This window comes from Phoxinus phoxinus, assembly GCF_949152265.1.
Source record: "Phoxinus phoxinus genome assembly, chromosome: 14".
NCBI lineage: Eukaryota > Metazoa > Chordata > Actinopteri > Cypriniformes > Leuciscidae > Phoxinus > Phoxinus phoxinus.
In genome coordinates this window covers 29,706,832-29,778,920 of record NC_136889.1, presented here as the reverse complement: position 1 = coordinate 29,778,920, position 72,089 = coordinate 29,706,832, and the positions used below count along the sequence as shown (strand labels likewise).

The 72,089-nt window shown below is 40.0% G+C and overlaps 4 protein-coding genes across 4 annotated transcripts; 2 read left to right on the top strand and 2 right to left on the bottom strand.

Annotated features, from left to right (window-relative positions):
* Positions 1–11,903: 11,903 nt before the first annotated feature.
* cst7 (cystatin f) lies at positions 11,904–16,535 on the top strand. The gene is made up of 4 exons (XM_079635288.1): positions 11,904–12,355; positions 12,528–12,703; positions 12,795–12,914; positions 16,111–16,535. Exons 1-4 carry the CDS (start codon positions 12,169–12,171, stop codon positions 16,201–16,203), a joined length of 576 nt encoding a protein of 191 aa, XP_079491414.1. The 5' UTR covers positions 11,904–12,168; the 3' UTR covers positions 16,204–16,535.
* A 3,432-nt stretch (positions 16,536–19,967) lies between these two features.
* On the bottom strand, positions 19,968–41,700 carry apmap (adipocyte plasma membrane associated protein). Its single transcript, XM_079635287.1, has 9 exons — positions 41,415–41,700; positions 41,168–41,284; positions 37,368–37,483; positions 36,534–36,626; positions 32,366–32,482; positions 31,943–32,117; positions 31,655–31,789; positions 21,533–21,725; positions 19,968–20,466 (listed from the first exon to the last, which is right to left on the bottom strand). Exons 1-9 carry the CDS (start codon positions 41,504–41,506, stop codon positions 20,257–20,259), a joined length of 1,248 nt encoding a protein of 415 aa, XP_079491413.1. The 5' UTR covers positions 41,507–41,700; the 3' UTR covers positions 19,968–20,256.
* Positions 41,701–42,442: 742 nt separating this feature from the next.
* On the top strand, positions 42,443–48,718 carry LOC307010513 (uncharacterized protein). The gene is made up of 9 exons (XM_079635286.1): positions 42,443–42,623; positions 44,254–44,321; positions 44,401–44,448; positions 44,540–44,604; positions 46,361–46,398; positions 46,483–46,556; positions 46,673–46,735; positions 47,384–47,434; positions 47,655–48,718. The coding sequence occupies exons 1-9, from the start codon at positions 42,476–42,478 to the stop codon at positions 47,706–47,708; spliced, it is 609 nt and encodes a 202-aa protein (XP_079491412.1). The 5' UTR covers positions 42,443–42,475; the 3' UTR covers positions 47,709–48,718.
* ppm1g (protein phosphatase, Mg2+/Mn2+ dependent, 1G) lies at positions 48,675–58,213 on the bottom strand. The gene is made up of 10 exons (XM_079635282.1): positions 57,632–58,213; positions 57,286–57,355; positions 55,973–56,058; positions 55,608–55,731; positions 53,610–54,028; positions 53,230–53,358; positions 52,434–52,668; positions 52,222–52,351; positions 51,551–51,647; positions 48,675–50,092 (listed from the first exon to the last, which is right to left on the bottom strand). Exons 1-10 carry the CDS (start codon positions 57,740–57,742, stop codon positions 49,904–49,906), a joined length of 1,590 nt encoding a protein of 529 aa, XP_079491408.1. The 5' UTR covers positions 57,743–58,213; the 3' UTR covers positions 48,675–49,903.
* Between the last annotated feature and the right edge of the window lie 13,876 nt (positions 58,214–72,089).

Sequence of the window (72,089 nt, the reverse complement as noted above, 5' to 3'; positions counted from 1 at the left end):
AGCAGGAGATAATCGATGTGACAAAAACGCGCAGGGATGCATTCTGTCGTCTGAAGGAGAGCGTTGTGAAAGCACTGCACCTACCCCCACCTCTGACGCATCGACCTCTACCACAAACTGACGTGAAGCATCAGGGGCAATTAAGATGGGAGCTGAAACAAAGCGGCTCTTGAGTTTGGCAAACGCAACCCCAGCTGCGTCTGACCACCTGAACGCAGTTTTGGGAGAGGTCAAGGCAGTCAGAGGTGCGGCTAGTTGGCTGAAATTGCGAATAAAACGCCGATAGAAGTTGGCGAATCCCAAAAACCGCTGCAGGGCCTTGCGGGAATCTGGGATTGGCCACTCTACCACAGCCTTAACCTTGTCAGGATCCATCAACATACCTTCAGCCGACACAATGTGTCCCAGAAAAGGGACCGACTGTGCATGAAAAACGCATTTCTCCGCCTTGACAAAAAGCCCATTCTCTAACAACCTTTGAAGCACTAGTCGTACATGTTGCACGTGTTCCTGGAGAGACGAAGAAAAAATCAATATGTCATCCAGGTAAACATATATGAATTGATCGATCATGTCTCGCAACACATCATTGACTAGTGCCTGGAAGACTGCGGGACTATTGGAAAGCCCAAAAGGCATAACCAAATATTCAAAATGCCCCCTAGGGGTGTTAAAAGCAGTCTTCCATTCATCCCCCTCCCTGATGCGGACCAAATGATAAGCATTACGCAAGTCCAGTTTTGTGAAGAGTGAGGCTCCCTGCAACCTCTCGAAGGCTGAAGACATCAACGGCAAAGGATAAGTATTCTTTACCGTGATGTTATTCAACCCTCGGTAATCAATGCAAGGTCGCAGAGATCCGTCTTTCTTCCCCACAAAAAAGAACCCCGCCCCCGCTGGAGAAGAGGAAGGGCGGATGAACCCGGTTGCCAGAGAATCAGAAATATATTTCTCCATGGCCTCCCTCTCCGGAACTGAGAGTGAATAGATCTTGCCCTTAGGCGGAGACTTACCTGGCAAAATATCTATTGCACAGTCATAGGGACGATGCGGAGGGAGAGAAGCAGCCCTAGACTTACTGAACACTTCACTCAGGTCCCGGTACTCCTCGGGCACGTTTGATAAATCCATGGCTTCCTCCTGAAACACAGGGACAGAAACAACATTAGAACAGGCTGACACTAGACACGACTTATGACACTCAGTGCTCCAAGCTGAGATGGTTCTGCCCTTCCAATCGATACAGGGGTTGTGCAAGCTGAGCCAGGGGTGACCTAAAACTATGGGGGTGATTTGTGAGTCCGTAATGTAAAATGAAATGGTTTCGGCATGATTTCCTGATGTGATGAGTGTAAGTCCTTCGGTAGCTTGAGAGATGGTAGGTAGATCTTGTCCGTTGAGCGCATTGACAGTAATTCTCTGGGGAAGTGTTCGGAGGGGAATCTGTAACTGAAGTGCAAACCGGTGATCCATGAAATTACCTTCGGCTCCAGAGTCTATGAGTGCGCTGCAGTGGTGATCCTGGGTTGACCATCTCAGTCTTACCGGGAGGATGGTGGAAGTGGATGAGGTCTTGCCTGCGGAGATCCCACCCGATAGTAGCCTCATACTTACTATCGGGCTGGGCCTTTTACCGGACAACTATGAGCAAAGTGTCCAGCGCCACCACAGTACAGACAAAGGCCCTGGGATCTCCGCCTCTCTCTCTCCTCCCGGGAAAGCCGAGCTCGCCCTACCTGCATGGGCTCGGGATCGTGGGGACCGAACGCGTCCAGACCACTGAACCGCTGACTCTCCATCCCGCCGCGAACCGAGTTGGGTGACGTCCTCTGACCAATCCGAGACAGTCGGGCGTCCACCCTCAAGGCCAGATCCATGAGTTCATTGAGAGAGGATGGGAGGTCCAGGGCGTAGATCTCTCTCTGGACACGTTCGGCCAGCCCATGCAGGAAATGGTCCCACTGCGCCTCCTCGTTCCAGCGACACTCGGCCGCCAGGGTCTTAAACTCGATCGAATAATCCGACACGGGACGATCTCCTTGGCGTAGATCCGTCAAGACCCTGGCAGCCTCCCTCCCCGCGACGGCTCGATCGAAGACGCGTCTCATCTCCGCCGCGAGTGCCTGGAACGAGGAGCAGCACTGGTCGTGGTTCTCCCACACTGCAGTTCCCCAAAGCGCCGCTCTCCCAGTCAGCAGCGTAAGCACGAATGCCACCTTCGCCTCCTCTCTCTCAAAAGTTCTGGGCTGTAATGAGAAATGCATACTGCAACGTGTTAGAAATGAACGACAAAGATTAGGCTCACCGGAGTACAGCTCAGGAGTGGGCAATCGAGGCTCAGACTGAGAGAGAGGCACCGCTGGTATAAGGGGAACTGCAGGTGCCTCTGGGGGTGCTGGCGCAGTGGGAGGTTGCAGCTGATAGAATCGCTGGGTGAGCTCGGACACCTGTGTGACAAGAGCCTGAATAGCGCGTCCCGTCTCCCCCTGATTGCGATCCTGTGCATCCATCCGGCCGACGCACACACGAATAAATTCTTCCAATGAAGCAGATGAATCACCCGCTGCTCCCGTTTCTTGGTCCATCCGTTCTGTCATGACAAATCACTGGAAGCAATAGCAGGTGAACAAGTGTTTATTTAGGACTTGAAACTCAACAGCCAGAATAATACTCAAAGTCAGTGAGGAAGATCCTTCTCAGGGTATACAAGCGAATATGCTGCTCAGTCCATGAGGCTGGCGGAATCCACGGGGGAATGACGATCAGGCTCAGTCACACAGGGACTTCGATGGTCTGGTGCTCGGTGCTCGGTGCTCGGTGCTTGTGTGCGGTGAAACGGCAGGACACATCCACAAAGACCAAGACAACCCGGAAGACAACACGAACACCACGAGGACTGCAAGTAACGGATGGACACTGGAATGGAGAGATGAGTGAGTATATGTAGGGAGTGGTAATGAGAAACAGCTGAGGACGGGAACGAGATAAATGCAGACAGCTGGAGCACTGAACAAGCGCGTGAGCGGGACAACGCCCACTCACGCAGACTCACAGACATGTAAACAAACAGTGACACGCGACACAGAGGAAACAATGATTTATCAATCGTGACAATGCGTTTGTGTACGAAAAATATTTAACACGTTACAAAGTACAATTCTAGCTTCCCACCAAACGGCCATACGGAGTCTACTTACGCCTAAAGTGCAACTTACACAACTCATGACGTCAGAAGTAGCGTAGTGTGTAAATATCATCAGCAGTGTGTCTCATTACTCGCATAAGTTGCTTTAGGCTTCAGTCGAATCCGTATGTGCGTTTGGCCAGAAGCCAGTTATTTTACTTTGTAACGTGTTAAGTATTAATATTTTTTTACACACACTCATCGTTTTGCTTCAGAAGGCCTTTATTAACCCCCCGGAGCAGTGTGGAGCACTTTTATGATGGATAGATGCACTTTTATGGACTTCAAAACAGAAACAACCATTCACTGCCATTATATAAAGCTTGGAAGAGCAAGGACATTTTTTAGTATAACTCAGATTGTATTCTTCTGAAAGAAGAAAGTCATATACACCTGATGACTTGAGGGTGAGTAAATCATGGGCTAATTTTCATTTTTGGGTGAACTATCCCTTTAAGTGTCATTTTCCTAAATTAATATTATATTGTCTGCAAGTACAGTTTCTTTTTAAATAAGATTTGAAGTGCACTAAGTGCAAGTTCAGTAGAATTAAATGCACTTCTTTTTCCACAAGGGACACCACAGGGACTCTTCCCAGAGGACTGTTAATCGTTGGTTTGGGACAGAGGATTGTGTGTGTTAGTGCCATAATCTTCTTCAAAAGGCTTCACATGACAGGACGGACATGATATACAGAAACCAAAGGAACATATTTCTTTAGAATCTCACATAAAACCCTTTCAAAAGATAAATTTGAATATTTCTCAGAATGCAAAAATATAAAGCGGTTTGGAGAACGGATAGATACTCAGAATGTGCACAAATAAACCTGTTAACCTTCTAGTGTCCGTGAACTCATAGATTAACCGGAATATAATATTGAGGGTCTTAATGCTTAGAGAGATGTTTTATATGGTCGGCCACTGCCGTCATGACTTTGGGACGCGACACATTTTTATCTCATATGGTCTCAGTGCTTTCCTCCCTCATCTCCCGACACAGGCGTACGTCTCCGTGTAACACGGATCACATCAGCTGGCAGGCCGTGACAGGGTGGCGCTCTTACTAACCCTGCTAAAGGTAGTCCACCTGTCTCCAGTCACACGTCTGAAGACACACACACTCCACCAAACACTCTCACATCTTGTTCTGGATTTCCAGATGGGCCGTAGAGCTCGGACAATCGTTTTCCTGTTGCACACCAGGTTGAATCCATTAGCTGACAGATTAATCTAGAGGTCACGCCGGCCAGCAAGAGGAACATCGCCCAACATCATGCTGATTAATGATGCGCTACATCTCCACGAATAACTTAGTCATACATCATACTGCAGGAATCAATACAGTTTCCAATTTCCACAGAACAACATGTTTCTAGCGGTGCACTGAGGTTTATTGGCATACAATGACAAATTACCTCCCCTAAAAAAGAGAGTAAAAAAAGTCTAGTTTGAACAATATCCTGACAAAGCCTTCAACCTTTAAACGTAATGTTACATTGAAGGTTATACTGCATATCTTGTGTTTTTTGAATACTCAGATTTCATGTTTGAATGTAGACCTTGCTAAATGGTTGCTATGTGTTATGTCTGCTTGATAAGATGTTGTTCGGCTGTTGTTTTTACATTGCTAGAGTGTTCTTGCTGTTTGCTATGTGATTGTTAGAAACCTTGCTGGTTTCTAGGGTGTTGCTAGGTCTCAACCAATACAATGAGTTGCATTAATATTAATGAGAAGTAAGAAGACAGACTGATATAAAAAGACACAGCTCACTCGAGTCAGAACAGAGAACAAGATCTCAGACGCTGCTGGTATGGTATCAAAGTGTCTGCTAGATTTAGTAAGACTTTGAAGCAGTCATCCTTCAAGTACTCTTCTTCAGCAGAGCTTTCATGCCACACATCTGACATTACAACAGAAAGTAAGCTACATGTATAATGGGTCGTCAATGGCAGATGATTTAAATTACCTTTAAAGGTACACTGTGTAGGAATTTCTCCCATCTAGCGGTGAAATTGTATTTCGCATTCAAACGAATAGTGCCCTCTAGCGACTCGTTTTTGCGAATGCGTGTTGCAACTACGGTAGCCGTTATGTACCAAGAAGCTTTGACAGCATGTCTTCCACTAGCACTTTATCGAGTTTTCCTTCAGGTGATGAGGTTCGTTATTTCAAACAAACTGCAACTTGACACATCGAATGGTACAGTATGAATCACAGAATGTAAAAAGCATGAACTATGCTAATTAGTAGAGATTCATTCTTTATTCGTTTATTTTTCGATGTACGTGCTTTGTTAGATATCATCATCAGGTGATTTAACGGTAGGGAGAGATTTTTTTGGCGTCGAGGATTTCTTGTCCTGTGGCTCGGCATAAGTATGATCCTGCATTATGAAGTACCGTGCAGTGCAGTCTTTCAAATTTGGCGGGACAGTGACAAGCGTCTCTCACTGATCTCGTCCGCCTCGGGTGGTTTCAGTCATGTGACGCTGGCTCTGAAACGCGTTGAGGTAGCTAGTGCTTTTTGTCCCTCTCTGCTATTATAGTTTTTCAAAATGGCGGAACAACATGGAAGCCTCCGTGGAGTTACCCGTCCAATGTAGATAAAGATAAGAAATTCTTCGCTTACGAGGATAAGTCAGATCATTGGCAGAGGTAATTTTACACCATTGAGGACATATTTATGAATAAAGACATTGATTTTAGCTAATAAAATACTACACAGTGTACCTTTAAATATCGTTAAAGTTTTCGTATAGTTTTGATCAACATGAAAATAAATATTTTTTTCTTGAGCTATTAAAGCGGAATACTGGTATCCCTCAGCACACTGGTTCCCAAACTCTCTTCCACGTGCAGTCACACCTTTTCCATTAAGGGACAATATCTACCCCTTTAAACTGTTTGTTGCATTTTTTTACCATTGTAAAGGCAAACTTTTTCTAACCCTGTTAAATGTATGTGGCATGCTTTATTTCAAATTCCGTTATATCCATTAATTGAAATAATATAATACACAAAGCAATAAATTAAACAAAATCAATGATTAAAATCTAATGAAATCCATATTATCAAGCCACTGCAGCGGTACAAGCTGCTTCTGGATGCATTTAAACACACTGAATTCAAATACAATGGCATAAATAATTTTATGAGATAATGTTTTAAATAAAAAATATTCAATAGAGAAGTATGAAATTATGTAAAAAAACAAAACAAAGCGATACTTTTAAATATTGAACTAAAACTGCCAGTAGGTGGCACTAAGTCACTGTTTTAAAGATCCAGTCATTCATTCCTTCATTCATTCATTCAGTAACGAAGCAAGTGGCTGTATTATGAATAGGTCATTGAATCATTGACTCTCCTAAGTCATTCAAAGCCACTGATTCGTTCACTAACAAAATACCACTGTGTGTTGCTTGGTGATGCACAACTATTATTATGTTGGAACTATTATTTTGTTGCAAAATAGAGCCAACCATAATTTGACAATAGTAGGCTACGTCACTTAATATTACCTTTTTGTTTGTTTAACTGTTATTTAAAATCATTGTCACATTCGCAATCGTGCGGATATTTGGGAAATTTGCATTCTTGCTTGTATAATATATTATAAAACAAAAACAAAAAAAACAGGAACTCACAGGTTTTTGTAGCGAAGAGAGTTTGAGTCTTAAATCGATATTTTTTTTTCATGCTAGTAACTGCTAAAACCCCACTTTTCAAAGGTTAATATTGTTAAAAATGTAGCGTGATTTGCTAAGGCAGCAAACTTTGCATGCAACTATCATATACGCTGCTTTTGTGGATGCAGTCAGTTTTGACCGCAAAAATATGAGATAAATTGATTGGATGTCATATATTTCCCCGTTTTTACACAATTTTTTCTGTTAGAAATACATGCTCGGTTTTAATCAGAGAATGTCTAATAAGGGGAGAACTGCCACTCTCGGTAAACGTCCGGCTTCTGAACTGGTTGCAGTTCCACTCTGGCTCCACATGAGGGCGCTCACAGGACGAGAGCAGAATGAATGGAGGTCTATGGAGCTAATACCCCTCAAAATACACTTTTCTCAGGATATAATTTTTTGTCTAGTAATTTGAATGTTGTATTCGAAAGGAGATGCAAAGAAATTACAACTTTTTTTAGAGTCACTTATTTGGTTTAAAAAGTCTTTTCAAATGTCAATGACGTCATACACATCGTACGACCAGTGATACTGCTTTACGGCAATCCTTCAGTCACTGTGGTGCTTTCGCGCTCTGCACTTTTCTTTTCTCTCGAGGCATCGACAACACACCAGACACAGGTAAACACACAACACAGCGGACACAGGTAAACACACATCACAGCTGACACAGGTTAACACACACAACACAGCGGACACAGGTAAACACACAACACAGCTGACACAGGTAAACACACAACACAGCTGACACAGGTAAACCCACAACACAGCGGACACAGGTAAACACACAACACAGCGGACACAGGTAAACACACAACACAGCGGACACAGGTAAACACAAAACACAGCGGACACAGGTAAACACAAAACACAGCGGACACAGGTAAACACACAACACAGCTGACACAGGTAAACACATCACAGCTGACACAGGTAAACACAACACAGCGGACACAGGTAAACACACATCACAGCGGACACAGGTAAACACACAACACAGCGGACACAGGTAAACACACAACACAGCGGACACAGGTAAACACACAACACAGCGGACACAGGTAAACACACAACACAGCGGACACAGGTAAACACACAACACAGCGGACACAGGTAAACACACAACACAGCTGACACAGGTAAACACACAACACAGCTGACACAGGTAAACACACAACACACACAGGTAAACACACAACACAGCGGACACAGGTAAACACACAACACAGCGGACACAGGTAAACACACAACACAGCAGACACAGGTAAACACAACACAGCGGACACAGGTAAACACACAATACAGCTGACACAGGTAAACACAACACAGCGGACACAGGTAAACACACAACACAGCAGACACAGGTAAACACACAACACACCGGACACAGGTAAACACACAACACACACAGGTAAACACACAACACAGCGGACACAGGTAAACACACAACACAGCAGACACAGGTAAACACACAACACAGCGGACACAGGTAAACACACAACACAGCAGACACAGGTAAACACACAACACACCGGACACAGGTAAACACACAACACAGCTGACACAGGTAAACACACAACACACACACAGGTAAACACACAACACAGCTGACACAGGTAAACACACAACACAGCTGACACAGGTAAACACACAACACACACAGGTAAACACACAACACAGCGGACACAGGTAAACACACAACACAGCGGACACAGGTAAACACACAACACAGCAGACACAGGTAAACACACAACACAGCGGACACAGGTAAACACACAACACAGCAGACACAGGTAAACACACAACACACACAGGTAAACACACAACACAGCGGACACAGGTAAACACACAACACAGCGGACACAGGTAAACACACAACACAGCGGACACAGGTAAACACACAACACAGCGGACACAGGTAAACACACAACACAGCGGACACAGGTAAACACACAACACAGCGGACACAGGTAAACACACAATACAGCTGACACAGGTAAACACACAACACAGCTGACACAGGTAAACACACAACACAGCTGACACAGGTAAACACACAACACAGCGGACACAGGTAAACACACAACACAGCGGACACAGCGGACACAGGTAAACACACAACACAGCTGACACAGATAAACACACAGGTAAACACACAACACAGCGGACACAGGTAAACACACAACACAGCGGACACAGGTAAACACAACACAGCGGACACAGGTAAACACACAACACAGCTGACACAGATAAACACACAACACAGCTGACACAGATAAACACACAACACAGCTGACACAGGTAAACACACAACACACACGTAAACACACAACACAGCGGACACAGGTAAACACACAACACAGCGGACACAGGTAAACACACAACACAGCAGACACAGGTAAACACACAACACAGCGGACAGGTAAACACACAACACAGCAGACACAGGTAAACACACAACACACCGGACACAGGTAAACACACAACACACACAGGTAAACACACAACACAGCGGACACAGGTAAACACACAACACAGCGGACACAGGTAAACACACAACACAGCGGACACAGGTAAACACACAACACAGCAGACACAGGTAAACACACAACACAGCAGACACAGGTAAACACACAACACAGCGGACACAGGTAAACACACAACACAGCAGACACAGGTAAACACACAACACACCGGACACAGGTAAACACACAACACAGCGGACACAGGTAAACGCACAACACAGCGGACACAGGTAAACGCACAACACAGCGGACACAGGTAAACACACAACACAGCGGACACAGGTAAACACACAACACAGCGGACACAGGTAAACACACAACACAGCGGACACAGGTAAACACACAACACAGCGGACACAGGTAAACACACAACACAGCGGACACAGGTAAACACAAAACATAGCTGACACAGGTAAACACACAACACAGCGGACACAGGTAAACACACAACACAGCGGACACAGGTAAACACACAACACAGCAGACACAGGTAAACACACAACACAGCAGACACAGGTAAACACACAACACAGCGGACACAGGTAAACGCACAACACAGCGGACACAGGTAAACACACAACACAGCAGACACAGGTAAACAAACAACACAGTGGACACAGGTAAACACACAACACAGCGGACACAGGTAAACACACAACACAGCGGACACAGGTAAACACACGTGCTAGAAGAGTTTTTGCTAGAAGACATTCTGGTCCCGCTTCGGATGCTACGATGCCATCAAGCAGTATCTCTGGTCGTAATCAGTCCTTCACTGACCAATCAGCGTTCATTAGCAGAATGCTAGCGTGTTATGGGCAACAACAACTCAACCTGTAAGAAAACCGAAAGGACATAAGTACTCGTTCATTCATTTTTCGACCTATAACCCATGTTGAACTTGCAAAACCTACAATCAAATCTGAGATTTCTCAACGGCAATCGGGTGATAGAGACAAATTTAGCTGTCTAGCTCCATAGACTCCCATTCATTTTGCACTCATGGGCGATCGCCCCCCAGTGGAACTCTGGTGGAACTACAACCAAAATTCGGTACAATAGCACTTAATAGGGAGTGCCCAGGCTCGCCGTAGACGGGCTCTGGTTTTAATCTTATTTTAAGGTGGGGTAGAATTAAATGAACGGCAAAACTCAGCATTTTGTTCATGTACCCCCTCGGTCACCTCACATACCCCAGTTTGGGAACCACTGCCTTAGCATTTGTACAACATTAGCAAACTAACAATCTGAAACCATTTTACAGATATTCAACACTATTCATACGTTTTTTTTTTGTTGTTGTTGCTTTTAGAAGGAACAGGAAATGTTCTTCCTTTCATATTCAAAAGATAACAAGGATGCTGAATGTATACGTTTTTTTTCATTATTTTTTTATCTCTTTAGTTGGATTCATGTTTAAACAAGCAAATGTTGACCAGCCCTGCTGTAAACATAGAAAATGGCTGCATTGCCAATGCATTGCCTACATATTGGTAGATTAACATGGGCCAAGGAACAACAGGGATTCCAGATTTTGTCATCTGAAGAGGATCAACATTCTGTTCAGGCAAAAATAGCCTACAATTGTTGAAGTGCAAAAGCAATTCTTCAGGCTAGATTGAGATATGTGAAGGATGTGACATGGCTGGAACTAGCCTTTTCATGTTCTCAGCACAAGCACTTGATACGAGCACAATCTTTGAAGTTGCGAGCTGAGGAGCTCCAGAAACTAGAGAGCGAGCTGAAAAGACGCCACATTTCTCCTCTTGTGAACTTCTGAAAAGATAGCTAAATTGTTTTTTAGTGATTGCAGAACGAATTCTGAAAGAGTAGTGGCTTCTTGTCCGTTTGGACCCAATACAGGGTCAAAAACAAGAGACACGTATATTACACTGACTGTCGACACAGCGCCATCTGCTGGTTATGAACACAAACTTAAAGAGCTCCTTCAAGGCCCTAATTAGGTACAGAAGAAAAGCCTCACAATTTCAGACTGTCAGTCAAAATCCGATTCATACATATTTAGCAAGTGTGAGCAGCAACACTTTCTCAGTGGTAGAAATGGGTTTCTATAATCAAATATTCTTCTGAATTGCATTTACTGACAATGGCAGTCTCGTGTTTGATTAGGCTATGTGTTTATTTTTTATCTGCACCGTATCAAAATCTGATCCTATTTAGTGTAATACACATTGATGGTTTTACAGTGCACATTCACAGTCTTTGTAATCTTTTATCAAAATGTAATAACTTGCCTCAAAGGAGTTGCAATGCAGTTTGATTTTGACAAGAAGAATAACTACAGAGCTGAAGTTAATATTGTTACACAACTCAACACACGTTCTTAAGCTACTTTAAGACAGTTTTGCTCTGCTCATCTAACAATTCATCATTCACATGCAATACTTACATGTCAGCGTGTATTTTTATCAGTGGATTTCATCACCGGATGTGGGAGGAAACCACAGGAGTTCATTTGCATCTTTCAAAGCACTTCAACACACACGGCCTATATTGGTTCAGTTTGAGGAAGGATTGCATCCTTTGTTCTTGTTGATTTCAGTGGTCTCTACAAAATTTGATATTTATAGAAGCAAATCCTCGACCACAACACTTAGGCGTACACAGAACTATCAAGACTAAACTAAATATATTATAAATAAAAACAATGTGTTTAACTCCAAAGGAGCATCATATTGTACTCAAGCAGCAATCAACAGTCAACTGGCATCACCTGTGTTCATTCTTAAGGCATATGTGAGTCCATGAAGGAAACAATGCTGTTGACCAATGGGAAGTGTGCCTGCTCTCTGGAGGACTGCACCACACGGCTGGTGGTTGAAGTGTTGCTGAACAGGAAGTTGCTTAGTAGAATTGAGAGAGCTCCAACAGACATGAGGGTCTCTTGTCAGGCTCTTGTCTTGTTTTTCTTAGCAGGCTCATGCTTACTCGGTAAGATACTTCCATAAGCATTTGCATAGTTGTGTAGCTATAGTTGTTTGTTTAGTTCTGTGTGTTTTCTTAGTAGTGTATATTACATGGTCACTTAAATGGCTCTTTTATGTTAATCTGATACTTTACTGTCTGTATCAAAATGCAAAATCCATGTTTTTTTTGACTACAGGGAAAGCTGAAGTTCACACAGTCGTCAGCAGACCAATCCCAGGAACTCTGCAGAATGTCAGTAAGAATGACACTGGAGTACAGAAGGCTGTCCTGACTGGAACATACTCATTTAACAATAAGTCCAATGATGCTTTCCTGTTCAAAGCATCGTCTGTTGATGATGCAAAGAGACAGGTACAGTACAAGAAGCCGTTTTGTCTCACTGCGTGTGTGTGTGTGTGTGTGTGTGTAATGCATGCGTCATCCAGTCTCTGCTCTGCTATAGGTAGTCAAAGGCATCCGCTACATTCTGGAAGTGGAGATCTCACGGACTGTGTGCAGGAAGAGGGGCAACAACGATAACCTCACCAACTGTACCTTTCAGACAGATAGTCTGTTACGCCAGGTATGTGTGGTTTTCTGGACGAAGTTAAAATGGCTTTCTTGCTCTGAAGTAACTCAACAAGGCCAAAATTAGGCACTCTAGATTTTTATGTTTTTGATGGTCTCTTATGCTGACCAAGGCTGCATTTATTGGATCAAAATTACAATATATAACAGTAATATTGTGAAATATTATTAGTTATTTAAAAATAACTATCTGCTTTAGTACATTTAAAATTATAATTTATTCCCTTGATGCAAAGCTGAATTTTCTGTAATGAGCATTATTACACCAGTCTTCAGTGTCACATGATCCTTCAGAAATATAGAAAGAGCAGCATTTATTTGAAATATAAATGTTTTGTAACATTATTAATGTTTTTACTGTCACTTTTGATCAATTTAATGTGCCCTTGATGAATTAAAAAAATGTCTTTAAAAAAAACTTACTGATATATATATATATATACACACACACACACACACACACATGTATTTTATATACACACAATATATATATAAATTATCCATATATATATATAAATTATTCAACCCCTATTACAAATCTGGTTTATTGGCAACATTTACAGACTTTCAGATGTTTGCAATGAACAACACAAACAAAGGTAATGGAAATAGCTTAACACAACAAAAGTGGTTTCCCCAAATTCAAATGAAAATGCAACTTTTAATGACTTCTGCAGTCTCAAAATGATTTAAACACCTAGTAGACCTGCTGCAAACGAGATCTATAACCAGACACCAGCTTCTGGCAGCGTTTCTGAGGAATCTTAGCTCATTCCTCGTGAGCAATGGCCTCTAGTTCAGTAATATTCTTGGGTTTGCTCGCTGCAATCGGCTTCTTCGAATCCCACCAGAGATTTTCTGTGGGGTTCAAGTGCAAGTGTCCAGGTGACTGTGATCGCCACTGCAGAATCTTTCAGGACTTCTTCTGCAACCAAGCCTTGGTGGAATTTGAGGTATGCTTGGGATCATTAATTTGTCCTGTTGGAAGGTCCAATGACGGCCAAGCTTCAGCTTCCTCACTGACAGCATGACGTTTTCTCCTAGGATTTCAAAGCAGCCGCAGAGCATCACCGAGCCTATGGTGCCTTACTCCAGACATACCGCTGATCCATAGGGCCGAAAAGTACCAGTTTTGTTTCATCACTCCACAGAACAGAATCCCAAAACTTCTGTGGCTTATTTATTTGACCACTTTTCCTGTACTTTTGGGTCAGTAGTGGTGTACGTCTTGGAGTTCTGGCATGGAAACTGCATGGGTTTAGTTCGCAATCTTTTTGTATCCGGTTCCTTGTTTGTGAAGAGCGACTATATCTTCTCTTAAAGCCCCCCTGCAGTCAATAACGTAATCCCGTAAAACTCATCTTTGATCACCAAAACGACATATTTAAACGTTTTGTCCTAGAAAAAATTATTCATGCTTTCAAATAGCTTGAATTAAAGCTCTACACCCTTGCCTCATTAAGTATGCATAGTTCTATGAATATGCCCCACCTCCACTCACTCACACCAGCTCAGAGATCCACTCATTGATCTGATTGGTTACAAGGTAGTTTGTGACTCAGAAACACCAGCGATTTCAAACTGTTTTTGAGACGGTCTTTGGTTCGAAGGTACAATATGTAAGAATTTTGTATCAAAATCCATAAAACCACAACCACTTGCACAGTGTTATATATTTCTTTCAATTATGAACTTCCATTATCCTAAATGTTTCCAAGAATTTGTAAATTCAGAGAAATTCACAATTTTAAAAAGTTCCCGTCCCTGTTCACTTGTCGCCTGTCAATAACGTAATATGCGCGTTATCCCTGGTTTTCTTTTGTACTGCCATAGTAACCATGAAGACATGTGGACAACTGCATAGTGCGTAACGTCTAGCGGCACGCTGGTGTCGTTTCATTCAAACATTATGGATCATGGCAAGCAGACTTTGGGACAAAAGGAGAACTAAAACGAGGATCAATATCAGCGTTGCGTTTCCGAGATGCCGAGAGCTCCGCGTCCGCCACAAACTTGGACTTGACAGAGCTTCACGAGTCACGACTTGACAGGGACGCCGCTCTTTAATGTACTTTATTAGACAAGTGAGCAAATGTACATAAAACAAATCAATGTTATATAGTTCAACATGATGAAATGTTAGAATATGATCAGTATGTTATTCTAATGTTGATCTCGCTTACTGCTAGTCTCATACAGACAAACTAACACACAGAATAACATTATAACTTTCAACACACTCAAATGCTGTTTAGTATGATAGTGTAACGTTAGACCAAATGAAATAGCGCTGCGTTACCTCACAAGTTTAATTCGTCAAATAAACAGACCTGTGTGAGTATTAATACAGCACTTGCGGGTAGTTCGGTAGAATTAAATATCCTTATTCCTTTATATCCGCGGGACTCGCGTGTGCCGCTGATATGTCTCTTATTAGCAATCGCGACCTGCTTCATACCACAGTCATGTTAAAAAACATGAATGTATTCACTCATCCATAAACATTATTAGATCCATCAGCATGATTAATCAGCAAGTCCCATTCTGCTTATCACTGCATCATCAACCTACGCCTTTATTATTGTAAGAGGTTAGCAACCCCTAGCGGCAAATAAAAAAACTGAGAAAATACTCAGCAATGGTGTTGACTTACACATTTACATTTAATCGCATGACATACATGTGTATTTAATTCGCATATACATTTAAACCACATTAAAATCTTGATTTTCACCACAGGGGGACTTTCACTTTTTGGACCATTCTTTTGACTAAGTTATATTTCAAACGTGACACTCAACAAACCTAGCCAGTTCAGATATTTTTTTAAGTGTTCTAGATTAAGCACACCTGGTGAAACTAATGAAGCCCTAGATGTAGGAGTCATTAAAAGTTGCATTTGGGGAAATTACTTTAAACATTTGTTGAGTTAACCTACCGGTATTTCAAATACTTTGATTTGTTCATTACAAACAGCATGAAGTCCTGAAACCTGATTTGCAATGGGGATTGAATAATTTTGATTACAATATGTCACTTTCCAACTTTTTAGACCTGCAAATCACAATTAAAAATTCCCTGATATTTCCATGACCCTGATAATCCTCTACAAATGTAATTATAAAATACTGTATATTGAGGTTGTAAATCATTACTCATTTGATTTGTTTTTATATTTCCTTTTATTATAGACATTCCTCTGTTACTTTGACATATGGTCAGTTCCATGGATGAAGACAATGTCGACCACATATTTTAAGTGTCATTCTTTTGATAAATTCTGAAATGTCTTTTTCATCTAAATGTTTTTCAATGGATCAATCTGAAATGTTTGGTAATAAAATAAAAAAGTGAACAGTGTAGTGATTGGTTATCATTCTATAGGTGCAAGTGACCTTCAGTTCATCAAATGCTGAGATTGACTGACTGAGTGTAAATTATTCAGTTGGCTTCACTTCTGATGTGCTTTACACACCTACAGTAGATCAGGGGCTATCACCGCAATCTCTGATCTCCCTGGTCTCTTTTCCTTTGAGTCACAGATCTTTAAAGCAAACTGGCCCTATAAATACACCAGATCATCTAACAGGTTTGTATGAATAAATTATTATTTTTTTGACTACTCATTTACTACTTGTTTTTTCAAAATGTGACATACCTGTCCTAAATTTCATAACTCCATATGCCCATAAGGTGGGTGCAAGCATCCAATAGGACAGTGGTTCTCAACTGGATTTGCTTTGAACCAAGATTTTACAGTGGACAAGAAGTGGCGACCCAGCAACCAAAACATTATCATACAAAAGCGACCTTTAATTGTCCCTAAAATCAAACATTTATTAATATTGAACCAATCATTGATTTACATTTGAATGTCAATTTTTTCATATATTTAAACTCCTTCCCCGCCATTGACGGAATTTTCCATAATTTATGACGTTTCGGTAATGTATGTAACCTTGGTTCCCTAAATAGGGAACAACACTATGTGTCGCTGAAGCTATGAGAACACCTTCGGTGTGACGATTGTCTGAAGCCCCTATACCATAATGCCAATTCATTGACCAGTGGCGCTTGCACTGCCTCCAGGGAATACTTCCATCGAAACTGAAAATCTAAAGAGAGATGGCGGGAGCACGCTCTTGAGGCATACGTCACGTAATAAGTGTGTGCCTTCACTCTTCATATTACCCATTACGGAGGAAGCACTCGCAAAGTAGCATCGCAATGTCTCGTTCCCTATTCAGGCAACCAAGGTAACAATGTAACCGAGACATTCCCTTTCATACGTAGGTTCACTTCTACGCTGCGTCTCTGAAGCTATGGGAACTGTATATCATAATTTGACTATTTGCGGGTTTATGAAGAAGACTGAGGACAGCATCATGCTTAAAAATCCCAGACCTGGGAGCCAGGTGTCCTGCACCTTGAGACCATAAAACCTGATAAAAGTATGTGGAGAGGACCACCCTGCCGCAACACAAATATCCTCCAAGGAAGAACCCTTAAACAGAGCCTGAAACCATTCCTCTAGAGCAGGGTTCCTTAAACTTGGTCCTGGAGGGCCACTGTCCTGCAGAGTTCAGCTCCAACACTGATCAAACACACCTGAACAAGCTAATCAATGTCTTCAGGATCACTAGAAACTCACCGCTAGGTGTGTTTGATCAGGGTTGAAGCTAAACTGTGCAGGACAGTGGCCCTCCAGGACCGAGTTTGAGTTTGTATACCGAGAGGCGAAGCCAAGCCGTGCACCTTATAGGCTGCAGCATAGTATCAGTTATCCAGTGAGACATCCTCTGATTGGTGACAAAACATACAAAAAGCTGGTCAGACTTACGCCACTGGTCCTTGTGGTCGACATAAGTCTTCAAAGCCTGCACTGGGCAGAGCCAATGAGGTCACGCAAGACTCTGTGCTAGGAGGGGAAATGCCTCCAAAATCACTTGCTGAGTGCGAAATGGGGTCGAAGCAACCTTGGGAACATACCCCAGCCTAGGCCGTAGTAAGAACTTAACCAAGCCAGAGGCTAAGAGGGGCAAAAGAGAGAGCCTGCAGGTCTCCGATCCGCTTAAGAGAGGATAAGGCCATAGGACCAGAAGCTTATCTGACAGACTCCAATGGTTCAAACTGATGGCCTTCCAGAACAATTGATAAGTCCCAAAAAAAGGGTGTAACATGAGGCTGGTATCCATTCAGCCGACAGCCAGAGGGAGCCCTCTCCCGAATACTAGCCATGAACTGTTTCTTCCAGTACGCATCTTAGCAAATAGTACAGAATGTCCGAATCAAGTGAAAAAACAGAAACAACTAATAGAAGCATTGCTTAACCTCTTGTACGTTAACGTTAATTGTTCAGGAAACAACAAACATTCTGACCTTCAGCTTGTTAAACTTTAGTTATATAAAATATAGGGGCTAGCCATTTTTATTTAACGCAATGAGATAAATAATCGACTAGTTAAAACTCTCTGTTTAGTTACTAACTAACTAAACAAAATCACTTCTTGGCCCAGTTTCACAGACGGGGCTTAGATTAAGCCAGGATTAGGCAGGTTTATAAAAGCTAATTAAATATCCTAAATTTAGCTTAGAAAAAACAAAACATTTACTGGTGTGCATCTTGAGACAAAACAATGGCACTGACAACTTAAGATATGTCAGTCCAAGTTGCTTTTAGTCAAGACAACTGCACTTTAGTCTGGGACTGTCTGTGTAACTGGGCAGTAATTTACTAGAGGTTCTGAGTGATCAGTCTGAATGATTTTTTCAATAAATCAGTTTCAGTACTGGATGAATCTGTATTTTTTAACAGTATTATAAAGTTGATGAAAAATATTTATATTTTTTAACAGTCACTTGTTGCCACAAACTGTCACTGATAAATTTTTTTGAAGCATCAAGTTACTTTCAAAAAGTGTTTTATTCTATTTTTTGATCACAACTATAGACATCAGGGTTTATATATCTGAACTACAAACTTTTATCCCAGTACTTCTGTGATCATTTGAATTATTGTAAGACAGAAATAATGATACCGTGTGGCTCAAAAACTGTTTGTGAAGTTGTTTAATACCTGAACATGACAACTGCTCCCTCTGGGTCAGCGGCAGAGAAAACACAGATTTGAAAGTTCGCTGGTACTTGTTGTGAAAGGATTGCCATTTAAGGAATAAGATCACATAGGTGTTTGAATTGAGATCGCAATCTTTTAACGATTAATTGTGTATCCACACAATCTTTGATGTCAACAAGACTTACTTTTGTCAGAAGCTTTAATCCAAAGTGACTTGCATTGTCTCCATTCCCAGTTCATGCATTCCCTGGGAACCGAACCCATGACCATGGCGTTGCTAACATCATGCTATACTGTTTAAACTACAGGAATGCAAAAAGAAAAAAAGTTAAGCAAATTAATTTTGCTTTCCCAACTATGCAAGATTATGATTCATTTAATTTATTTAGCACTATTTTTTTCACCATTGTCTTATCAAATGAGCCGTGACCCACCAGTTGAGAACCGCTGTTCTATGACATTATTGCTGATCATTATTATTATAGACATCATATAACGTATGAATGGAAAACACAGATACTTGAGTAAGGGTGTGCTAAATATTATAAAGCCAGCAGCATTTATCAGCCAACAGTGACACAGCTCTCATTTCTGCAAAATATACAAACAACAATGAAATGAGGAATTAATACCATCAATCTCTTAATTAAAAATAAACCAAAACATTCACACATTCGAACATTCTTAAAACCAGAAATAATTTTAGTGTAATGCTGCAGGAAATTCATTTTATAATAAAAATGAAAATATCCTTTCACTTCCCCAAAACAACATCCTTACGCTGCCACCCACAGGAGTTATAGTTTTTATAGGTCGTCTTGATTTGTATCACAGCGCCTTAATAAGAAAAACAGTTGGCAGCTCTATTTTAAGGACCAGATGATGGTCGGTGCAAATACAACAAGTACAGAAACGTCTATTTCTGTCACAAGGGAGAGAAATAATAATAGTAATGGCACATCTTTTGATTTAAAAAAAAAAAAAACAGGCTACAAGAGAGCTTATTATGCACTGCACATCTCTAAAAAAAGAAAGTCACCCACACAGGTTAATGGAACAAAAAACAGGCATCTGTCAGACCTAAATAAAGAGAATGGGACAAAAATGAAGGGACTGTGTTTGGTCATATGTTGACTATAATGTGGAAGAAATTGATAAGTGTTCTTGTGTTAATTGCTTCGGGATCTGTTTGTCTGGAAGCCACAGTGAAATGACTCAAGCTGAGCATCTGTCAGGATTGTGACGTGTTCTTCGGCATGTTTCACACTTTGCTCAGATCCAGCTTGCACAGATAAGGGGAGCGGAAGGAGCCCAGGTACAGGTAGCCGTTGTACTCGTGTGCCTCGCTGATGTAGGCCGCCACCATGCCGTGAGGGTCGTGAAAGCTACGGACGCACGTCCCACCGTCCTGAAGCTCGACCACCAGGCTGTAGCGCGGCACAAACTTCACCAGAGTTTCTTGACTGAAGAGCTGAGAACACACACAACATGGGAAACATATCCATTTCAGAAATATATATTGAGTTGGACTCTCTGATTTGTGTCAGTTTTTTTCCAGCATCATGGGAAATGTAGTTTTTCACCAGGAATTCTGCTGTTAAACACGATTAATTAAAAAATAAGCTGAAATAATGCAGGCTGGCCGCAAATACCATCCATTAACAAGCTTGTAGCTCACAGTAGGTCTGTCTTTGAGTTTAAACTATAACTTATAAACCTTTAATTTCCCTAAGGAGAAAATGAATGTAGATTTTACTTCCGGAACCGACTGTTGCACTATTAAGAAAAACAGCTGGAGGGAGTGCAACAAAATGACCAAAATTGTGGGTCTCGAGATCCTTTTTATAAATGAGTCCATTTATTTTCTTGGTTTATACATCTATTTGTCAATTTTGAAAGTGATTTATTTGTTATTTAACTATGTTTAAACTATTTAAATAAAAAGCAATACATATCTATATATTTGTCAATTTGAAAAGAGATTTTGCCATTGCATTTATTAACTCAATTTTAAAGTATTTATATACAGGTGAAACTCGAAAAATTAGAATATCGTGAAAAAAATCGTGTTCATTTATTTCAGTAATTCAACTTAAAAGGTGAAACTAATATATTATATAGGGTCATTACATGCAAAGTGAGATATTTCAAGCCTTTATTTGTAATAATTTTGATGATTATGGCTTACAGCTTATGAAAACCCCAAATTCAAAATAAGAATATTGTAAAAAATTGTCATAAGCTGTAAGCCATTATCAAAATTATAACAAATAAAGGCTTGAAATATCTCACTTAGTATCTAATGAGTCTATATAATATATTAGTTTCAGCTTTTAAGTTGAATTACTGAAATACACCATATTCTAATTTTTCGAGTTTCACCTGTACATCTACATAAACAAGCGTATATGTCTACATATTTGTGTATTTGAAAAGTGATGTTTATTATTAATTTTAATAAAAAAGTGTTTTTTTTTTTTTAAATAATTTGATGAAAAAAAGTCAAGATCTTATTTTACTTCTAAATGGCAGCTTACCTTAAATATGAACTTCTTAATCCAGGGTCTCTGAGACAGGAAGTCCAGCATAGAGAAGCCAGGGTTGGGTCGCACAGCAGACATGGCCACCCAGTATCCTCCTGAAGAACTGCGTCGAATGTTGTCAGGGAATCCTGGGAGGTTGTCTATAAAAGTATCCATTCCTCCTTTATTGAGGCCAGACACGTGAACTCTGTGAAGACAACAAAGTAAACATTCAATATGTAGAACTGAACATGACCGATACATCAGCTAAACCAACAAGTCAAGAGGACGTTTCAACATTTTGAGACTATCAACATTGGATTTGTTAGGAATTGAACAAATCTGGTTTCAATACATTGTAATTGCAACCAAAAAATGCTAAATCTTTTGGCAAGTTATGGCAACATTGTATCATTGTTAATTAACATAACCTCTGGGAGTTAATCTGGGAGTTATTTTTACCCAGCACCGTTTCTACTGATTTAACCAGACCATCCCAGATCACCACAGGGTCAAGTCACCTTCATTTATATAGCGCTTTTAACCGTCCAGATTGTTTCAAAGCAGCTTTACAGTGATAATTACAGTAACAGAGATTGTTTTGGCTTTAACAGCTCTTGAATAAAGTTATTGTCCAGCTAAAGTTCGTTTTTGATTGATTCACTTCTATTGAAAAGATAATTAGTTATTCATTTAGGGGCCGCTTACACGACACCGTTTTAACAGAAAACTTTTAATGCGTTCTAGCAGCTCATCTGCACAACAAGTGTTTGGCGGCTCGAGAACACAAACTTTTAAACAGGTTTTAAGGTGCAATTTTTGATTTAAAAAAATTATAATTTTATCATCTCCGTGAAAACTTCAAAAAAATGAATCTGTGAAAACAGTGACACACATGCACATGCATATTATGTGTTTAGTCTATACAGGTATGCGCGTTTGAATATATGTGTGCAGGAACGTAGTCTTTCTTTACAGATTGACATCATCAAATGACTTGTCTGGTCTCCATAATCATTTTGATAACGTTTTATCTGTATCAGAGCTAAAGGGAAGGTACATTAATATGAAACCATCTGGAGCACTGAGACCACACTAGCTTTAGTAAGAGGGATCATGCTATGCATCTCTCCACACAGGAGCCGGTTGCCTTGGCAACTGCATGCACTCATCATTCATCCAGGTAAGGAGAACGGCCTGTGGCTCTAGCAGACATGAGACGTCATGAGGACTATGTCATTCAAGAGGTCAGCTGTGAGGCGATAAACAAGTGACAGGGAGAACGTACTCGGTTACTAACGTAACCTCGGTTCTCTCTAGGAGAGGGAACGAGTACTGCGTCGAAGAACGCTACGGGAAAGATATTTCTTTGTCGAGATTGAAGCCAAAAATTAATCCTTAATTTTGTAATATTGTAAAACGCTTTTCTGAAGCATACAACCTAGGCGGAGCAATACAGCTCACCCATTGGCTGCTCTGCCAGAAAAGCACAGCCTATGCGAGGCCAGGACGCTGACCAATGAGGACGCTTCGCGCCCTTCTGCGTCACCTCCCGCCCAAACAGGCGTGGCCTAGGCCTATAAATACGAGCATAGCTGTCTAACACGCCGATTTTCGTCAATGAAGCGACGCAGCGTGGACACGCACGGCATGAGACGCAGTACTCGTTCCCTCTCCTAGAGAGAACCGAGGTTACGTTAGTAACCGAGTACGTTCTCTTACGTAGAGTTCTCTCGTACTGCGTCGAAGAACGCTACGGGAACCCTATGCAAACCGCCGTGCGTGTTCTTGGATCGACACAGACACCTAAGGGCGCGCGCGCCCTGGTATACAAGCGCCTACCCCAAGAAGTATAGGGAGAGCGGCTAAATAGCATCATCCCTTATAGTAGTGCCTCTTAAGGCATAATAGCATATATATGTAAATATAGATATATATGAAGGGTAATAGCATGCTCATGGGACACATTGTCAGTGAGTGATGCTTAAACATTGAAGTGACCTGGGCCGCAGCGCGGGGCAGGAACACTTATACATATTAGGCATTGAAGTGACCTGGGCCGCAGCGCGGGGCAGGAGCACTTGTACATATTACCATTGAAGTGACCTGGGCCGCAGCGCGGGGCAGGAACACTTATACATAGTCTTCTAGACCGAGAGCAGTTTAGCCTGCAACGCAGGAACCTCTAGGTTACAGAACCTAATAAATGTAGACGGGGAGGCCCAGCCTGCCGCCATACAGATATCATGTAACGAGATTCCGCTATACCAAGCCCATGAAGAGGCCATGCCTCTCGTGGAATGTGCTCTGATGCCCAAAGGGCATTCCAAGCCTCTAGATGCGTAGGCTAGCGCAATGGCGTCCACTACCCATCGAGATAGACTCTGTTTCGTTGCGGCTCGTCCCTTGGAGCGCCCGCTGAACGAAACAAAGAGCTGCTCCGTCTGTCGAAAAACAGCGGAGCGGGACACGTAAGCTCTTAATGCCCTGTACCGGGCAAAGGGAGCTATTTCCGTCCTCTGAGGCCGGCATGGCCGACAGGGAGATGACCTGAGCCCTGAACGGTGTGTTGAGGGACTTAGGCACGTACCCATGCTTCGGTTTCAATACGACTATAGAGTCGTTTGGCCCGAACTCCATACAAGAAGCTCTCACTGAGAGCGCTTGCAAGTCTCCCACACGCTTCACTGAAGCGAGAGCCAAAAGAAACACGGTCTTGAGAGACAGGTGTTTCATGTCAACTGAGTGAATAGGCTCGAAAGGGGCCCCTTTCATAGCGTTCAACACTGTAGAAAGGTCCCAAACGGGGACTGAAGGAGGCCTTGGAGGGTTTAACCTCCTGGCGCCTCTCAGGAAGCGGACCACCAGGTCGTTCCTGCCTAGTGAACGGCCAAGCGTTGGATTAACGAACGCTGATATGGCAGCCACATAGACTTTGAGCGTGGATGGGGTTCTTCCCTTATCCAATAGCTCTTGCAAGAAGGAGAGAATCTCCGGTTCTCCACACTGAAGTGGTGACAGACCTTGATCTGAACACCATCCAGAGAACACCGACCATTTGGAAGCGTAGAGCCGTCTAGTAGACGGAGCCCTAGCTTGTTCGATCGTGTCTAACACTCCTCTTGGGAGGTTAGCGGGTACCCGTTTATGGCCCATACGTGTAGGGACCAAAGCTCGGGGTGAGGATGCAGAATCGAGCCCTTGGCCTGTGAGAGGAGGTCTCTCCTCACTGGAATCGGCCACGGGGCAGTACTTTTCAGTCGCATCAAAGCTGGGAACCAGGTCTGATTCGTCCAGAATGGAGCAACTAGCAGTACTGAGCATCCGCTCTCCTTGATACGCTCCAGCACTTGAGGCAGGAGTGAGACAGGAGGAAAAGCATAGAGTGGGCGGCGGGGCCAGACTCTGGCCAGCGCGTTCGCGCTCTTCGAAAAGAATTCTGGGCAATGAGCGTTTTCCTGGTTTGCAAACAGGTCTATTTCCGCTCTGCCGAACGTTTTCCACAGCAGACGCACTGTCTGTGTGTGTAGGGACCACTCTCCCGTAGGAACGTTGTTCCGTGAGAGTCTGTCCGGGCCTACGTTCAAGTGACCTGGCACGTGCATTGCTCTTAACGAGCGCAGGTTGTGCTGGGCCCACACCAGTATGCGTTCCGCTAACCTGAATAGGTTCCGGGATCTCACGCCACCCTGGCGGTTTATGTAGGCTACTACCGACATGTTGTCCGAGCGGACCAGGACGTGGTGTCCTTTTATCCGGGGACAGAAGCGCCTCAGCGCAAAGTCCACTGCCATCATTTCCAGGCAGTTTATGTGCGGTAGTTCGGCTCGCTCTGACCACTGGCCAAAGAGCGGACTGCCGTCGAGCAGTGCTCCCCAGCCTGAGGTGGACGCGTCCGTGGACACCACCTTTAGGCTCGAGGAAGTCCCCAGGCTTACACCTGACCGGTACCAGTCTGACGCTCTCCATGGTGTCAGGGCTGAAATGCATTCCTGAGTGACCTTGAGGCGATAACGACCGTGTAACCATGCTCGGCGCGGTACGCGCGCTCTCAACCAGAACTGTAGTGGGCGCATGCGCAGCAGGCCCAACTGCAGCACTGTTGAGGCTGAGGCCATGAGGCCCAGCATTTTCTGAAATCTCCTGAGTGGCACTATGTGGCCGCTGAGGAAGGATTTCGCCATTGCAGGGTATTTTGCCTGCGCTGTGATGACAGCTGTGCTGTCATAGACAGTGAGTTCAGATCCAGTCCTAAAAAGGAGATCCTTTGACTGGGAAACAGTGAACTTTTCTCCCAATTGACTCTCAGACCTAAGCACTCGAGGTGATCGAGAATTAGGGTCTTGTGGCGGATGCGTTCTGAAGGTGATTGAGCTAGAATCAGCCAATCGTCCAAATAATTCAGAATTCGAATGCCGCGGAGTCTCAGGGGTGCCAGCGCCGCGTCCATGCACACTGTAAATGTACGAGGTGCTAGAGACAGGCCGAATGGCAGGACTGTGTACTGATATGCCTGGCCCCCGAAGGCGAATCTCAAAAATCGCCTGTGACGTGACGCAATTTGTATGAAAATACGCGTCTTTCAGATCTATTGCCATAAACCAGTCTCCTCGGCGAATCTGCGCGAGGATAGCTCTGGTCGTGAGCATTCTGAACTTTCGCTTTGTCAGCGCTTTGTTCAGATGCCTGAGATCTAAAATGGGTCTGAGACCCCCGTCTTTTTTCGGTTCCAGAAAATATCTGCTGTACAGACCCCCTTCGCTCTGAGCTTGAGATAAAGGCTCTATGGCCCCTTTGCTCAATAGCTTCGCTATTTCGGCTCGAAGTAGATGTGCTACTTCTGTTTTCACCGTAGTTTCGACTTTCTCCGTGAAACGGGGAGGGCGTCGATGAAACTGTAGCGAATAGCCTCTTTTTATAGTCTCTAGCACCCATTCTGAGACCCCGGGAAGTCATTCCCATGCATCTGCACGTGTGACTAGGGGTTGAATGTAATCTGGGCCCTGGTCGCGAAATGGCGGCGACACGAGAGCAACCGTGTGCTGTGACATGGACGCCGTGGCGTGTGAGGCGGGGGGCATGTTTAACACAGTATGCATCCCGCGCGCGCTCAGCTCTCTGTGTCGAGAGAGAGCGCGCGGGACGAGTCCCGTAGGGCTCGTGATGTTTGTGAATAAACGTGGGCGCTTGGTGGCGGGCACATTTATAACACCGGGAACACTGTTTTTGTGTACTGACTGACCGTTCGTTAGTTTCGTTTTTACAGAAAACCGCGGAACGTGCAGTGTGTAGTGGTTGTGGGCACTTGGCAGTGGGTCACGCTCACTACATGTAAAACACAATCGGCATGAGCCGATTTTATGTGTGCAGACCCTGTGTTGTTCAGGGCTGTGCTTGCACGGGTTGAAAAACCGGGCTCTGGTCGCGAAATGGCGGCGACACGAGAGCAGTCGTGTGCTGTAACATGGGCGCCATTGCAGCGTGATGCGGGGGCGCGCTTAATCGAGCGGGCAGCCCGCGCGCGCTCTCAGCTCTCTCAGCTGAAAGAGGGAGCGCGCGGTGCGAGCCCCGTACGGCTCGGCATGTTTGAGAATAAATGTGGGTGCGTGAACGCGGGTACATTTATAGCACTGGGAAGTACTGTCTATTAGAACTGACTGACCGTGCATAGGTTTCGTTTCATAGAAACCGTGTGACATGTAGCTTGTAGTGATTGTGGGCGCTTGAAAACGGGCACGCTCACTACATATAATGCACAATCGAAATGAGTCGATTTATGTGTGCAAGCCCTGTATTGTGCGGGGCTGTGCTTGTGTGTACAGATGGGCACTGGGTCGTGGGCATACAGTTACACACATTACATCATCGGCCATGGCCGGGACACCGTGTAGCACAGAGAGTACTGTCTATCAGAACCGACTGACCGTACATTCGTTTCGTTTTTACAGAAACCACGGGACATGCAGTGTGTAGTGATTGTGGGCACTGAAAAGCGGGCACGTTCACTAGCTTACATGTGAAGCACAACCGACACGAGTCGATTTTATGTGTGCAAGCCCTGTATTGTGTAGGGCTGTGCTTGTGTGTACGAATGGGCACTAGGTCGTGGGCATTACGGATACACACATTACACCATCGGCCGTGGCCGGGACACCAGTAAATACATTTTCAGATTTACCTGGGGCGTCGTGAAAACGGCGTCTGTGTGCAGGCAAACGGGCATTGATGCCGATTTGGTGACTGCAAAATACACTGGCACGGTCGCGAATGTTGGGACTGTGCGAGCGAGACATTTTAGTGAAATCCGGCCGCGGCGGGATTTTAACACTGTAGCTTTCCTCGAAGCAGAAATGCGCATCCTGGCTGAAAACGGGGCTTTCCGGGACTCCGCGATTTCTTCGTGAATTCAGGAAGAAAAAGGCGCGGGTCGTGAGGACGGTAACGTACGTTCCTCTGCAGAAAAGCAGCCATCCAGCCGGTAAGCGCATCGATGCTGGTCTTTCTCCGTCGACGCTCACGAGCGGCGGGGGAGGGGAGATCCTCGGAGCTCGCCCATCCCTCGCTACCCGAAGCGAGGAGAGAACAGCAGTCGTCCTTCACAGACACGGCTTCATCTTCCTCATCCATGACGGACGCGGCGGCACACAGCGGCCCTTGTCCGTCGGTCAGAGAGTCCAGCGAAGCGGGCGGAGGAGCTAGCGGCAGCAGCGGCGAGCACCTCGTGGTGAAGGGAGGTTCCGGGCTCCGCTGAGCACGGCGCTTTTCACGGCGCGGCACTACAGCGGGCGGAAAAGGGTGCAGCTTCAGTAAATGAACGCCAGGCGAGTCCGCAGAGTCACCGTAGGCATCAAATTACAGCGATGGCAGCCGCCATCGACGAGAGCTGAAGCTGCGTGATACTCACAGGCAGGAAACACAGCACGTGGTCCCTGTCGCTGAGCGGGGCTCTACACGAGCCACAGGAGGTGCGAGACATCTTGAAAAAGACGCTCGGCTCTTTTAGTGTGGAAAAACTGTGTGACGCGACGGCGAACACACACACAAAACACACACACATAATGTAAAGGATATTCCACGCCGGAGAAGCGCAGCAGGGAACGGCGGCTGAAGGCGGCGATGACCAGCGGCTTCAGGTAAGAGGCGCGTCCTGCTGAGGTGCTTGTATCCAAACGGCTGTGGTGGCTCGAATCCAATCCAACGATGCGTGCAGCTTCGTGAATTTAAGAAAATCGGCGTGTTAGACAGCTATGCTCGTATTTATAGGCCTAGGCCACGCCTGTTTGGGCGGGAGGTGACGCAGAAGGGCGCGAAGCGTCCTCATTGGTCAGCGTCCTGGCCTCGCATAGGCTGTGCTTTTCTGGCAGAGCAGCCAATGGGTGAGCTGTATTGCTCCGCCTAGGTTGTATGCTTCAGAAAAGCGTTTTACAATATTACAAAATTAAGGATTAATTTTTGGCTTCAATCTCGACAAAGAAATATCTTTCCCGTAGCGTTCTTCGACGCAGTACGAGAGAACTCTACGTAAGAGAACTGATGTGTTCTAGCTGACCTGAAAATCAATCAGCCCAAAGGTAGGAACACGCTTAAAATTACAACACTGGATAATCAGAGTTTACTGAAATATAGATGGAAAAGAACCGCTAATTATTAGTCAGATTTGTATTAGAAAGCAAACATGAGCATCTCTAAAGTCAAAGATGTGAAGATGGTTCAAAAGTTAAGATTTTTCAAATGTTTTTGAAAGTAGTCTTGGACTGCATTGATCAAAAATAAGCTTAAGAAAAAACAGTAATGTTGTGAGATATTAGTTTAAAATAACGGGATTCGATTTTAGTGTATAAATATACACTGAATTGTATGTGTGTGTGTCTGTGTATCTGCGTATAAATATACATACACACACACACATAATATTATTGTTGTCGAGTTTTTGTTTATATAATATATGTGCACATATATATATATATATAGTCACAAAAGTGAGTACACCCCTCACATTTCAGCAGACATTTTAGAATATCTTCTCAAGGGACGATACTAAAGAAATTAAACTTGGATATATTTTAGAGTAGTGAATGTGCTGCTTGTATAGCAATGTGTATTTACTGTCAACATACAGCCATTATTGTCAAAATACCTGCAACAAAAGTGAGTACACCCTAAGTGAACATGTCAAAACTGTGTCCAAAGTGTCAATATTTTGTGTGAGCACCATTGTTATCTAGCACTGCCGTAATCCTCCTGGGCATGGGGTTCACCAGAGCTGCACAGGTTGTGCTGGGATCCTCTTCCACTCCTCCATAATGACATCACGGCGCTGCTGGATGTTAGACACACGGCGCTTCTCCACCTTCCGCTTGAGGATGCCAGGGTGCAGCGTTTGGTCTGAGCACTGACAAGCTGACTTTCCGCTTCTGCGACCTCTAAAGCAATGCTGGCAGCACTCATGAGTCTGTTTCTCGAAGCTTCTGCACCTGGCGCACAGCACGAGGACTCAACTTCTGTGATTGACCCTCGCGAGGCCTGATCCTAGAGGATACCCTGCTATCCTAGAGGAACCCGTCTTGGAAAACAGACCCTGGTCTGTTCTGTAACTCAGTTTCAGGGTGTTACCAATCTTCTTATAGCCTAGGCCATCTTTTGTGGAGAGCAACGGTTCTAATTCTCAAATCCTTAGAGAGTTATTTGCCATGAGGAGCCATGTTGAACATCCAGTGGTCAGTATGAGAGAATTGTAGGGCTGTCACTTTTGTGAAAAAATCCTGTTCGATTTTTGAGACATAAGTGTGCATTTAATCGATTGTAAAATCGATTTTCCATGTCTAAAGACGTTTCCATTTTCAACGCCTAATATAGGCAAATCCACGGACAACTAACAGCCATTAGGACGAACGTAAAGAGGGCGCTTGAGGCACAAGTCAGCAATATTTCTGATGATTTATTGGTGTGAAGTTTCGTGCACAATGATAAACAGGAGTGCAACATTCTCGAAAAATAATAAGCGGAGTGGACTGCCATAACATCAATGAATAAACATCACTGCAGGCTTCAACATGCTGTGTTTACAATTAGAAATGTCAAACAAATTTCACCTATACGTAAGGCGATTGTAGCCCAAATCTGTATCTGTATGAGACTGATACCGGCAGAATTCACATTTTTGTTGTAAAAAGAGACACATTAGGCAGAAGTATAATTTGCTATAATGTGTGTTTGTTAGAGCCTGCAGTTGCTGTGTGACGCGCGTTCGCTGCGGGCTATCGAGACGAGCTGGACGCGCTCCAAGAGAAGGCCGTTAAAATCGAAACTTGTGTTGGTTGGTCCGATCGATTGTGCAATCGGTTTTCGAACGTAAAGTGACAGCCGTAGAGAATTGTACTCAAAGCACACATTTTAACTGCTCTAATACAAGTTTGTATGGTCCTGTCAAGCAGACAAAAACATGAACGTGATGAATAGGACATGTGGCTTTGCATGGTTAAACGCCGCACAGCTATTATCACTTAGGGTGTACTTTTGTTGCCAGCTATTTTCACAATAACGGCTGTGTGTCGACTTATTTTCAGAGGACAGTACATTTATATATATATACATATGTACATGTTGTCGAGTTTTTGATAATATAATATTATGTGCACATAGATGTAATTTATTCCTGTGATGAAAAGCTGAATTTTACTCCAGTCTTTAGTGTCACATGATCCTTCAAAAAATCATTCAAACATTTCATTTATCATCACAGTTGAAAACAGTCGTGCAGCTTAATATTTTTGTATTATTTTCAGGACTCTTGATAAATAGAAAGTTCAAAAGAACAGCATTTATTAGAAACTGCAATATTTTGTAATATTTTAAAACTTTACTGGCACTTAAAATAAAAAAAAATTAAATTAATGCATCCTTGCAGAATAAAAGTATTAATTCCGTTTTTATTTTATCTTCCTTACCCCAAGCTTTTGAACGCTAGTGTACAGTATATACTATAGAAATAGTAAAAAACAGTATAAACATAGCTCTTGTTCAGTGATAATAACATCCCAGGTTTTGATTAGAATTTAAAAAAAAAATGAAACAATATACAAGTTTTAACAATCAACAACCGAAGTAACTGAATATAAACAGCATGGCGAGTATCACCTCCTTATTCTCGCCATTGTGGTTTCAGCCACTAGCACAGACTCCTCGTCAGGGAAGAGCTGGATGCCGTTAGGAAACCGCAGGTTCTCCATCATCACGGAAACTTCCTTGCTCTCTGTATCGTACTCCAGTACACTGAAAAAACAAAACAAATTAGCAACATCAGTCACTGAACAAAAACATAATTCCCAGTGAAAACAAGCAGTGATTCAGAAACTGTAAAGTGCAAAAACCCGTGAAATGCACTGAAAATCAGATGTGCCACTGAATGTTTCATGTCCCAGTTACCGTCCATCTGCTGTGGCCTCCATGATCAGGTGCATGAAGTCTCTGCGCTGCCACCTGCTGCTGGAGTCAGTGAAGTACACCTTTTTCCCATCCTGAGTCACATCCAGATCATTCACAAAGCCCAGACGTCGACCACCGATCATCTTCCCTGTGCTCACCAGAGATTGTACCTCACCTAAAAGTCAAAGTCAAAATGAGTGCATTGTTCTTTTGCAAGCTTGACACTGATGTGGACACTGTGAACTATTGTTAGAGGAGTTGAGTCTCAACTCCTCCTTTTGTGGTCTATGTGTGAAAAAAAATACTGTATACAGGTTTGGAACAACATGCGGTTTAGTGAATAATGGCAGAATTTCTATAACTATAACCTTTTAAATGAGTACTGACTTTTTAAAACAGAATATGTGTATTCTCTTTCCTTACCCGTGACAGGGTTGACCTCAAACAGTCCCAAATATGCATCAGTGACAAACAAGGTGCCATTGGGTCCCACACGGATTCCCAGAGGACGTCCACACGTGTGTTCTTGCTCATGAGAGCCTTTGAATCAGGAAAAAAAAAATATGACAATGGATATTCCAACACTAATGATTAGTATTTGATACTGGACTTCTCAATTATATCTAACATAACTCCGTTATTAAATAACTTAATGTGTTTGATGGAACAAAAATGCATGAGCTAGTCAACAATTAAAATTCAAAGCACATTTTATGTTTGTTTCCACCGTGTCAGCAGTTTACAACACAGCCAGGGAAAAGAAAGGAGCACAGTCATCCACTATATAAAATGCCAGCTTCTACTGTAATAAACACACTTAGGAACTTTTAACCTGTCTATGTAGGCTAGTGCTTTAATGTTATACATTACATTAATGCATGTGTACTTTACATTAGTGTAATGTGCCAGTAGGGCCGGCTCAAGCCCTTTAGCCATTTCAAGCCATTAGTCGACAAGTCAGACGTTTGTGATATTAATTTGATTACAATGGTTTCAGTTTCAGGGCTGAGAAAGAATATTATATGTAACACTGTTCTACATTACAGAGAAATACTGAACCATAATATAATGAGCATTTAAAATATAAATTAAAGGTGCAGTAAGCAATTCCTGAGAATCATTGAAAAATAAAGCACCTTTAGGACTGGTAATTATTTTTCTCAAGGAAAATAAACATTTCTGCATTCTCTAGGAGAATTTGGGATGTCTCCTAGCTTATTGTTTCTCCAGCAGTGGAGAACATGGGCGTCGGAAGCAAAATAAATGTGGGTGGGTCATCCTCCAGATTTGTTTTTACTGGAGTATAATAGGGGTGTTCCCGAAGCCAAATAACTTATCTAAAATCTCTATGCAATAATGAGTGAAGTGAATGAGTGAGAGTAAAAATGAAACGAGAGCAAATCCATCTCTAGCTATGTTTCCATCCACACGTTTTTATCCGAATTAAGTGAAATCGAATGAAAAATGCCTTATGGAAACAGTAAAATTCGATTGAATTTCATGAATATCGACTCAAATGAAATACGTTCGGTCTCATCGGATTTTATCTTGATCGATATACGGCTTATGCGATAAACGCTGATGGAAACGCTATTTGCCAAATAAATAATGAATTGCATTTTTTATAGAAATAGTTTTGAGTTTTTTTTACCGAACTTCAGATGATTCGATTGACAAGTATAAATTATAAAAATGTCAGTGGGTCTCATTCATGAAACGCGAGCAGAACGAATTTTTCTGTAAATTGTGTGTAAATTGGTTCTGGCGTAAATTTTCGGATTCATTAAAATGTTCGTATTTTCCAAATGTTAGTTGTTACGAAATAAATCTGCACCTGCTCCCAGCCACGCGTAAATAGTGCGTTTAACATCCGAACGTTTGCTCATTAATAAGGCTGCATTTTAATTCACCTTAATCGGGTACATATTTACACAGCATTTTGAAAAAAAAATTATATATAGTAATTACATATGTTTTTTCTTTTTACTTTTATTATGAGAGCCAGTAATATAGCATCTGCAAACGGAACACTTTAATCACATAATTAATTGCTTTCAATAGGGCTGGGCTATATTTTTTCGAAGTGAACTAATTCGGGGTTTTTTGCAGTCGAGCTTCATGTCGAACCATTTTCTTTTCACTTCTGGGACTGTTCGATTAACAGATGAAACTCCAGTAACTGCGTCTGCAATATGCTCCCAAGCTTCCTTTTTTTACGACCTGACCTGATACGCCACTATACGCTTGAAAATAAAATGTGCCGTTTTGAATAAACTTCTGATAATAAAACTTCAATTTCTGCATCTGAGAAATTGTTCTTTTTCATTCGCTTTTGAGAAGACATGTTGAAATCCTTCGTTTTGGTGTCATAATATGATGCCCATATATAGTTGTCAGTCGGATTTAATGGGCGGGATTTATGGTAATTGAGAATGAGCGTGCACGCGCGTCCCATTTACGACTGATTGGAATTCATTAACACACACACACATTTCACTATCACATCTGACGTTTACGAAGTATTTGTGAATCAGGAGAAGAGTTTTCGGAAAGGTCTCTTTACGCGCATATCACTCACATCTTTACTCGTATATTTACGAATGTTTCATGAATGAGACCCATTGTATGTAAAGTACAATGACAATAAAGGAATCAATCAATCAATCAATCAAGTGGATGGAAACTTAGCTTATGTGTGCATCTCTCAGAAATTAGAGCTTGGCAAGAGTAATATCAACTCAAATAGGCTACTACATCAGATACATATTCTACGATATGATATTGTATATTATTGTATGTATTTTTAAATTATTTAAGCATTGTATAATATATACTCGAATAATGAATAAGCACAGCACGATCACAAATCAAACAGAGCGTTAATTGCAGATGGAAACGCTATTTGCTGAATAAATAATGAATTCCATTTTTTATAGAAATAGTTTTGAGTTTTTTTACCGAACTTCAGATGATTCGATTGACAAGTGGATGGAAACTTATGTGTGCATCTCTCAGAAATTAGAGCTTGGCAAGAGTAATATCAACTACATTCTACGATATGATATTGTATATTATTGTATGCATTTTTAAATTATTTAAGCATTGTAAAATATATACTCAAATAATGAATAAGCACAGCACGATCACAAATCGAACAGAGCGTTAATTGCGGTCTCTGCGCGTCTCCATCTCTCAGCAACCAGCTCTAATAGCCTAATCAACTAAGATTCACACATGTCCTAACATTGAAAATGTACTAAAATTATAGAAAATTTTAAGACATGGATTTTTGATGATCTGTTGTGCGATTAGTTAAGAAGATTTAAAAAAAAAAAAAATTTACCTCTTGAAAATGGTAAAAGCGTGAATAAAAAAATAAAAAACTGTAATGACTCAATGGAGGGCTTATTTATTTAGGTCATTTGTTTGTTCACACAGATGAGGCTATATCAGCATGTGAGCGTGAGGCAACATGGGCACAGTGGCATCATGAAGCATTAGTCTACAGAAAAGAAAGAATATTTTAAAAAAAATTAAGACCTGTTTGCTTACTGTGGTGGTAAAATAGTTTGATCGATAGATTGTGGCAATTTTCCGTTGATTGTATTTTGAGTTTGAATCCCATAACAAGAATTACTTTATTAGCATTTTGTTTTGCTTTTCTTAAAGGGGTGGTATAATGCCCTTTTCACAAGATGTAAAATAAGTTTTAGCTCAACTTACCCCACAGATATTTATGTTAAAGTTGTCACTTTTTGAGGGTGAGGAAAAAAGCACCGTTTTGTGTCTGTTCCTTTAAATGCAAATGAGCTGCTGCTCCCGGCACAGGGGGCGGAGCTTCAACAGCTTGCACTCACACAGACATGCACTGAAATTTTCAAAAACTTTTAGCCTTTTATGTTCAAACCGGAGTCAGATGATGGAGAGACTCAAGAAGTGACAACATGTAGACAACATTTCTGAATGGTTAGTTGATGAATTAATGTAGCTTATGTGTAGTTATCTTCTAGTCATTGATAGGGCTGGGTATCGTTCAAACAATTTCGGTACCGATACCGATACCTTGATTTCGATACCGGTTCCTAACAATACTTTTTTCGATACCAATTTTATGAAATCCATTTCAACAAGATTACATAACACATTACCTCAGAAAAACTTTGGTTTTATTTTTTCAGTTTGACTCATGGTCCTTAGCCAGTGCACAAAGGAACAAAACATTTTTTTATAAAGAGCTCATGCTCACCAAAGCTGGATATTCGAATACATAGCTTGGTATTTGATATCCGTTCGAATTTGATTTTTCTCAAATGTGACAGCCCTAGTTACTATTACTATATGGACTGTGTGACTATTGAAATTCAGTCGACAAAAGCTTTGTTTAGTCCAAAATCATTTTTTGTGCATATCCAATTGGAATCCGATCATATTTAGCAAGTGTTTCCTAAAAGTTACTGAAATCTGTACAACGATTCATGCCATGTGCAACAAACCCATGAACCTGAGCATTTCAAAAGACAAGGTCACTAATGTTGAAATCCCACATTACGCAGTGTTTGAGGAAATAGTCCAGTATTGTTGGTTTTCTTACCACATGGTGGCTTGCCAAGTGTTGTTAATACATGCATGTTCTTTCCCTCGATTTTGACTATCTTTCCATCAGCCGTCCCAGTGTACAAAACATCTACAAAACAAGAATGATTTAGAGGCATTACATACTGTCATTAAAGCAAATATTTTTTTTTACATATTTAATGACTTAAAGGTTGGGTAGGTAAGAATTGTCTAAAGAACTTTTTTTCAAATTGGCTTAAACTGTCTTTATATACCAATACATAATTAAAATGTAAGTACTTTGAAAAAGAGAGTATAAAAATTGAGTGACTATAGTGTATTTAATCTTCAAAAAACATAGCTCATTAATTCCTACCGGGACGAAACAAGTGATTGGCTTGCGCGACTGTCACTCTCCGTCGCCATGACTACCTCCGCTATTACTGGCTCTGCCCACGTGCGCGCAGTCGCACACCCATTTTTTTAGGTGGGAGTGAATGAAATTAATGAGCTGTGTTTATTGAAGATTAAATACACTAGAGTCACTCAGTTTTTTATACTCTCTATTTCAGAGTACTTGCATTTTAATTATGTATTGGTATATAAAGACAATTCTGACCTACCCTACCTTTAAGATCAATATTAAGATCTACATATAATAATGTATATCTTAAGACTTCCTTATATATTGTCAGAGTGTGCAAGCATGCAATACAAAAATACAATAACACACTCCAATCAACTCAACTTTTACCTACTTTGGCAAGTGCAACTATTACACAGTTTATCTCTCAGTGCACACACTGCCAAACAGCTGCGGCAGACTGGGTGAAAGGTCAAGTTTTGACTGCATTGCTTTGCAAATACTGACCTCCAATATTGGCAAGGGATTCTGGGCCGATGAGCTGCTCCTCGAACAGTCGCTCTGCCTGTCTGAGTATCAGGTTGGGCTCGTAACAGCCAGTCATAAGAGGCGGTTCATTGAGACTAATTATTAAACACAAGAGGGGAAAACACAAAGAAGAACGTTAGTTAAGCTTCATGTTGAGAAGAACTGAACTGAACGCCGTTCTCTCAGCAGAAAGCTGGAGGAGATGAAATGCCCTACATATCAACTGCAGAGGCATCAATTATTAACCATTGTCAGAACTAAAAAAGAAATGAGAAAGCACTGTGGGGCTTGACTTTAAGATGAATATTTATATTGGATTTTGTCTTGACTCTCAAGAACATTGTGGCAGCAGATCAGAACCAAAAGGACTTTATTGGATGAGATATAAAAGAATGATTAAAGAAGCTTTCCATTCAGCGTTAAAGGAATAGTGCATGAAAATATGAAAATTGTGCATTCATTTACTAAATGAAATATTACAAACCTATATTATTTTACTTCTGTGAAACGCAAAAGGAGGTTTATACTGATCAGATCGAAAGTACAGAAAACCAGTCCATACGACTCTTGCACAATTTCCCAAGTCTTCAGGAGTCATATTGTGAAATATTTGCAAATAAGCTTTCCCTCCACCACAGCTCACAAATTGTGGTCTATTTTTTTTTTTTTTTTTTTAAATAAGACACATTTCATGCCACATGTGACTTTATTTACATCAACCAGGCTACCTTTAGTAGCATAATTTTCTTTTCAGTAATCGAAAAAAAGCTGAAATAAATTACACCAAAAGTAAAACTGAAATAAAAATAAAGCTCTATATATATATATATATATATATATATATATATATATATATATATATAAAAACAAAAGCACATACAATTACTAACACAAACTAAAATAGACTGAAAATAGAATCATTAAATCTAATTCAAAATATTAATAAATACAGTGGGCTTCACAAGTATTGGTAAATATGAGCAAAACTGACAATGGAAATTCGTTTTTGCAATTTCTCCTCTTAGTCTTTCATTCCAAATATTCACAAAAGTCTAACCTTTAATTAAAGTCAAATAGTTGAAAGAAACAAAATAATATCATAAAATAATTTTTCTGAAATAGATATTTTCCACAATTATTAAATACTTTGTGCAACTTCCCTTTGCCAAGATAGATAACTGCTATGAAACTTCTCCTATAATGCGTAACAAAATAATGTGGTTGATGAACATATGGCAAGAGATCTGAAACCATAATTCCTCCATTCAGAATCTCTCCAGATTCAGAGATGCTTGTGAACTCTTTTCTTCAGCTCATCCCACAGGTTTATATGGGGTTTGGGTCAGGGGACTGCTATGTCCATGGCAAAACCTTCATCCTGTAGTCAGTGAACTATTCTGTGGTTTATTTTGAGACGTGCTTTGGGTCATTGTCATGCTGGAAGATCCAACCAAGCTTCTTGACAGGGTCAGTAAGGTGTTGAGTTTATATCTGCTGGCACTCAATGTTTATGTTATTCTACTGTGTTATCCTAAGTTGCCCAGGGTCTTTTGGAAGAAATGTAGCCCCACAGCATTAAAGATCCACCAGCATACAGTGGGGATGAGGTACTTTTGTACATGGCTATGGTTCAGTCAATGGCAAACCCACATCTGGTGTTTTTTCAAAAAGCTTTATTTTGGTCTCATCAGACCATAAAACTCAGTCCCACTGAAAGTCCCAGTTACGCCTGGCAAACTGAAGGTGCACGAGATCACGGTTTAATGTCACCAAAGGCTTTTTCCTCAGTGCGTGCGGGGCCAATATAGACACTCGTCCTCTTTCATGTAGATTGTTACTATCTCCAGTTGATTTACCGTATTTTCCGGACTATAAGTCACACTTTTTTTCATAGTTTTGCTGGTCCTGCGACTTATAGTCAGGTGCGACTTATATATAAAAATTAATTCATACTGACTGAGATGAACCAAGAGAAAACATTATTAGGACAAAAAAAGTTTAAATTATGAGCTACTCATGACAATTACGACTTTTCTTAATGACGTATCTCTGAATTATGTTCTAAACTACATTATTTGGATTCAGTGTTGTGGAATGAGATCGCGGGAGCTTGGTGAACTTGCTTACCGGTAACTTGGACTCGCTGGCTAATGTTAGTTTAGCCTATTCAGCCTCCCAGGTATATGTTCTTTATGCTATTGTGCAGCTGAATAACTGTTAATGTTACACGTTAACATGCCGAACACCCATTCAGCCTGTTGTTCTGTGTGCTATTGTGTAGCTGAATAACTTGCCTTTGAATGTCTGTTCTTGGTCTTCGATTTTGTGAAATAAATTTATAAATAATTGCGACTTATAGTCCAGTGCGACTTCTATGTTTTTTTCCTCTTAATGACGCATTTTTTGACTGACGTGACTTATAGTCCGCAGCGACTTATAGTCCGGAAAATACGGTAAACGTCTTAATTATTCCCTAGATAGTGGAAATTAGTATTCCAACAATGAACTCCTTAACTGTCAGCAATCTTTTTTCAAAAGCTTAAAAACTCAAAATTCATCCTGTGAAAACCGGTTTGAAATCGAACATTGCTTTACCATGGAAAGGGTACTTTAGCGCTCCTTGATTTTACAACATTTAATTAAACTTTTATAATCAAATTTTTGTCCTGACAAAATAGAAAAGGTCTGAGACTCAAGGTTGCATATATGGAGATTGTTTTGTGATAGAAGATACATTGTGACAGAAATTGATTAATTTGTTACAGGAGAACACATTAAAAAAAGTCAATGGAATGTATGTCACCCGTTGGCTATTTTTGGTATTACACCGAAACAATCTCATGGGAACTTCAATTTTTGTAATAACTTCAAATTTGGAATACAACTTGGTTAGATATATGGCTTTGATTTTATAGTAAAAAATATTTTGTAAAATATATATTTTATATTGTTTCAATTGTTGCTGCCTTTAGTCATAAAAAAATGCTTAAAAACACTACCTTGATGAAACTTATACTTGTTTTTTTTAATTAATAAGTAGAACATTAATTACACTGTTAATGTAAAAAATTATATATAGTGCTCAAGTCACATGGACTACTTTTCAAGTTTTATTTTTCCTTTTTGGACCTTGGCAGTATAAATCACCCTCCGCTTTACTTATGTGGAAAGCAGAAGCTAAGCTATATAGTAAATATTTATAAAGGGTTGGAAAGACATTAGGGAGATTTTCACATTTTCATTTTGGGGTTAAAAAATCCTTTAACCATTAAAACCGAACACATGAAGTCTATAAGGCGGCGGTTTTTACAATTAAAGCAATGTACTTTTTGAATAGGGCTTCTTTTAAATTGCAACATATCCAGCTTGGCAACAGAATGTTACAGGAAGTTATTTTTGCCATTTTGTAATAAACTTTACAACTGACATTTAGCAATAAACATTGAGTAGAGGACCGATGACAATAACTCATGGTTTCTGAGCAATGCGTGTGACACAATGTCCCACCTGTGCTCCTTTCTGTAACCACCTACATCATTACACATCTTTGCATGAGTAATTTCCTGTACAAGCATCATTTAGTCACAGATTTCTATCCAATTAAATATTTTAGAGCAAAGTGTAAATAGAAAAATGTATGACTTCCATCACGAGTCTTTATATACACTTGTATTCCCAGGACCTGTCCTGAGGAAACCCTGAATGTCTGAAATGCTGTGAGTTGTGACTTGTGTTTAGCATGCTTAAGGTGTAGATCTCTGCGAGAGTATGAAGCTCACCTGAAGGCCTCTGGTTGAATGGGAGAATCAATCAGGAAAATGAGGACCAATAGTGGGAAAAGCAGGAAAGCCACCAGTGAGAGTAACGTCACGCGAAACACCTTCCCACTGTAAGTGCTGCAACGCACAACACAACAACATGGTATTATCAGACGAGGACATTGCTTTTGTTTCCATTGAATTTAAATCAATCAGGTGCATACAAATGTTTCCAAGTAAGCAATGAAGGCAGGTAGTTATGTCTCACCTTGTGGTTTTGAACTGGGGTTCATGGGTTTCGTCAGTAATTATTTGAGGTCTGTTCAACCTCCTGAACCGCAGTCCCTCGGGCTCATTCATTTTGTTGTTGTGTCGACTCTCTCTCTGTTTCACAGCTACGTTCACTAAAACATAAGGCTAAATAATCGCTGGTCCAACAAACGGAGAATTTATTCACAACATCCCAAAGCCAGCGCAGTTCATAATGACGTGCACGAGACTCACGCGCGCTCTCGACACCAGTCAGTGACGTGTGAGTGGCGAAACGATGAGACACTTTCAGTGACACAAGGGACATTTTTCAAATTAAAAGTTTTTTGGGGGCATTTATTTTTTATTTTTAGAAAGGCAGCAAAACGACTGAAATAGCTTTTCAGTACATTTCATTTTGCCATTAATACACAAGCAAATAAATAAAGCATTTTAAGAATAAATACACATTTATGACATTATATGCACAGATAAAACCACTGAATTAAGAAATTATGATTAATATGCTGTATATGCATATTATATTGTATATGCTTGTACACGTCAAAGACTTTATAAATATCTTTGAATTTGGAACACAACTCTTAAAAGCATAAATAATCTTGTAACAACATAACACATTGTTATACAAATAATATATAAAAACACTCTGGGTTACACTTTATTTTATTTATAATAAGTACATTATTTATAAGTAGCCTACATACATAGTATGTAGGCTACATGGAGAACAGGACTGTAAAAGAAAGCGCGGTTACACTTTGTTGAAGGTGTCTTTGTTACACTGTAATTATACATTTAAGTACTAAGTAATATTCAGTAACTAGATGTACTTAGTATTGGGTTAGGATTAGGGGTTGGTTTAGGGTCCGTTGCATGTAATTACCGGTATGCACGGTTTGCATGATTAGTTGTTACCAACTTCTGTAGTGTTAATCTGTACTGGTTTGGAAATGCAGTGTATTTTAGTTGTTCTATGATGCCCGTTATGAGTTTTAGTAATGGGTAAACTATTGTAAAAAAAAATATATACTTTTTGCTAGAATTTTGACTTTAATTATGAAAATTTTGTACTTTTTATGTCTGCCTTCACACTGCTGGTTAACGCTGGCACAAGAGGTGTATGTTTATGCTGCAATGGCTATTATTAACACTGAAAACATTCGTAGTACAATTTGGATTGCCCTCAAGAGGCTTGATCTCAACGGTTGGTCTTATTTTATAATAATCTGTCCAAATTGCATGTAGTTAAACAGTGGACAGCTGCGTAGCATCCTGGTTGCCATGGCAACATGACAAGATTTGCTTTTGATCCTCGTTGGTCTGCCTTTTTGCCATCTTCATTATATTTTACAATAAGAGTACAACATTTCCTATAAAATATCCTGAATTATTCTTGAATAATTAACTCTGCCTTTCGGCCACTGTTGTAAAATGTATTGCGATGGATAGACAGCAACAGGTGCATCTGACAGCACAAGACTTATACTGGTTGAACAAGAACAAGAGTTACTGGTTACGTCAAAAGAACACATTTTTTTTCCAATAATTGTTGGACAATTTTGTGCTGACATGCAAATCACATGCAAATGTAAACGATATAGCATACGTACGTCATACATACGTAAATCATACACATCTTAAAGGAGAACTCCGGTCAATTTTAACATTGAGCTCAATTTTTAGTAAATTTGGAGTGCTGTCAATACAGAGAACAACGACAAAAAACGGTGTTGCCTACACTGTGTTATCCTATTTAAAAAATTTGCACCCTGTTGACTTGAATGGGGCATGTTTTAAACTTAACCAGTTCTTAGTCTTATCATCCTTGATGTGTCATACAAGTTCCCACCCATGTTGAGTGATTCCTTCAGAGTGAACACGAGTGAATCTGACTGCAGTAGATGTGAAAGATATGAATAAAAATGATGTTATATCAGCCAGCGCAAATACCTGTATTTAGTTCCTGTTTTCGGTGGAAGTCCAAAGTAGTCGATTGTCGAGTTCACGCGCGTGATCATAGTAACTAATCCTATGCGCGTGAACTCGACAATCGACTACTTTGGACTTCGACCGAAAACAGGAACTAAATACAGGTATGTGCGCTGGCTAATATAACATCATTTTTATTCATATCTTTCACATCTACTGCAGTCAGATTCACTCGTGTTCACTCTGAAGGAATCACTCAACATGGGTGGGAACTTGTATGACACATCAAGGATGATAAGACTAAGAACTGGTTAAGTTTAAAACTTGCCCCATTCAAGTCAATAGGGTGTAAATTTTAAAAAGAGGATAACACAGTGTAGGCAACACCGATTTTTGTCGTTGTTCTCTGTATTGACAGCACTCCAAATTTACTAAAAATTAAGCTCAATGTTAAAATTGACCGGAGTTCTCCTTTAAAGACGTTTTCTAAATGTCTATTTAACATCTGACAGGAAAAGTTTTAGAGACACATTGCACATTAGCAAACACTAAAAAATGCATCTTGCAGGTGAAAACACGCACATCAAATAGACGTCTCTGAGATGTGTGCTGTCAAGGAAAAGATATAGTACAGTTACATCTCTAAGATGTCCGCTAAAGAGAGCTTAACCTGGAAAACATCTGATAAACGTCTTAGAAAAAGCAGTTTTACATGCATTCTAAATCATAAACATCTTAAAGACGTTTTCTAAATGATTATTTAGGGAAAGTCTTATAAGGCACATTGTAGATTAGCAAACACTCTAAAAAATACATCTTGCAGACATCAAATAGACATCTCTGTACATGTACGTGTGCTATCATGGATGTAAATATGAGTGCTGACATAACCAGTTATTTTGCAGATAACAGAGTCACGGCCCTTCGGGAAGTTCACATTCCAAGTGGGGCCGAAGTAACCACCATAAGACATGTGCGTTTTATACCAGTTCTTAGGTTAGATATTGATATTAAAAAAATATGTATTAAATTGGTGTTCTCTCTCCTTACAGATACTAGCTCAATCTTTCAGGCTGGACACTTCTCAGATAACACTTAAGGTATTTTGACATGCGCAAACTTCCTGTGGTGATTGAAACCTTTACTATCTGCTCCATATTTGTATATACAGTATTTGAAATCAATTTTCAGATGCGAAACAATCGAGGATCTCTAATTCCATTAAACTGCTGCATGCCGCCAAACAGCAAGCAAATGTAAGTCCATTTAAGCAATCTTTCCTAGTGTCGAAGATATATTCATTTATAGAGAGCCTAAGTCCCTCCCCTCCGCTTCCGGCTCATGGGACCTTATCTCGGAAAAAATATGTATGGTAGTCAATGGCGAGAGACAACTTATTCCATCTGAACTGTGCCCTGAATTACACAAATGATGTTTGTCAATTTAAAAGATAATTATGAAAGTCAAGAAAGTCGCAGTTTGTCATAAAACATTTAGTTTTATGTGAAAATCACTCAATGTACTACATCTCTCGTCTCGCACTGTACGTCACCAACATGGCTGTCACGTTAGTGCGTTTCATCTTGTTCTTCCAACGAGGAAAAAAGTATTAAAAGGGGTGAAAGTCACTACAAAAATGACAGACGTTAGCCTCAGTAAAGTTAACTTCATTCATTGAGTGAAAAGGTATGATGTCACATGTGCGCCTTTTGGGTTTGTAGTCTTTGTAATTACGTATTTTCACAGTCTTATACCTCAACAGTTTTACATCAAACTGCGACTTTCTTGACTTTAAAATGTATCTTTTAAATTGACAAACATCATATGTGTAATTCAGGGCACAATTCAAACAAGATCAAAATATTTGTTGTCTCTCGTCATTGATTACCATACAATATTTTTCCGAAATAAGGTCCCATGGTGGTCCACCGGAAGGGGAGGGACTTAGGCTCTCTATATACTACAGGGCTGTTGAATGCTGGATTCTGATTGGTTGACGAACATTCTAAAGGAATTGCGAATTATGAATTATTTGAATTATTATGAAAATGAATAATTTTCATGGGAACGCAACGGCGCGGCTGAAGTAGTTCCAGGCAGGTCTTGATCACAGTTCCATATCACTCCGCCAAAGGATTTCTGTTATTATTTCAAAGGTGCTTACAGACTACAAACAGCAGAAGAACCAAAAACCTACAACGACACTGACCGAGCAAATAAATATAGTAAACAATAGGATAAAAACGACAGATTAATTCAATGTTTTTTTTGCCATACGTAAAGCACATTCTCTCTTATAAAAGCTGAAAAAAATAAAAATAAAAAAATATATAAATATATATATATATATATATATATATTTATAAATAATATAAAAAAGGTAATTGCGACCTTATAGCTAACAATTCTGACTCTTTTCCCCCCCAGATTTGCATGAGATATAAACTCAGGAAACAACCTCAATAACACTGACATCAAATAGGCCTACTTATACTTCCACTTCCGCTTAAAGGCTACTTATATATGAGATACCTGATTGGTCTTAACCCCAGTGACGGGTAGGTTTAGGGGCGGGGTTAGGGGTAGAAGGCCATCGTATGATTGGTCTTAACCCCAGTGACGGGTAGGTTTAGGGGCGGGGTTAGGGGTAGAAGGCCATCGTATGATTGGTCTTAACCCCAGTGACGGGTAGGTTTAGGGGCGGGGTTAGGGGTAGGCCATCGGGGGATAACCGTATAGTACCCTAAATTTAATCAATCAATTGAAATAAATTATTGAATATAATGAATACATGTTACATTTTCAATCATACTTATCAAATTCAAGTAGATCTAAACGCACAAGATATCATCACACGATAAACACATGCTAGAATACATTGTAAAGCCTATAAATGGCTGACGTTAATGGACATTTCTTTCTGTTTATTATGTTAATCCTTTCTTAGTCATGTTATATTTTCTGGATTGACTATTTTAAATTTGTTAATTTGTTCATATTCTTTTTACTCAGGCCTTACATCCTTGAAGTGGCTAAAAACTACCAGCATGGTATGACAACTAATAATGATCCAACCCCCCAATAAGCTTTATTATATTATCTATAAAAAAGTCACTATTTTTCCTTGTGAATAGTCAACCCAAGACCCAGAAGCATCCCCATTTTTAATAAAACATTGAAGTCACGACTACAGAACATTGTGAAACTGGTGAGACGTTTGACTCAGTGATACTCTCAGTTTGCTTCTTTAAATCAAGTTGACTGTTTAACACTTCCTTGGTGACAAAGTTTCAAGCATTTATGTCACGTCTGGTGCTATTTCAGATTGAAAGATTAGAAGAGCTGTTGCCTGAAATCAAGCTAAAACACCACGAAAAGATGACAAAGGTGAACTTCTGATCTTATATATAACTTTCTTTCCTGTATGTATTTCCTGTTGAAACAGGATGTTGCTCACTCAAGTGTAAAATGCTTTAGTTTGCCTATTTGTCACAGAAGAACCATGATTTGCCACTTTCTATTATGCATATAGGTTGTAGCCTATTAGATTAGAAAAAAGTAGGCTATTATATGTCTTTAAGTCGTGATCAGTATCTTTTTTTCCCCCAGGAAGATTCAGATTGTACATTTTATATTCATGCATGTGCTATTAGTGAATTTTGTCAACTTTTAAGGCCAGTTCACACCAAGAACGACTATAAAGATAACGAACGCCAGCGGATGGTATTGCTCTGTTATTATAACCGCGCTGCAGTTTTGTCCTCTGTCACTTTAATGCTCGCGCTCTTTAAAGCAGGATGGATTCAGATGCTTTTTTTTACTCATCTGCTAGGAAAAATCGGTCCGAAACTGATTCCAAAGATATTGCTTCACTGTGTGGACTCTGTTATTCTTTTATTTTAAGATTTTTTTTATAGAACTTTATCGTCATTGTGGGCGAGTCTCTAGTGTGCACTAGCTAGCATATGACACAAAAATTGTCTCTAAAAAAGTAGTAGCTAATAGGCTAATTCATTTCATGCCTTTCAATTGCAGGATATTGAGTTACTGAATCAAAAGCTGGTATTTCTTCACAAACGAATGCAGGTAAAATGTCATTCCTCATTTGTTATCATCATCATCATCATCATCATCATCATCATCATCATCATAATAATTATTAATGCATTATATCAACAATCTCTAAATTATAAATTAACAATCTCTTTAATTATATTGAATATTTGCATATTTAAAATGTTTTTCAAATTTAAAATGCGAGGCAATCTCAGATTGAAAATAACAATTCCGATGTGATTTATTTTAGACGTCCGAGTGCTATCGCTGGGAGGGGATGCTGAGAAGAGCTCCACTGTGGTGAATGATGCTCACCGGTCATGAAAACTGGCTCAACTCAATTATATAAGCACTGACTAACATGACCAATAACATCTTGGAGTAGAATCTGTCTGTTCAGTTTTTGTTTACATCTATAGAGAATCTGAATGATTTTTCTGGAGTTGTGTAAGTATCTCATCATGTATTTCATCTGTTTTTTCAATATCAACTGGCCTCAAACACACATGGACACAATGGCTTTTATCCAGTTGGTGTCCTATCAGTGTGACCACAGGTGAAGATAATCACATTACCTATTAACATGATCCACTAAGATTATTTCATAACCCACAATCTTATGTAGCTAATGGCATTCATACATTAAGAGTAGTTTAAGTTGCAGATACGTTTTGGCATTACTATAATATATGCAAACAGAACATGTAAAGCAGTTTATAAAGTTTAAAAACCCATTGAAAGGGCATCAGCAGATTGTGACCCTGGATCACAAAACCAGTCACATGTCAACGGGTATATTTGTGGCAATAGCCAACATTACATTGAATGGGTCAAAATTATAAAAAAAAAATTAATGCCAATATTAAGGATATTAAGTAAAGATCATGTTCCATGAAGATTTTTTGTAAACTTCCTACCTTAATATAAAACATGTATTTTTGTGAGTGAATGCAGCACAATCGTGAACATATATGGACAACTTTAAAGGTGATTTTTTCAATGTTTCGATTTTTTTGCACCCTCAGATTCCAGATTTTTAAATAGTTGTATCTCGGCTAAATATTTCCATTTCCTAACAAACCTAACCAATGGGAAGCTTATTTATTCAGTTTTCAAATGTTCAAAAAATTGACCCATGTGACTGGTTTTGTGGCCCAGGGTCACATATTTACAAATACATGAATGCTATGTCCCTTATTTTATTTTGAACGACAGTATGTGTGTGTGTGTTTTAAGTGCCGTGACTGATGGCCATCATTTTTCTTTTTAAGTAGAAATATTCAGTGTAGTCTCTCAATTAAAATCCTCAAGCCTAAAATGTCCATGTATTATAATTATACACATTTTAGACCATTTACAATATTGCAAGATGAAGTATATTACTCTCATGATGGCCATATAAACAACGTAATGACCGCAGCATTTACATTTAAATAAAACTCATCAGATATGACTTTTCCCAGCACACCTTCCATTATGAACAGATCACTTCTCAATAGGCTAAAATTTGGATATATTTTTGCTAATCAGATTATCAAGAACTAAACCGGTCCCGGTCATAGAGAAACCAAATGTCCTTAATGCTTGAACAAACCCCAATTCTCCACAAGAAAACCAGAATCAGAGTAACTAGTCTCCACTTGTTTATTGATACAGAAAAGGCTTTAGTTCTGAGCAATGACTTATCGTTTCCCTGTACATCCCACAAAGATGTTCTGAAAAAGTAGCAAAATATATATTCCAAAATACGTTGTATATAAACCTTAATGAATGAAATGGCTGCTTCTTGACAATGAAAAAAAGAAAAGTTGTTTTGCAGTGAGGACTTCCACTCTATAAATGCAGTTTACTGAATTCTTTCACATTGATCCCAATGTCAGCCTCCAGTCCTTCCGATTCAAAGGACTGAAGCCCATTTATTACACACATTAGGATCAATGTTCGTTTGCAAGCATGAAACAAGGGAGAAAGGAATGTCAATGTAAATCACCATCTCAGAGCATTTCTACAGGATTATTCTCTCTCTCATCTGGACGATGGCTTTATCAGGAAAAAAAAAAATAGACCAGCATCTCAAGTTATTTTTAAAAAAAATGTATTTGATCAATTACATACTGGTGTCCAGAAAAAAGGTCACGATTACTGACAATGAACCACTACAAAAAAAAAATCATCAAGTTGACAGTTACTGGAAAAACACTATGTACATAAACAAGGGTACGATGGACGAGACAAACATCAGGAGTACAGACTCGTGTCATCACCTCTGCTGCCACACTGCTCTGTTCATTCCATTAGCAATTATAGACGGGACTGTTAAATAAATCAGAACAAAAGAACAAACGGTCTTGTTTAACAGTTCTAGTTGCTTGCGTCTTTGAATGGTTTAAAACTTAAACGCTCTTTCTCAGGGAGCTATTCTTAAAATTTATCCAAGTGGTCTGAATTCAAAAGGGGAAGGTGTCCTCAAAATAACCAGCACATTCAACGACAGCACTTCTATTCAGTTTTGGATTTTTTGCTGTCATTGCCGTTTTCCTCGGCCGTGGTTTCCTCGGGCTTCCGCTTCTTGGTGCTCTCGGCGACGTTGCTCCCGAGGTGCGGGGAGAAGGTGATGATTATACAGGTCATGTTGTCACACCCTGTGCCGTCCCCTGAGGTGTCCGGTGCCAAGCAGTGGTCCAGCAGCTAGATGGTGAGAAACACTTTCTGGTAAGTTTTTTCATGGCTCCAGTCATAACGACAAGACAAAAGTCAAATAATAATGACATTTTTTAGCCATTTAATTCAAACAATATAATTTGTTCGGGAACAAATTAGTTCAATGTGGCCATGATTTACTAAAACAAATTAATTGTGGGAATTATATTCTTCATTGACAATATATGCATTTTTGTCCGCATGTCGTGTGGGGCTCGATATTGCTGAAAGAACCAAAAAAAAAAAAAAAAAAAAAAACATCACACGGATGTGCCCGAAGCCGAATCTGGAAAGCACGGACGATAAATAATGTAGTATAACAATTTATAACCACAATTAAAGTGAATCCACAAGTGTGGTCATGCATCATTTCAAATCTGAGGACATCTCAAAACTGAATTTTCTAAGATCATGTCGGGAGTTTTTAGAGAAGGCTGATAAGATGCTAACTAAATATTGTATTGCCCTTTAAACACTCATTTGCAGTCTGATGTCTGGCAAAGAGAACTCCAATTCAATTCATGTTCTATTGTTCTTATTCAATGAAACTTTCACACTTCTGCCGTGAAGACTTCATTATTCTTTTATAGTTATCCTTGTTTGTATTCAGCCATTATAATCCTTTATTCTGGCATTATATTGCTTTCCCATCTACAACACTTTCATCCCACTACTTTAATCTAGCTATTATCTGAAGTCTTTCTAGAAAAAAGAAGCATATTCTTGGGACTTTGTGAATTTTTACTAATTATTTTATAGAATAGCTACTGGCATGACAGGTGCACCGGAGCAACAATTAGCATCAAGCTACAAAACACAATTTAAAAGATTAATATTACCCGTTTACCCAAAACTCACTTTAAACAACCATCGAGTGTTTGTATTAACTTCCGATCGCGATCTAATGTGGATTTTAGTCAATGTTGTTAAAATATAGCATTTTATATGCAACTAATCACTACACCTGCTTAGCATGTATACTGCAAACATTCTTTAATTTTATAAATAAATAAAGATAGTATTTTAGTGATTATAGTGTAGTAACGGTGTTGCGTGCTCGAGATCAACCAGAAAAGTAAACCTGTTCTGAGCTCGGTCTGCACTGTATTGGTCTGAGCTGATAAACTGCCTGAGCAACTCAAGAGTAGTGTGGTTTCGTTTTATTCATTTTTAATTTGCGATTTAATGTTTTTTTTAAAACTCTTATCAGTTGGGCAACGTGGTGGTGGCACCAGTGCGACCTCTAACAATTTTTTGCACCAGCAAGAATTTTTTTTTTTTTTGAAAAATGCAATGATTTGGTCGCAATCTGAAGCCCTGATCAGATTTCACTTACTACGTGAAGATATTGAAATATATTTCTTTAAGGGCTCCGTAGAATCCATCATCTCCTTTTCAAATTCGGCTTCGGGCACATCCACTCACACATTTTCCCCCAGTACTCACCTCTTCTACAATAGCAGATAGGGGTTTGCTTTTACCAGCCTCAGTTTTAAATCTCTCATTCACAAAGTCCACCACTTCCTGACTGCTCATCACATTCCTTTAAACACACAAAGACAAATATAAACACACAGACAATTTAATTATTCATTGGCTACTCGTTACAGTTCTTTGACTATTGCAAAAAAAACATCAGCATTTCTCATGGCAGAGACATATATGGACCTGAATATTGCAATGAGAAAAATTGTTATAGGAGAACTACATTACATCGAGTGACTTTTAAATAACACCACTACATTAAGCCTAGATGTTATGCACAATGTTATCAAAGCAGAGAACCTGAATAAACACTAGAAGTCGCACTGTCAGTCAGCCTTTTTATATATAATAATATTTGTTATTTAAAAGTGATTTCAACCAAACATTTTCAACCAAACAGCTACAATGGCCAATTGCATGCAAATTATTTATCCAATAACTAAAAGCATAAATGTAGGTAAAAGTAAATCAAGGTTTCTTTTATAATAATTTTACCCTAGAACATCAGCATTCAATTAACAACTTGCAAAAGCATGTTAATGCATTGTGAATATTTATGCAACTATCCTTAAAAAAAAAAAAAAAAAAAAAATCATGAAATCATGTTAATTATTTATTTTTGTCCGTCTTACCAGATGCCATCACAGGCAATAACCATAAAGTCATGGTCATCATTGAGAGTCAGCACTTTGACATCAGGCAGAGCAGAGATCATCTGTTCCTCTGGGGGAAGAACCTTGTTCCTTTTATAAAAGTGATCACCTACAAGAAAACAACCATTAAAGCGATGCACAAGGAAATACACAAAATAACACTTCCGTAAATAAATAAGCCAGTAAGTTACCAATAGCTCTGGAGAGGTTCAGGCCTCCATTGACACGTCCGTCCATCGTCACCTTCCCACCAGCGTTCTTTATTCTGGTCAGCTCAAGCTCGTCCTCTGGTTTGTGGTCATAGGACATGTCCACCGCCTTCCCCTTTTCAGACACCACACACCTGGAATCTCCAGCGTTGGCCACAATGAGCTGCTTCCCACGAATGAGAGCTACAACAGCTGTGGTGCCACTGTCTGAACCTGGCTGCAGAGCGGACGAAAACATTTCAATTAACTATGCATACGAGCATGTCACGAGGTCGTGCGATCCACTCCTTACACATCTTATTTCCACTTCTCAAAGCATTCACATGCTTGGTCTGAGGGGTTTGAACTCAATGAATTTCAGTGAATTATCCAAAAATAATGTGTGTTCCACAGAAAAAAACAGCAACCAAGTTTCAAAAGGAACAAAAAGGACATGAAGGCATCATTTGAACTTCTATTCAGAGTAGAAAGAGGTCAGAACCATTAGAAAATTCTTAAATTCATAAACGAACACTTTGGCTGCATCCAGAATTGCATACTAATTGCGAAAAACAGTATGTGATAATAGTATACGAATTCACTGAGTACTCATGATGAGTAGGCAAAAAGTACCTACGAGCCTCTGAAGTGATGCAAATGACGGCGGTAGGTCACATGACAATGTCCATATAACATACTTTTTTAATCTGTCGCAAAGTAATTACTTATTTAAAAGTATGTGATTTCAGATGCAGCCTATATTTCCCACATTAAACCTGAGGTCATGTGACATGCTAACCTCCTCTTTTCCATCCATGCCTGGCAAGCACATTTCCTCCTCTTCATCAGTATCCTCTTCCTCCCCCTCTTCAGTGTCCTCCTCTTCTTCATTCTCACTGCTGTTCTCACCATCCTCCTCACTGCAGTCCTTTTGATCGTAACAGACAATGAAGCAAACTTTTGTAAATTTCAAAATATACAATTACAGATTCAATTGATTTTCTGTAAAGTTCCTTTGAAACGATGTGCATTGTGAAAGGCGCTACATGGATAAACTTGACCATTCAAAACAAAACCTTACTCTTTGGTTACCAGATTGAACCTGCAGTGCAAGTAACCTAGGTGGCTTGGCCATTATACAAACCTAGTCCTGAAATGATGATCAAAATGTGTCCTCACCTCTTCCTCACTACCTTCCTCCTCTTCTTCTCCCTCCTCTGACTCTTCGCTGTCCTCGAAAAACTTGGACTTGGCACTTCCAGGAGCAGGAGCTGCAGAGGAGGAGCACGAGGGCCCAGCATCCCCAGCTGAAGCGGAGCCGGAAGCAGCAGCTCTTCTGCAGGCCCTCATCTTGGAGCCTTCAGCCACATCTCCAGCACCAGCGGCCTTCTGCTTCCCATTGCTGCCGGCCTCAGAAGCCTTGCATTCAGCCTCGCCGTTGATCGCCTTCTCGGCACGAGACTTCTCTCCTTCCTCAGACTCTTTAGACGCATCTGGACACGGCTTTTTGGCATTTTTGTTCTGTCCGAAGCGGGTGAGCAGCTCCTCGATTGTCATGGTGGCCTCTTCATGCAGCAGAGCTGCTTCTTCATTATCAACTGACAAGAAAGAGCATGGACGTCAGTATATTTAGCAAACTTGTAGTTGAGATGAGCATGCATTTTACAATTGATACACATTGCAATTGCTTATGTCACTTAGGATGCTTTCATATTTGGTTTCCATTGAATATTATCAACATCATCATGATATTTGCTGACGATAAAGATTGGGGAATATTGTGAATATCGCGATAATGTTAAAAGTTTAGCATACAAGTAAGCCAACTTCACACTTTCTCAAAGATATGCAGCTGCTTTCAAACTTTCCAGTGCATAGTTGTGCTCTAAAAAGCATAAAACACTATTTTTGCAGCGTTGAGAATTGTAGCCAATCACAGACACATCTGTTGAGCACCAGAATGCAATGGCCAATCAGAAGTGTAGAAGGCAGTCAGAATCCACTCAATACCGCAACCACTTTTTGAAGGAACATTACAATTTTTGTTTAATTTTCATATTGGTTGGTACCTTTAAAGTAATTTGATTTAAAATATTCCTTTTGCATTTATTTATTAAAAATCAGTAATCAATGTCTAGATTTTTTTAAGTGTTAGAATTTCTAGAAATAGAAACAATTTCTATATACTTTGCAACCATAATATGTTCTATCCAGAAGATCATGCCTTTCAATCCTTTACATTTTTCAGAGCAAGAGATATACATTATTAGCTGTATTACCCAGCAAAAGATCACACTGCATTTTTTTATTCCAAACTGGTACGTTTGCATCAAAGCAGCAGCTGTTTACTCCGGTTTCTAGGTAACGTTGACACAGGAGAAGGGAGGAAAATGTGTTGCTCACCTCACTTCTATACTTAGATTTTTGAACTGTTGGTTTTGTTTCCAAAGCATTAACACTACAGAACTTGTGTCTATCTGCCGCAAATGTGTGTCTTTTTGTGACAACTATTTCTGCGAAAGGCAAGCAGAACTGCAAAATTGCAGTTTACCAAGTCACACGTCAACCATCATCAATAGTGGTTTACACGTGCAGTTTAGTACGACTGCATTCATATCATGTGGAATCAGGAGTGGTTTGCGGATGCGCATCAGTTGAGAAAGCAGCATTCACGTCAAAACAACTCAAACGGTCCAAAATCTGACACTAAATGAACCCGAGCGTGCAGCAAAAGTGCCAGTGAGAAAGCACACTTATACTTTGCGAAGCATCATTACGAGATGTTTCATTCAGAAATAACATTAACATTAAAAAAAAGAAAAATATAATGAAAAGCTACACTTTAAAGAAAATGTCTATCATTCATATTTATTCATCCATCAAACAGGAAACCAAAATACTCCCATTTCCAAAAGACAGACTGAAACTATGAATGTGAATTAGAAATCAGGAGTGGTGAGAGAACATTGCGCTTGGTACATTTTTCATCTTCAAACCATGAAAGCAATCCAGTCAAATGTGTTTTTAACTATCTCTGGAAATGGTTGAAAGTGGACAAGCTCAAACCGTTTTAGACCCCGTTTACACCGGTATTTAACGGCGTCCACTTGTGATCTGATCCACCAAATCGAATCTTAACAAGGGCCAATATGTGATGTAAACAACCCTAACACTAACCATCATCTTCATCTGCTACTTTTTCAGTTTCTTCCTGAGGACGTCCAGCTATCTGAACAAGTTCCTTGATGACTTCCTCTGTGGTGATTCGGCCATCGATAGCTAGGAACGCATCTTCCAGAGCCTGGGAATATGATGGCAACCAAGACAAACGCAAAGATGAGGTCAGTGATCATACCCATTTTCAGATATCATGATATAATTAATGAGAGACTAACAACAACACTGGCTTTGCACATCTGAAATCTACCATAATGTCTTAAATAAAAGCAGAAACAGAGTTGCACCACAGAGTTGTGGGCTTATGCAAGTTAAAGGATTTTACCAGATGCTAAATGAATATATACAACTGTAAAATATGTTACCTTTTGCAGCTTGCCATCCTTGTATGTCTTCTGCTCTTTAATGATGTCAGGCAAGTACTTTGAGCAATACAAAGCAACCTCTTCACCTGGAGGATACAGTAACAGATTCTCACTAATCAATATTATCAAATGAATCAAATCTTTCAGGAAGAGTTCACCAAAAAAAGAAATTCATTATGCCGCTCTTTTTCCTACATCTCAGCAGCACAGGGGAAGATTTTAAGTGAATAACTTAATTTTAAAGGGATTATTCACCCAAAAGTTTTAAACTATCACTTGTTCACCCTCAAGTCATTCCAAACATGTATGAATGACTTTCCTTTCTACTGTGTGGAACACAGAAGATGATATTTTGAAGAATGTTGGCGACCAAACTATTTTGGTGACCACCGACTTCCAATGTACGGAAAGAAAACAGACATCTGGCAAATTATCTTTATGTCCCACCCAATTAATTAATACAGGTTTGGAATGTCATGACGGCGAGTATGGTTTTCATTATTGGGTAAACAAAAGCTTCCGAAATGGCATACTCTTGAGTAGGTACCTATTTTGAATAAGTAATTCATGACCACTAAAATGACCGTGGCCTCATGGGATAGTAAAGTGTCCATCCAATGCACACTTCAGAATTTCGCCAGAAGTATTTGCTCATTCAAGTGCATTATGCGTACTCTTTTATGAGTACTTTTGTCACATACTGTTGTTCACCTACTATGTAGTATGCGATTTCAGATGCAGCCTATATACCTTAAAGGAATCGTTCACTTTTAAAATTAAAATTCTGTCATCATTTACTCACCCTTAAGTTGTTTCAAACCTGTATGAATTTCTTTCCTCTGCTGAACACAAAGGAAGATATTTAGAAGAATGTCAGTAACCAGACAGTTTCTGGGTCCCATTGACTTCCATAGAATATTTTTTTCCTACGATGGAAGTCAATGGGACCCAGAAACTGTCTGGTTACTGACATTCTTCTAAATATCTTCCTTTGTGTTCAGCAGAGGAAAGAAATTCATACAGGTTTGAAACAACTTAAGGGTGAGTATATGATGACAGAATTTTCATTTTAAAGTGAACTATTCACTTAAAGTCATCTTGCTCAAAACGCTCATATAGGTATGGTGCTTTTTGAGCTTAAAAGGACATGATGATCACTAAATGGAACAAAGCTGCACTGAAATATTTTTAATAATAAATAAATGAATAGGAGAATAGAACGACTTTGAGGGCGAGTAAATTACAGATTTGTCACTTTTGAGTAAACTGTCTTTTAAAAGCTCTTACACACACTGTGCACGTTACCAGCTTACCTCCATGACCATCATAGACCGCAAACATAGCGGTTTCGCCATCCAACTCTGGGATGCAGTTGTGCGCGTCCTGGGAAACAAAACAAGGCTTTAGGAAGAGCTCGAGGCGGGAGTCTCAACTCACTGGCGCCAAAATCCGCGCACGTCACTCACACACATAACAAAACACACACAACAACAGACCTAACGCACAGTTAGGCTACCGTTATAGAGATCCTTTAAAAGATAAACATCCAATTACACCTGGTAAAGGCCATTCCCTTCGGTTTCCTTTCAAATATCATAAGTAATCATCCACATAGCAATAGCAGCAGAGTGAATGAAACGGTGAAAGTGTGTGTTTTACCTCCATAGACACTCGCCAGCCCTGCATGGCCGCGTACCCATAGGTCATGTTTTTATCCCCGCCGTTGCCTGTGCTCTTCTCCGTGTTGGGTTGAGACAAGTAAGCCCCCATGATGTATGCAATGAGGTATAGTGAAAGAAAAGCTCGTAATGTAAAACAAATCCGTCCAATTCCGGTTCGCTGACTTTAAAGAAGGTAATACGTCTGCGCAAACTAGGTACTTGTCACATTTCAGTGCGCAGTGACCCTTAGATGAGAGTAAACCGGTATGTTACCCTGCTAACTGCTGTTAGCTGACGGGCTGCTAACACTGGTGATGCTGCTGGAGTTTCTAAATGAACAATCACAGATGAGCGAAGAGTCCAGATAAGTCTGTCCAAAACTGACAGAACTCACATTAAACACAAAGGGGAATAAATGTTGATTCGATTTGAATCTCTTTTAAAACATAGAAAAGCCTCTAACACGTGTGAGTCAACATAATCAACAGTCCACCAGCAAACCCATTTCACAGAGGGCGGACTTTAGGCACACCGGAAAAGGAAGTCTGCTTCTCATTGTGAGTTTGCGCATGCGCATGTTACTAAAATTTGGTAGCGGGGGTTTTTGATTCAGCGTAGTGACTCGAATCTTCTGAATCGCTGGGTAAAAAGATTCGTTTAGATTTACTAATTCGTCCAGTCACAGGTTACATCATTATAGTAACCATGAAATCAAAATGGACAATTCTTATTTTTTTTTACGGGACATGCAAGTATTACATCTTCTTGATAACAGTGCGCTGCTGAGTATAACACACGTTGCCATGTGAAAAACACAGTGTTGCCATCTGCAATACAATGGTTTTTAAATCAATAAACTCCTTTTTAAATCAATATTTTGTGTCAAATTATTGATTTATTTGGTAGGTAGTCATGTATAAGCGGGATAATGTATAGCACTACAGTCAAGTGACAACATTACCAAGCCTCAGACAATCTCAGTTTCAATCTTTATTTAAAAACATTTCCCCAGAAAGTTTGACTTAGAATAGTTTGCAAGTGCATGAATATAGGCCTACACAATGAGGCTGTGAAAGGGGACTAGTGAGTAAATGAGATTTTCTGTTCAGTGTAATGCCTTTTATTCCCATTTATTCCCTTGTTAGCGACCACCTTTTTCAAGACAAGTAGCTTTAAAATATCACCACTTGCAGGTATGATGTATTTTATAGGCTATTGTAGAACAAAATGTGAAAATATCTTGAACTTGTGTTAACCAGTGACCTTTTTCAAGGCATATATAAACAAAAACCCATAATAATAAAAAAAACTCATGGGCTCATAGGATAGGAATGTGTCCATCGGTTGCACACTTCAAAATCTAGTCGTAGGTCATCCTTTTTGCAGCTGCTCTTTTATGAATAGGCCTACTGTGAATTCTGACGTCTTTTGTCACATAGCTGCTGTTTTTCACCCACAGAGAAGGGAAGTGGGCCTATGCGATTTCAGACACAGCCATTGACTTATAATGACTATAGTCTTTTTAGGACCTCTTAGTAGAAATGTATATCCTTAAAGGTGCAGTATATTGACAGCTAGACAATGAAATGGGCACAGCAGTCCAAATCAAAATATTGGAGAGAGTTGTTTTCCCCGTCCCCTCCTGCTCAGACTCGACACTCACACGGGTTGCCAGTTTGAGGTCACGCAACAGGAACGAGCGCAATTCACAATGGAAGGCGAGGAGACTAAACACACTGAAAGTTGATAAATTGATTTATTGATTAATGATGAGTTGATACAGCGTTTTAATATACTCCCGTGTCCTGTTAGATGGGGTGCTGAGGCTTTTTAGGTTGGATATAATCTGTGATCTCTGACCCAGTTTGTTTGCTGGCTGTAATCTAATCTGTTGCAGTCGTGAATAACTCAGTGTTTTGATTGATTATTTAAATAAGTGATTCAGTGACTGAATCAGTACATTCAGAGACACTTCGTTCAGTGGCGCTGTGAGTCTTGTTTAGTGAAGGCACTTTTAACCACTAAATTGTGTTGTAATTCTTAATAGTGGCCACATATATGCCATTTTTACCTATAGGCTTATAACACAGAACATGTGCGCACAAACACACACACACACACACACACACACACACACACACACACACACACACACACACACACACACACACACACACACACACACACACACACACACACACACACACACACACACACTGTAGGCTACAGCAAATCTGAAGAGAAGAGTCATCAAAATGTTTGATCCATATTGGTGGAAAAAAGAGACTGTTCAATTTGAAAGCATCTTCTAAAATGTAAATGTTGTGATTATTTAGGAGCACTAGCATATATAACTAGGTAGTAATGAGAGAAACAAAGGTTTTTGAAACTCTGAATCAATTGAACAATATTGCTTCGCTGAACCAATTGATTCACTGTTTCGAAGCACACCACAGACTGGTGACACCTGCTGGCAAAATAGGTCAAATAAATCATTAATCATTCCCCTTTTTGTATTAGACACATAAGTATTAAAATGTATTACTATTAAATTAATCAAACATGAACCTACATTTTAAAACTGACACGAGATAAAAACCTATCAGACACTCGTTTATAGATCAACGGCATGTAGCGGCATGACAATTCTTGGACAATTCTTAAAGGGATACTCCACTTTTTTTGGAAATAGGCTCATTTTACAACTCCCCCAGAGTTAAACAGTTGAGTTTTACCGTTGTTCCTTTTGTGTAGACTAACACACCGCGTAACGTTACACAAAGCTGGCGAACGATCTCAGCTTCAGCGTGGATAGTGAGGAGCTCCTGGTCTCTGCTTTATTCCAGTTTGCAGATATTTTTTCGTACTTTCTTTGTTGATGACGAACACAAACTTTCTTCTAAGAGCAACAGAGTTGTGCGATGGCACGTGCGTCATCACTACGACACACCACTTACGGCATTGATCCTGACTTTTGTTCACACAGGGCGCGTTCCGGGACTGATCCTGGCATCAATCCCGGGACGTGTTTGCGTTCACACAGAAGGCACTCTAGCAATTTTACGGCAATTGCCCGGGATCAACGCGCTGTGTGAAAGGGGCTTTGGATGCCCCAGTTCATGCGGCTGGATTATTTTGGTGACGCTGTTGGCGCGTTCTCAGAACATTTTCTGGAAGCCCAGAAACAATCTAAAGCCATGAGTCACTTCATGCCCGATCTAAAATGCTCCCCTCTCAGTCAAAATCATCTTCTGCTCAGCGCTCTAGACAGCGCTCATCTGGACGTCCTTCTGCTTCCAGCCTCAAGCAAGGAGCCCGGACCAGCGGTGAAGCCGAAACCAGCCTGGCCAACTCACTCGAAGCATCAAGGCCTGCAACTCTCTCACTCCTTCACGAGCGAAAAACTTTTTCGTTCAATGTCCTTACCTTTGTTAATAAATGCAAAAACAAACAAAACTCCTCAATATCAGAGCAAATATCCTCCTCTGCCATTCACGCCTTCATACGAAATAAGCAGTTATAAGTATAGCAAGCACTGATGCACACTCATAGGTTCACACAGTTTCCCGCCTCAGGGGGAACGACTGTGCATGAAGCATTCATCTGATCACAGCAACGTGGATATGTTTGCACAAGCTCTGCAATTCGGCACTTTAGTAAAGTCACGTCACGTTATATAGCACTTTATACAATAGATTGCTTAAAATCAAGCAGCTTTACTGTAATAAACATGAAAAACATTGTCAGTGTCTCGTTTCATCAGAAGTACAACTACATTTTCTACTATAAAGCAGCTCTCCAGTGTGTTCATGTTATCCTTCGCGGATCATGTCTGACCTCCAAGGATTTAACGGGAGAAATGAAGCAGAAAAGATTTCCAGGTGAAGACGGCGGAGCCTCAGAGCCACACCTAGTAAGTAATCGTACAAAGTACAAAGGGTGTTTACCAGCCGAACTTTTCTGGTAAAGCTGGCAAGCTCTTTTTTTGGCAAGCTGTTTCAAACTACCAAAACTAACTACAACCGAACTTAGTTGTGGCCCATTTCATTCGAAATGACGTCGCATCAGTTCGTTCTTTGCTTTCGCTTGACATATATCGGGGACGGACAAATATACACAAAGATGTCAAAATATTCTTGTAAACACAGTTATTTCTTAAGTGAACATTAACAGTTGAAAAAGAAAACGCATAACACTATATTGGATCCGTGCAGCTCTTAAAGTGACAGCGGCCTAAAACTCCTGCTGATGTCTCTATAATAACGTTAATCAAACAACAAAAGAAAAAGAGAAAATTCACTCACTGTTCTTGACTGAATAACTTTTGTTGTAATGTATATTTTTTTATTCATAAAAAGTGCAATGTTATTTTACATTTGATTCCAGTTTCTGTAGCTGAATACTTGAAAATCTTAAAACACTGTTTATTTCAATCGTATCTTTGTTCAGTTGTATTTATTGGTGCAATTGTAAAAAAAATGTATTTGTTCTTTTTTTAATTACTGAGTATTTACTTGTATTCAATAATGCTTGAAATTTGTACTAGGCTAGTTGTTTTTGCTATGGTATGTTTAAACCATAGGAAAAAGTTCCTTGTGTAAGTGTTCTTTAGGCTATTGATTTTTGTTCATATATTCAGCTACAATTAAATAAATGTGAAACCTGGCTAAAACCAAACAATTACATTACTTTAAGTAATTGAGTCTATTGCGATCTCAAAATTCCAGCCAGTTAATAATACCTAGATTATCAAAATCGACTGCTGGCAGTAGATCCTTTTCCTATTTAGCACCAAAACTTTGGAAGTCTTCCTACCATTGTCTGGGAAGGAGACACACTCTGTAATTTCAAATCTAGACTAAAAACACGTCTCTTCGGCCTAGCATTCACATAACACATTACAGACTTCTATAATTCAATGTTAGGCTGCATAGTTTAGAACAGCCGGGACCGGGAACACTTCCTATAAATCCTGATGTACTTGTTACATCATAAGAAGGATGGAGTCTACGCTAATATTAGTCTCTCTATTTATCCCGAGGTTTACCGAGGCGCCGGATCCAGGCCTTATCCAGATCTGATGAAGGACCTGCGCCTGGACATGATGACAATGCAGTCCTGAAGTGTCAACTAGTCCCTCCCTTTACCTCTGTATAGATAAAACGTTGTCTGTCCGGTTCACGTGGCTATGCGGAAGCAAAATTCTGTATTATACATTTTTCAAGGCTTGTACCTTGGAACCTATTTCATGCTTTGCGTTCTCGAGACACCAGGCACTATTTTGTGCAAATGAGCGGCCGGATCGCATTAAGGGTTTTCTGTTAGAACAGTGTCGCGTTAGCGGCCCCTAAGTTAAAGGTAAGTTCCCAGGTACAAGCCTTAAAGCTGCCGTCGGCAAGATTTTTTTGATCATATTCACTGAAACCGACACTATGCTTCGACAGAACAACATAAATCACCTTGTTTTAGAAAAAAAACAGCGCTTCTACCTCCACCTGGAGCCTATAATTTGTTTTGCAAAAATCCACCGCTCCCGATTCTTCTGGTCCAATCAGCGCAGGGCTGTGTGAGATCAGACTGTCAATCACAGTTCGTGCACACGCCACAGATCCCCCCTCCCCCCTCGCGCACGTTACAATATCACATGCACACGCCTGAAGTTCGCATGTGTGTTGGATTGTATGAAGCGTGATGGCGGAGAGAAAATCTATGAACAAGCTTCCAATTCCTCGGTTAACAACCAGAGCTAGGAGGTCCAAAACAAGCAAGGAAAGAAAACATGGTTAGTACTCCATGGTGTTGATCGATGCTGAAGAGACGAGCGCGTTCACAAAAAATCTGGTACACACACACTGACGAGCACGAACTTGATGGGAGGGTGCTCGGTGGTAGTGGGGGAGGGGAATGATGGGAAAATTTTTGGCTAAATCCCCTCAATCTGCCAGATCTGCCGACTGCACCTTTAATAACTAATGATCATTGCGAGGGAATGAATCAGTCAAAACTAACTTTAGCTGGACAATAACTTTATTCTAGAGCTGCTGTAAAGCCAAAACAATCGCTGTTACTTAAATTTCCTATTATCACTGTAAAGCTGCTTTGAAACAATCTATATTGTTAAAAGCGCTATATACTGTAAATGAAGGTGACTTGACTTGACTTTCAGGTAGTTTTTTTTTTACCTATTTGGAATCGATAAGCATAATTGGAATCGGAACCGTTAAAATTCAAAAGATACCCAACCCAACTACTGACGCAATGTTGAATGAACCGACCATGAAAGGGAACGTCTCCCTGATTTCCTGAGGAGGGAATGTAACATTGCATAAGTTGCTCAGAATCGGGGATCAGATGGTTCTCTCAGTCAAAAGATTCTGATGAAAGGACGTTAGCAGTTGCGTGATAGGCACAACGCCATTCAATAGGGCTTCATTCTAGGAGAAAGAAGGTTTCCCCATAGTGTCGGCTACTGATGCAATGTCTTGTTGCCTCCTCTCAGGAAAACAGGGTTACGTTGAGTAACCAGAGACATTTCACTCAGATATATGTCACAATATGTAAATACTATTGCAACTTCAATTCCATTTCATTTCATTTGCTGACTCTAACCTCAAGCCTAACATACATTAAAGTCACAAAATCTCCAATTCTGATCGGATTAAAAGTATTAATGCAGAAAATGAAGTTTATCCCACCTAGGACCTCACCTCTGTATGAACTTCTCAATTGACACACTGGTTGTGCACTTTTGGTGGTTCTCCAGAAACACCCAGACAGCGGATCAGGTTAGTGTCACCCCCTGCTGCCACGTGCCGTAACTATATGATAAAAAGGATCTTTCTCCATCCATGGCCATTCAGAAGTAACCATGTATGATATCCATGATTTATGTCCACTTATGAATTACAATTATTTCATTACACACTTTGTTTGCTAAAAGTTATACAATTAATTATTTCTTCAACCTGAGATTCATTGACATTTCCTCATTATCTACAAAAAACATGTAAAAGAGCATATTTTCATTCAGTATACAATGTGTTTACTGACATAGAAATAGTGCAGAATCTTAAATATATAATTTAATATTTATATTTAGTAAGAATCAATTTTTTAGGATAAACCCCTTGAGATGTACCATTTAGTTTCCAAGCGGGCCCAATCTATATCACAATTACATAACAGCAAAGAAATACAATTATCAGTATATCAACTAACACACACACACACACACACACACACACGCTCACGCTCATGCTCACGCTCATGCTCACGCTCACACACACACACACACACACACACACACACACACACACACACACACACACACACACACACACACACACACACACACACACACACACACACACACACACACACACACACACACACACACACACAACAAACAACAAACAACAAACATTAATGAAAGCATTGCATGGCTATACATAAACAGCATCATAGTGGATCATCAGATACAATCAAGTGTAAACAAAAGCAAAAACAAAAGGTATCCAACACAGAAGAACTATTTGCTTTGAATGTGTGAGACTCCTGAGTCCTGATGCATTAGATGCTATTGGTAAATAATAAATGAATAACAAAGAGCATGAATAACAGTAAAACTATTTGTGCTACAAACCAGTGTGCTTATAATTATGACAATAAATTAAAATAATATTATATCAAATACCAATCTGCAATGTAAAGCATTTTTAAAACTAACGTAAAAACTCATTTTTATTTTAGCTTTTTTCTTGATGGTTTTAACTATTTTCTATTCCAGTGTTCTTTTTTGTTGTTGTTATCCACTGTGTATTTCTATCTGTGTATTTTTATTATTATTTCCTTAGTATTTTTTATTGTGTAAAGTGCCTCGAGAAGCTGCTTTAATATGCGCTATATAAAATAAAGTTCATTATTATTGTTATTATTAATAACTTAGACTGAAGCTAAGAGAGGCTTGCATTTGTAGGTTCACGGGCCGATTGCATAAACTGGTAAGACTAGTCTTATAAGTTAGTCAATTAACTTTGTTTACAATTTTTATGTTCATGTGTAAAAAAAAAAAAAAAAAAAGGCAAAATGATAAATGTTTTATTAAGGGTTTAATGAATTTGAGTCTGTGAATTTGAAAATGTAGGAGATTGAAACAATGATATTATATAAATAGTTGAATATTAATATTCTAGATGTAAGAAAATAAGCATGATTTCTGAAGCATTTTATTTTAGTTATGTTATTTGATTTTAATTATATATAAAAAACTGACATTGTCATACATACTTTCATTCTCATTCATCTGGTCAGGATAATTGTTCTTCACAGTCAGTTATGGGGGAAGACAAGGGACCCACACAGAAGTGTCACTTCTGGATATTATTGACAGAGGGCGCTCAAACACAAAACATCACGCTCATTTATCCGACATCACCACTAGAGGGCGTTTGCTCGTTCCCATTTACTGGTCCTTGTACAATTCTAGACCAACCATAGTACACACAAAACAGTAGTCACATATGATATGATTATTTAATTATTTAGAAATGGATGGTTAATGCTTTAAACTATCTGACTTTTTATATGATTCCGAATCGCTTCCGGGTGCATTTCCTTTACGTTGATTTTTTTTTGTTTACAACTCAACAACTCAACACAGAATGTCAATTCTAAGGATTGACAGCTCCTTTTGTCAAATGACTTTTATGAACCTTCTGCACATCTAGGCGAGGTTAAGCCGACTTCTACGCGATCATCCCTCAGAAATCTCTCTGACTTTTCACCAAATCTCCCAGAGAGGGTCATCCCCCAAAGCTGGCTGAGAAATGGGAGTCCCTGCTGTGATTGACGTTTCGAAAGAAGCCAGTCCAGATGGAGAGGTGTGAGAAAGTCTCTCAGCAATAGAGCCTGAGGGGGAGGAACATTATTCCCTCAACTGCTGAGTCACATGAGCCTCTTTGTTTGGCCCGCAGCAGCTGATATGTACAAACACGCGCACATGGCTGGAGCGTGGGACTGGTGCGGCACTCACCCACCTAAACAAACAATGAAGAAAACCAGCAGGCATCTTAGAAACCAATGACAGTCGGGCAACTAAATGAGTTGGAGAAAGTGAGGGATCCTACTGAGCTCCTTAAACCGTGTTTGAGTGAGTTCTACTAACACACACTATCTGTCTTTTATAATTAGCTGGCATCATTATTCATGAGGCTTTCCAGTCCCCCCAGACTAATGAGATGATAGACACCCAATCAGGCTTACGTCTCTACTGAAGTGCCCTGAAATGTATGGGGGGGGGGGGGGGGGTCTCTCTCTCTCTCTCTCTCTCTCTCTCTCTCTCTCTCTCTCTCTCTCTCTCTCTCTCTCTCCTTGATGTGAACAACTGATGACCCGGGAATGCGCGATCCCCCGGGGATTAGGGTTTGCTCGAGTCTATGGGTATGAAACACTGCCATCTGCCACCGGGCACATTCATATACTCGGCAGAAGGCCACATCGTTTGTTGATTTAAATGGAGAACTTAACTTTCCCAGGACAGTATGACCCTAGCGCCCCCACCTCCTAAGCAATACTGTCTGTGAGCGAGCGGGAATGAGGCGTATTTTAAGGGATTCCCGTTACCACATGATGATGGATCTCCTTCGCACAATATGGCAGTGTGTGTGTGTGTGTGTGTGTGTGTGTGTGTGTGTGTGTGTGTGTGTGTGGGTGCGCTGGGATTCTGGGGTGTGTGGGAGCATCTCCTCAGTTGATTGGTAGAATGCTAATGATTCTGTGAACGCTCAAAATGTCTTCATCCGAGCTGTCAGAGCCGAAGCACCTGATGCTGCAGACACATAGTCAGGGTTTGGCCATTGTTGGAGCAGATGCAAGGGAGGTACTTCAGACCATTAGACTGAATGCTAACCCTAAGTGTATAATCAGCCAAAATAACAGATTTCAAGTAGTCGTTATCAATCTTGGGAAGTAACTAGCTAAAAGTGGCGAATTAGCTGCATTTGTCATTATGACATGAGCTCAGCTGTAGTGAAGCGTGAGAAAACACTAACTGCACAAAGATTAATTTCAGCGTGCGTTTCAAAAATGATCCTAGATCATATGTTTTGACAAAGTGTCTGTTCAATTTAATACTGATTGAGAGCCTTTTTATTTTGGGGGAAACATCCATCCATCCATATTATATGTATAATGTTTTTTTAAATATCATGATTTTTCAGAAATCATTCTAAAATGCTGATTTGGTGCGTAATAAATATTTCCTATCATTATCAGTGTTAAAAACAATATTGTTGCTTGATTTTTTATTTTTATTTTGAAACCATGATTTTCATGATTTATTTTATAGAGAAATCATTAGTAACATTATATTTTTATTTTGGGCAAAATAAACACTTCTCTGATTCTAAAAAAAATAATAATTGTAACATGTGTTTTACATATTTGATAAGAGTACTAATTTCTAACTATTTTCAATGTACACTAACATTCAAAAGATTGGGATATTAAAAATATATATTTTTATGTTTTTGAAACATCATGATCTTTCAGAAATCATTCTAAAATGCTGATTTGGTGCGGAAGAAATATTTCCTATTATTATCAATGTTAAAAACAATATTGCTGCTTGATATTTTTTTTCAGGATTCTTTGATGAGTTAAAAAAACTGCATTTATTTGAAAGAGAAATCTTTAGTAACATTATAAATGTCTTTACCGTCATTGATGCATTTAATGCTTCCTTGCATGAATAAAAGTTTACAACACAAAACATTTTTTTTTTTTACAGAAAAAAATGTCAGTTGTGTTTGCCAGAAAAATGTAAACAACCTGTAAAATGTACAATTCAAAACTGTAATTTACAAACCGGTGAACTCAACAGCCTTTTCTGCTGAAGCAAGACCATGCTGCTAAAATCTGTTTTATACTTTTAACATCCTGACAACCACCATAATAATACATTAGATCTATTACAGTTTTTCCCTGAATGGGGGAAAGTACTGTTGATAAATGAAAAGTTTTTTTTTTTTTTTTTTTTTTACAGTCTTTTACGGTTAAAGGTAGTAACCTTTTTTTTCTTTTTCCAATGGTGTATTTAGCTAAATAAGGGATCATGTTATCCAGCCAGTTGTTATCGCAGAATAAACCCCGACAGTGTGATCAGGACCCTGACGCAAAGCGGAGGGGTTTACTCTGCGATAACAACCGGCTGGATGTACGTTATCCTGTACTCGCCTGTACTGGCTACTCGCCACATAAGTAAATATTAGACATGAAATATTGATCCGAGTTTAAATATTTTATAAGCTCTTTAAACGCAAAGCTTCCTCAGAGAAAGCAGTTGCTAGCAAGCGGCAAGTTCAAACTAGACAGACATTTAAGAGATACGGTATACAGTCATACCACTCATTACACAGCATTTAGCCACATTAATAATTATGAGGATAAGAGATATTGATTTGAGATGAAACTGTTTTATAATCTTACCATTTTTTATTGTATTATAATCCATTACAGTGTACAAAACAATAGTCGCAAGAGAGATACCGATTTAATTAGCTTAGCTCACCAATCGCAAAACTTCCACGGGAAAACAAACTTTCTAGCAATCCTAGCGCAGTCTTCAGTGACAGATACCCGGATGAGCCTGTGTTATCAGTTTTTACCGGGTGTTATCGGGGAATAATATACCGCTGGATTGCGCGATTGACCAATCAGAATCAAGTATTCCACAGAGCCGTGTAATAAAATATATAATGTATCAACTTAGTGTAGCTCCTCTTAAAAAGTGTATTTAACTACTTTTTAAGCAGCTTGTAGTTGGTATGTTACAATTTTGAAGTAACTTCCCAAATTTGTTTATTATTGATGAATATAATTACAATTGTGACTGCACTTCTCAGATTATTCTTGTTTAGCCTGAAAACACTGAAACGTCTCAGAAAACCAGTGTTAAATGTTGGATATAAATGTCCCATATTAGCTACAGATGAGCTTATCACTATGTCATTCGCATAGTTGGTCAGCTAGGACAATAATCCTGATCGTGTGTTTGTGTGATCGAGCCATCAGTCTGCCTTGTGTCTATGCATAAACATGTGCATCAGATGCAGCTATTTTAATACATCTGTATGTTGACATGTGAGTATCTGCTAAACATGTCGAATCACACTCACCGTCAGGACAGGAATCACATGACACCTGTGCTGTGTTTAGTGTGCCTCCTCTCAGGACTGCTTCAGTTATCATGCACTGCTCTCTTCTATAGGAGGACAGTTACTCTCGCCCTTATACATACCTGCATATCTGCTGTTTTCTATGTGATTGGAGTTAAAAAGCATGGTTTAGTCCTCCTCATATCCACAACATAATGTCTGCCATTTCTATTTGTCCACTTTGTGGAACAAGCCCCAATGATAATGCAAGGAGCCGATAGTGCTCTTCCACAGAAGGGTGTTTCATGAGGAGCGTCTTCAGGGGGATTAACTCGTGACATGACCAAGTGTCTCGCTGTCTGAACGGCAACATGAAAAACAAGAGTGTTCCTCAGTCCACACAGAAACTAAACCTGTACAGTTCTGCCTGTCACTCACAAAGTTCTACAAACGCAACTTCATGCATGTTTATTTACAAAGTACTTCAGCAAATTTGTTCATTTTTAGCAATGCTTTCAGCAACCAGTAAGTGCAACCCAGGCAAGTTGCAACATTACGTTGCTTGCACATTTCACGACACTTTTGTTTCAGAAAATAACAGAGTAGGATCCAAATGTAGTAATATAAGTTTATTAAAATACAAAAGTATATCCAGGCACAGGGAGACAAGCGAAACAGAGCAAATCCAAACATTTGGGGAAAAAAAAGAACTGGAAGCAACACACACGACACCAGACCTTGAACAAAGGAAACACTGGGGTGTAAGTCAGTAGTGTAGCCACGAGAAGACACAGAGCACAAAGTTCAATATTACACTTTTTCAAGAAATCATGGAAAGATGAGCGAGAAGAGAAAAAGAGCCTATACTTCACCTCTCCACAAGGAGAAAGCGAGTGAAGCGGCACCCGAGGCTTCCCAGTCAGGACACGTATACTTCATCACTGAACTGTAGTGACACTTCAATGACACAAATCGGCACATGAGTTTGTCTCATCATAACCAACTTATAATACGTCATTTACAGGCATACAGATAAGAGAAAGACATCATTTGAAACTGTAAAAGGTCTATTTTTATCTGTGTACACTCACAATAAAAACAAAACGTGCTTCTGTAAAATAAAGAAAACAAACAGGATGCGCTTCCTGGTTTCCTTTCCGTGAAGTTTGTCGAGCTCGTCACAAGAATTAATCGAAACTCAGCGTATCCGTTACTCATCCCACAGTTTTTTCTTTTTGTTGATCTGTATTTAAGTGAAATATAATTCACGTATATTTATTTATTTAATATAATTTTTTTAATTCTCCATTCACAGAAGCGATGCACGCGCGAGATGTGACGATGTATCCTCATGTTCTGTTGTTTATGCCGCTATTTGCGCATGTAAAACTGAACAAAGCAATTCCCCATTCCAATTGAATTCCAATTTAACATATAATTGCATCGGTTAAAGGGATAGTTCACTTTAAAATGAAAATTCTGTCATCATACTCACCCTCAAGTTGTTTTAAACCTGTATGAATTTCTTTCTTCTGCTGAACACAAAGGAAGATATTTTGAAGAATGTCAGTCACCAGACAGTTAACTGGTCCCATTGACTTCCATAGTATTTTTTTTCCCTACTATGAAAGTCAATGGGAACCAGAAACTGTCTGGTTACTGACATTCTTCTAAATATCTTCCTTTGTGTTCAGCAGAAGAAAGAAATTCATACAGGTTTGAAACAACTTGAGGGTGAGTATATGATGGCAGAATTAAAATTTTAAAGTGAACTATCCTTTTAACGCAACGCACTATCCCTAAACGAATCAAAAACATGACGTAACAGTGATGCGACCCTAAGGCCCCGTTTACACGTACATGGTTATTTTGAAAAACGGAGACATTTCCCTTCGGTTGTGCCCCTCGTTTACACGCAAACGGAGAATTCTCCCCTGAAAACGATTCTTTCTAAAAACTCCGGCCAGAGTGGAGATTTTGGAAAACTCCGTTTGCACGTTTGCATGTAATCTGAGAAAAACGGAGTTGTAGGCAGTCGACGTCACAGTATGCGACAGAACTTGCACTGCGTCAAAAGTGCGACCTATATTTTCGGGATTCTGATTAACGTGGGCTTGAGCTTCTCGTTATACTGCCACCTATAGGTTTGGCATGCTCTTGACGGCATTTACACGGGTTTGTTTAAACGAGCACTTTTCTGAAAACGGAGAGGGGTGAAATGTCCGTTTATGAAAATAACCGGCCACGTGTAAACGTAGCCTAAAAAGGACAGGATGCTCAAGCATGTTTTCTCTCATCATAGTC

Bases quoted from the DNA above. Each gene is read 5' to 3' on its own strand.
- apmap (XM_079635287.1), bottom strand. From the start codon at position 41,506: ATGAATGAGCCCGAGGGACTGCGGTTCAGGAGGTTGAACAGACCTCAA. The intron at 32,483-36,533 runs GTAAGAAAACCA...CCTGATTCAAAG, and splicing joins ACTTGGCAAGCCACCATGTG to GCTCTCATGAGCAAGAACAC. The intron at 21,726-31,654 runs GTGATACTCGCC...TTGTCTTCACAG, and splicing joins ACAATGGCGAGAATAAGGAG to AGTTCACGTGTCTGGCCTCA.
- ppm1g (XM_079635282.1), bottom strand. From the start codon at position 57,742: ATGGGGGCTTACTTGTCTCAACCCAACACGGAGAAGAGCACAGGCAAC. The intron at 55,732-55,972 runs GTAACATATTTT...TCATATTCCCAG, and splicing joins AGGATGGCAAGCTGCAAAAG to GCTCTGGAAGATGCGTTCCT. The intron at 53,359-53,609 runs GTGAGGACACAT...TACGATCAAAAG, and splicing joins AGGAAGGTAGTGAGGAAGAG to GACTGCAGTGAGGAGGATGG.
- LOC307010513 (XM_079635286.1), top strand. From the start codon at position 42,476: ATGAAAATTTTGTACTTTTTATGTCTGCCTTCACACTGCTGGTTAACG. The intron at 44,449-44,539 runs GTATTTTGACAT...ATCAATTTTCAG, and splicing joins CTTCTCAGATAACACTTAAG to ATGCGAAACAATCGAGGATC. The intron at 46,399-46,482 runs GTATGACAACTA...CCTTGTGAATAG, and splicing joins GGCTAAAAACTACCAGCATG to TCAACCCAAGACCCAGAAGC.
- cst7 (XM_079635288.1), top strand. From the start codon at position 12,169: ATGAAGGAAACAATGCTGTTGACCAATGGGAAGTGTGCCTGCTCTCTG. The intron at 12,356-12,527 runs GTAAGATACTTC...TTTTGACTACAG, and splicing joins AGCAGGCTCATGCTTACTCG to GGAAAGCTGAAGTTCACACA. The intron at 12,915-16,110 runs GTATGTGTGGTT...CTTTTATTATAG, and splicing joins CAGATAGTCTGTTACGCCAG to ACATTCCTCTGTTACTTTGA.